Raw genomic sequence first — 72,089 nt, forward strand, 5'->3', positions numbered from 1 at the left:
AGGAGTAAATAAGGAAAATAACATTTTCGAAGACCAAGAACAGCTTAGGCCTACCTAAAGATGCTTTTTCAGATTAGATGTTGAATCCTTTGAAGCCAATGGAAGTTTTGTTGCAGGTAGACATAGCTTGCATTGCAATATGATGCTACTGTACGTCCTTTTTCATATTTATAAGTAAAACTGTCTTTGAATTTCCAGTAGAGAAATGCATTATTCCCTGTTTCCCCGTCCATTTTTTGCGTGCGATCTCATGTCTGCACTCTGCAGGTTGCTGATATCTGAACAGGCTGCGCACGTTTTTTTAAACAGACAGAGTCGGAGAATCATCAACACTGGCTCGTTGGTTAAAAATCCTCAAACAGCTTACATTAATAGCCAATGAAATGAAATAAATGACATAAAAATTCTAAGTAATCCCTTTGGTAATCTAAAATACTTTTTGAATGTAACTGTAATTTGATTACCATCTATTTAAAATGTAACTGTAACGAAATACAGTTACTCAAATTTTGTATTTTAAATACGTAACGTCATTACATGTATTTCGTTACTCCCCAACCCTGTATATATATATATATATATATATATATATATACAGGTCCTTCTCAAAAAATTAGCATATTGTGATAAAAGTTCATTATTTTCCATAATGTAATGATAAAAATTAAACTTTCATATATTTTAGATTCATTGCACACCAACTGAAATATTTCAGGTCTTTTATTGTTTTAATACTGATGATTTTGGCATACAGCTCAAAAATTAGCATATTTCATCCGACCAATAAAAGAAAAGTGTTTTTAATACAAAAAAAGTCAACCTTCAAATAATTATGTTCAGTTATGCACTCAATACTTGGTCGGGAATCCTTTTGCAGAAATGACTGCTTCAATGCGGCGTGGCATGGAGGCAATCAGCCTGTGGCACTGCTGAGGTGTTATGGAGGCCCAGGATGCTTCAATAGCGGCCTTAAGCTCATCCAGAGTGTTGGGTCTTGCGTCTCTCAACTTTCTCTTCACAATATCCCACAGATTCTCTATGGGGTTCAGGTCAGGAGAGTTGGCAGGCCAATTGAGCACAGTAATACCATGGTCAGTAAACCATTTACCAGTGGTTTTGGCACTGTGAGCAGGTGCCAGGTCGTGCTGAAAAACGAAATCTTCATCTCCATAAAGCTTTTCAGCAGATGGAAGCATGAAGTGCTCCAAAATCTCCTGATAGCTAGCTGCATTGACCCTGCCCTTGATAAAACACAGTGGACCAACACCAGCAGCTGACATGGCACCCCAGACCATCACTGACTGTGGGTACTTGACACTGGACTTCAGGCATTTTGGCATTTCCTTCTCCCCAGTCTTCCTCCAGACTCTGGCACCTTGATTTCCGAATGACATGCAAAACTGAGCAACAGTCCAGTGCTGCTTCTCTGTAGCCCAGGTCAGGCGCTTCTGCCGCTGTTTCTGGTTCAAAAGTGGCTTGACCTGGGGAATGCGGCACCTGTAGCCCATTTCCTGCACACGCCTGTGCACGGTGGCTCTGGATGTTGCTACTCCAGACTCAGTCCACTGCTTCCGCAGGTCCCCCAAGGTCTGGAATCGGTCCTTCTACACAATCTTCCTCAGGGTCCGGTCACCTCTTCTCGTTGTGCAGCGTTTTTTGCCACACTTTTTCCTTCCCACAGACTTCCCACTGAGGTGCCTTGATACAGCACTCTGGGAACAGCCTATTCGTTCAGAAATTTCTTTCTGTGTCTTACCCTCTCGCTTGAGGGTGTCAATGATGGCCTTCTGGACAGCAGTCAGGTCGGCAGTCTTACCCATGATTGCGGTTTTGAGTAATGAACCAGGCTGGGAGTTTTTAAAAGCCTCAGGAATCTTTTGCAGGTGTTTAGAATTAATTAGTTGATTCAGATGATTAGGTTAATAGCTCGTTTAGAGAACCTTTTCATGATATGCTATTTTTTTGAGATAGGAATTTTGGGTTTTCATGAGCTGTATGCCAAAATCATCAGTATTAAAACCTTAAAAGACCTGAAATATTTCAGTTGGTGTGCAATGAATCTAAAATATATGAAAGTTTAATTTTTATCATTACATTATGGAAAATAATGAACTTTTATCACAATATGCTAATTTTTTGAGAAGGACCTGTATATATATATAAATATATATATATATATATATATATATATATATATACATATATAATTATCAGCTATAGACACTAACCAGCACCACTAAATTAGTCAGACCTCTGCCATTATTACAAATACCTTTTTGGATAGGTGCCCGTTGTGGAAAATGTGCTACCATGCCAACATAATTTATTTGTTTACATATTTTATATTTCATAATCTGGAAATGTGGATATCGTGTGTACCATAACACCGACAGCAGAACGGTTATCCAAACAACAAAGAAATGTATAACACTTGCATCACAGTGTGTATATTTAGACACATACTTGATGCTATCTACCTTTACATTAGCGACAGTAACTGGGCTGTATTGGCCTGCCTTGAGGAAACAGTCATCTGTGAAATGTGTGGCGCAGACATACAAAACTTTGGGAAGTTGTATCGGTGCATTACCAGAGAAAATAAAATTAACCCACTGTTTCTTAATAGGCTCGGATGAAGGAACTAAAAAATACTAAGGTGTTCATTTGTATAAAGCAGAATAATATAGGTTTCAAGTTAAAACCTTGTTTGGAAAACCTGCCGGAGAACGCCCTCCTGGAAAAGGACCATTCGCTCCAAACCAAGTGCGCTGAAACTCTACAGAAATGCAGTAACTACAGCACTTTGAACTTATGCAAGTAACAACCTTTTAAAATTTGTGTAAACTGAGTTTCTTTGCTGGCTCTCAAAGGTTTAACTGGTTGTAATTTGCCACTCCTTTGATCACCTTTGTTTTCGTGACTTTACTTTCGTTTTCCATATATGTATATGCTTAGTGTAAATTTAGCCTATGTATTCGTAGTTTCATATATTAAATACATTATATTCATGTTCGATTGTTCTGCTGCTCTTTCAGAAAACCAAGTCACTTCTACGTTGATTCTGCAACATTGCTTTACGCTTTAATGCTATAATAGGAAGTTATTCTCGTGGCCAGAGAATAATGTTCTTTTATAATAGTCTATGAGAAAACCCATAGTTTGCTGGACAAACTAGGATAGTTTTTCTAAACATTAAACTAGAACTAATTATATATGTAATTAATTATAATCCGTTTTAATTAATTCACAATATATGTGCATAATTCTTCTTAATATCGTTAATTTATCTTTATCACTAGGATACATACCAAAAAGTTTTAAGCTGGCTATTATTAAACCTCTTAATAAAAAAAAACACAATTTGATCCTAGAGAATTAGTCAATTACAGGCCGATTTCAAATCTCACTTTTCTGTCAAAAATACTAGAAAAGGCAGTTTCATCACAACTATGTTCCTTTTTAGGAAGAAATAGTATCTGTGAGGATTGGTTGCTGCCGCGTTGTTTGAGCTAGAGCTCCGTCGAGCTGATTCCTAATTGTTTGTTTTTGCCTCGTAAAATCTAACTTAAAATCTATCACTCTTTCTTTTTCGGTGGGGGAACACATCCCCAACATTATTTTATATAAAAAACATTTGGATTACCTTGATGTCGCTAGTTTTATCCGACTTCCCGAACTTTCGCTACTAGCTTTAGCCCGTTAGCATTAGCGGCGTGCCACGCCCACGCTACGCTAGCGTTTGTACTCTTCTCTCTCACAATATTATTGTTTCATCTACTCTAATGGCGAGTGTATTGGATGTTTCTCTACCTTTGTGTGCAGGTGAGGACACGTTTGAGCTGCATGCTGTGCAGTTGGAACTGGAGGCCGTGGAGCGGCAGATCCGGATCCTTCTCGAGAAGCAGGCCGAGCTACGCGAGCGGCAGACAGTGCTGGAAACTACTCGTGCTGACGCTCACCAACCCTCGGTAAGTTTGCAGCGCGATATTAACACTCCTGCTTCCTCTACGCCGTGTGTTTCTCTGCACAGGGCCCGAGCACCAAGAACACGTTCATCCCAGCCCTCATTCACTCCGGCGCCGTCACACCAGGGACCTTGGGTGCTTCAGCAGCGGAAGACGCGAGCCAGGCCTCGGACCAGGACCTCTCCTCCGCCGCCCCCGGTCTTCGACGTCTCGACACGGAACCGCTTCTCCCCTCTTCGCGAGGCAGAACACGACGCCGTGGTCATCGGAGACTCCATCGTCCGCCACGTCCACGCTACCACAGCCAAAGGTAAGGTGCGCAGTCACTGTTTTCCTGGTGCTCGTGTTCTCGATGTCTCTGCGCAGATTCCCGCGATCCTCAACAGTGCTGAGACCATCGGAGCTGTGGTGCTGCACGCGGGGGTGAACGACACCAGGCTGCGGCAGACGAAGGTGCTGAAGCAGGACTTCAGAAGCCTGATCGAGACGGTACGAGCCACATCGCCCGCGACGAAGATCATCGTATCCGGACCGCTTCCGACGTACCGACGAGGACATGAAAGGTTCAGTAGATTATTTGCTTTAAATGAATGTTGATGTCTTGGTGTAATGAACAGAAGCTGCTCTTTGTAAATAATTGGAATCTTTTCTGGGAGCGTCCTAGGCTTTTCCGTGCTGATGGCCTGCACCCCAGCAGCATCGGAGCTGATCTTCTGTCAGAGAACATCTCCAAGACGCTTCGCACCGTATGACTAGTAAGTCAAACCTCAAATCACAGTCTGTGTTCTGCCCACTTCATTGATAGAAATGTGAGTGTAGTACAGTCTATAGAAACTGTGTCTATTCCCCGAATAGTGAGGTTTAACAATAAAAATAAAGGATCTAGAAAAAACCTAATCGTGATCAAACCAGATTTTTGCAAAATCTGTAAAACTAGGGCTACTAAACATTAGATCGCTGACACCTAAGGCAGTTATCATAAATGAAATTATCACGGATAATAGTCTTGATGTAATTTGCCTTACTGAAACATGGCTTAAAGCAAATGATTATTTTGGTCTTAATGAGTCTTGTCCACCTGGCTACCATTATAAAAATAAATGCCGCCTGATTGGCCGTGGCGGTGGTGTTGCAACAATCTATAGAGAGATACTTAATGTTACTCAGAGAACAAACTACAGGTTTAATTCATTTGAAATTCTTATGCTAAATGTTACACTCTCAGATATAAGTAAAAAGTCGCTACTATCTCTTGCTTTGGCTACCATTTATAGACCTCCAGGGCCTTATGCTGATTTCCTAAAAGAGTTTGCAGACTTTCTCTCAGACCTATTGGTCAACGTTGATAAAGCGCTGATTGTTGGAGATTTTAACATTCATGTAGACAATACAAATGATACGTTAGGGGCTGCGTTTACAGATTTACTAAACTCATTTGGGTCGAACAAAACGTCACTGGACCCACTCACCGTCTTAATCATACTCTAGATTTAATTATATCACATGGAATAAATCCTACTGATATAGAAATTCTACCGCAAAGTGATGACGTCTCTGATCACTACCTTGTAACATGCGTACTGCATACTGATGATATTTGTCAAATTGCGCCACGATATCGACTAGGCAGAACAATTCTCCCGACAACTATAGATAAATTCACAAATAATCTGCCTGATCTGTCTCAGCTGCTCATCGTACCCAAACACGCAAATGATCTTGAGGAAATGACTAGCAGTATGTGCACCATTTTTACTAGTACATTAGATACTGTTGCACCGATGAGATTAAAAAAGGTTACAGAGAAAAATACTGTTCCATGGTACAACAGTATTACTCGCGCTATGAAAAGAGAAACTCGTAATCTAGAACGCAAATGGAGACAAACTCGTTTAGAGGGCTTCAGAATCGCATGGAAAGACAGTTCGTCCCGCTATAGAAAGACTCTAAAAGCAGCCAGGGCCGAGCATCTTCGCAAACTTATAGAGAATAACCAAAACAATCCACGGTTCTTATTTAGTACAGTAGCTAGATTAACAAATAAACAGATATCACCAGAACAAAATGTTTCATTACAGTTTAGTAGTGATGACTTTATGAATTTCTTTAATGAAAAAATCGAAAGTATCAGAAATAAAATTGTAAATGTACAACCTTTAACAGAATTTTATGATTCAGCCTCAATTATCGCCCCTCAAGAACAGTTGCAGTGCTTTACAACTATAGGACAGGAAGAGCTAAATAAACTTATTACTGCGTCTAAACCAACAACATGTTTATTAGATCCAATACCCACTAAAATATTGAAAGAACTGTTACCTGTAGCAGAAGAACCTCTTCTCAATATTATCAACTCGTCTTTATCTCTAGGTCATGTCCCACGACCGTTCAAGCTAGCAGTTATTAAGCCTCTCATTAAGAAACCACAATTAGATCCAAACGTATTAGCAAATTACAGACCCATTTCAAATCTTCCATTTATGTCTAAAATACTAGAAAAAGTGGTGTCGGTCCAATTGTGCTCCTTCTTGCAAAAAAACTCTATCTATGAAAAATTCCAGTCAGGATTCAGATCTCATCATAGCACAGAAACTGCGCTCGTTAAAATTACAAACGACTTGCTTCTAGCTTCTGACCAGGCTGTGTCTCAATACTAGTGTTACTTGATCTCAGTGCTGCGTTTGACACTATAGATCATATAATACTCTTAGATCGACTACAATATTACACTGGTATTCAGGGACAGGCATTACGGTGGTTTAAGTCGTACCTATCAGACCGTCACAATTTTGTTTATATAAACGGGGAAAAATCTAAGATAACGATAGTAAACTATGGAGTGCCGCAAGGATCTGTGTTAGGCCCTCTGCTATTTTCAATTTACATGCTGCCACTCGGCAATATTATAAGAAAACATGGAATTAGTTTCCACTGCTATGCCGATGATACTCAGTTATATATTTCATCACGACCAGATGAAATCTCTAAATTATCCAAACTGACAGAGTGTGTTACAGAAGTAAAACATTGGATGACTAGTAATTTTCTTCTATTAAATTCAGATAAGACTGAAGTATTACTTATTGGACCAAAAACCTGTACACAGAATCTCTCAGACTACAATCTGCATTTAGAAGGATGTACTGTTACTCCATCCTCGACAGTTAAAGACCTAGGTGTTATATTAGACAGCAACTTGTCCTTTGAAAATCATATTTCATATGTTACAAAAACAGCCTTCTTTCACCTCAGAAACATTGCTAAAATACGGAATATGTTATCTATTTCTGATGCAGAAAAGTTAGTTCATGCTTTCATGACACCTCGACTAGATTACTGTAATGCATTATTAGCTGGTTGTCCTGCTTCATCAATAATAAGCTACAATTAGTACAAAATGCAGCTGCTAGAGTTCTTACCAGGTCAAGAAAATATGATCATATAACACCAATCTTATCATCTCTACACTGGTTACCTATTAAGTTCCGTATCGATTATAAAGTATTGCTAATGACCTATAAGGCTCTAAATGGTTTAGCTCCTGTGTACTTAACCGATCTTCTATCGCCCTACAATCCTTCACGCTCTCTAAGGTCACAAAACTCTGGACTTCTGGTTGTACCTAGGATAGCTAAGTCCACTAAAGGAGGGAGAGCGTTTTCACATTTGGCTCCTAAACTCTGGAATAGCCTTCCTGATAATGTTAGGGGCTCAGACTCGCTCACCCAGTTTAAATCTAGATTAAAGACGCATCTCTTTAGCCAAGCATTCACATAATGCATCTCATACCAGATCAACTGCACATGACTATCTTTGCTTAAAGTTATGAACAGCAGCTACGCTAATTATTCTCCTTTTGCTTTTCTGTTTTACCTCGGGACACCCGCCCTGAGGTGACTAGAGAGGACATCAGCTTCAGTTTGGATCCAGCCTCTTAAGAAGACCTCAGATGACCATCACCTGTGAAGAGATGGCGCCAGCTCCTGCAAGGACTTCAGAAGACGCAATCATCTGGATCAACATTCACATTGCACAATCTCTATATCCTAATTTATTGTTAATGTAATTCATTTTCCAGGAGCTCTTTGCTTCTACCTTCAGTTAAACTGCTAACAGTGATTGTAATTAATTACCTAAAGTATATTATTTGCTAACTACATTCTTTAAATTGTAATGTTGACATCCATTTTCTGTAAAGCTGCTTTGAAATGATATGTATCGTGAAAAGCGCTATACAAATAAATTTGAATTGAATTGAATTGATTTCCAGTCAGGATTTAGACCATACCATAGTACTGAGACTGCTCTCATTAGAGTTACTAATGATTTGCTCTTATCATCAGATCGTGGTTGTATCTCTCTATTAGTGTTACTGGATCTTAGTGCTGCATTTGACACTATCGATCACAATATTCTTCTAAATAGACTCAAAAACTATGTTGGCATTAGTGGAATTACATTGTCATGGTTCAAATCATACTTATCTGACCGTTATCAGTTTGTAGTAGTAAACGAAGAGATGTCATATCGATCACAAGTTCAATATGGAGTACCGCAAGGCTCAGTACTAGGACCATTGCTTTTCACTCTGTACATGCTACCCTTGGGAGATATCATTAGGAAGCATGGCGTTAGTTTTCATTGTTACGCTGATGATACTCAGCTCTATATTTCTTCAGCCTTGATGACTTGATGGCTGCTCTGTTAAGTCTTCGTCATCAGCTAGGAACCTGGGTGTGCTGTTTAAAACTAGACATATGGGATCCCTGTAGGGTCACACATATGGTACCCAGTCTAATAACACTGTGCCTCTGACCTAGGTGAGAACCTGGGAGGAGACCGGCTCGATTGAGCTTGGTAAGCCAAGGTGATGGCGTCCACTATCCAGTGGGTCATCCTCTGCTTGGAGACAGCCTTTCCCTTCTGCTAGCCTCCGTAACAGACAAAGAGCTGGTCTGAGGTCCTGAAGCTTTGAGTTCTGTCTATGTACAGTCTCAAAGCCCGAACTGGACAGAGCAAAGCCAGGCCTGGGTCTGCCTCCTCCGGGGGCAGTGTTTGCAGGCTCACTACCTGGTCCCCCTGAAGGGAGTGGCAGGAACCTTGGGCACATAGCCAGGCCGGGGTCTCAGTACCACGTGGCAGTCACCCGGCCTGAACTTCGTCGACCGAAAAAGCCTGCAGGTCCCCTACCCTCTTGATGGAGGGCAATGCAACCAGCAGCAAAGTCTTCATAGACAGAATCTTTAAGTCTGCTGACTGGAATGGCTCAAAGGGAGCATTCTGGAGTGCTCAAAGCACCACAGCAAGGTCTCAAGAGGGTATGGAGGGGGGTTGAGGTGGATTTATTCGTCTCGCCCCCCCTAAGGAACCTGACGTCCAGGTTGTGCTTATCAACAGACTTGCCATCGATGTGGTCGTGGTATGTGGAAATTCTGGCAGCATGAACTTTGAGGGTGGAGGGGGACAGCCTACACTCCAACACTTGCTGCAAGAATTAAAGCACGACTCTGATCGAACTTCTTCAGGGGTCTTCTCGGCGAGAAGAGCACCACTTGACGAACAGGTTACACTTCAAGGTGTAAGCATGTCACCTAGAACCTCCGCATCCCGTCCAGGGACCAGACATGGAGTTTTTGGAGAAGGTCTTTCCTCAGAGGAATGCGCCAGGGAGGGCTGTCACGAGAGTTCCGGGAACCAGGTCCGGTTGGGCCAATAGCAGAAAATTGGGCGCAACTAGCAGGACCTGCTCCTCATCCTCTGTGACTTTGCACATAGCATATTTGCAAAGGCCCTGGGGCCAGCTGTGTGCCAGTGCATCTGTCCCAAGTGTTCCCTCGGACAGGGAGTAAAACAGCTGGCAGGGAGAGGTTTCTGGTGAGGCAAACAGGTCTACCTGAGCCTCTCCAAACTCTCTCCAAATCACCTGGACTACTTGGGGGTGGAGTCGCCACTCTCCCAGCAGCACAGCTCATCGGCCACATGGTTTAGCACACCAGGAACATGAATGGCGTGAAGCGACCTCAGATGCTTCTGACTTCAAAGGAGGAGGAAAAGAAACAAGGTTTCTGACCACGGGTTGATGGTTCGGCGGCATTCCGGAGTGATTGCCACTCAGAACGTACCTCGTTGCCATGCCCATTTCGGGACTCTGCCGTGAAGCCAGTGCTGAAGCCGTCTCATATCAAGCAAACCGAGCTGGGTTACTACCACTCCGGATGTCCTTCAGTGCCTTGGCCTGATGGACCTGCAGCAACGCCATAGCGTGTAGGGCTGAAGCGGCTTCATTAAAAATTTAATTTAATTAAAAATACAGTAAAAAACAGTAATATTGTGAAATATTATTACAATTTAAAATAACTGTGTACTATTTAAATATATTTGACAAAGTAATTTATTCCTGTGATGCAAAGCTGAAATTTCAGCATCGTTACTCCAGTCTTCAGTGTCACGATCCTTCAGAAATCATTCTAATATGCTGATTTGCTGCTCAATAAACATTTATGATTATTTTCAATGTTGAAAACAGTTGTGTACTTTTTTTTCAGGATTCCTTGATGAATAGAAAGTTCAAAAGAACAACATTTATCTGAAATACAAAGCTTCTGTAGCATTATACACTACCGTTCAAAAGTTTGGGGTCAGTAAGAATTTTTATTTTTATTTTTTTGAAAAGAAATTAAAGAAATGAATACTTTTATTCAGCAAGGATGCATTAAATCAATCAAAAGTGGCAGTAAAGACATTTATAATGTTACAAAAGATTAGATTTCAGATAAACACTGTTCTTTTGAACTTTCTATTCATCAATTAATCCTGAAAAAAAATATTGTACACAAATATTTTGTACAATTGTACACATTAAATGTTTCTTGAGCAGCAGATCAGCATATTAGAATGATTTCTGAAGGATCATGTGACACTGAAGACTGGAGTAATGATGCTGAAAATTCAGCTTTGCCATCACAGGAATAAATTACTTTGTGAAATATATTAAAATAGAAAACAGTTATTTTAAATTGCAATAATATTTCACAATATTACTGTTTTTACTGTATTTTTAATTAAATAAATGTAGCCTTGGTGAGCAGACGAAACTTCTTTTAAAAACATTAAAAATCTTAGTGGTTCCAAACTTTTGGACTGTACTGTACATCGAACATGACCGAATGAATGCGAACTCTGATTGTGTTCATCTGAAAGAAGAAAGTCATATACACCTTCTGTATAATGGCAACAATGTATACTGTGCAGTGCAGTTCTCTTTAAGATAAACGAAACCTTGTTTAATTATTGCTTTTGTTTGACTTTTTATTCTGTCTGTCATTAAGTTTTATGCATAACCTGATATTGCTGAGTTCAACATGTTCCTGGGTCAACATTTTTGTTGATCCTGGAACAACATTCAAATCAACCAATCAGATTTCAGGCACAATGTTACAGATTATGTCAAGTTTAGGCTTAAAATTATGAATTGGTGCTTCTACATCAGTGTTATTCATCTATCATTTCCCTCTGATTTTTGGGATAACTTATGGGTAGGGTTAGGTTTAGGGGTAGGAATAGGGTTAAGACTAAATTTTCAGGCTAGAATGTTGTTCCAGGATCAACAAAATATGTTGACCCAGGAACGCATCATTGGCACCATAGCTGTGCTGACAGATCACTTCACATTATCAGAAATGTTTTGGAAATGTTAAGGGAAATTTTATTTCAAGCATAATATTTGTCAAGTGAAAAGAGTATCTGTATACCTGTCATTTAATCAAAACTACTGATGAATACTTTTGTTTCCTTGATAAACAAGAGAATTCCAAATACTTAAGGAATGCCATCCTGTTCGTTCAGTTTGATGAGGAGTCTTGTGCCAACCAGACATCATGCTGAGGCTATGAATTTGAAAGGAACATCCTATTGGAAACATATTCATGTCTTCATTATGCTTTGACTGTTTTAAAAAGACAGTCTCCATTATCACTTCTGTCAAATAAATTCTCTTTTATTCAAAGGCTTATTGTTATAAGCTACTTAATACATGCAACTTGAAAGAATCTTTCTCAAGTCTTTCATATTTTATCGAAGGCAAATGGACAGTGATAAAAATATATTAATGCATTTTGAAAAGCCATTGGACACTATTTTGATTCACTCCAAGTGATACGCCTGAAAAAACATGACAGAAGAAGCTAGTCTGTCACATTATAAAATGGCAATGAAGAAACCCTATGTGAGAGACACAGAGGTGTGTTGATTTCACAAACCTAAATAAATAAATTGAGAGTGTGCTAAATTTTTTGCTCCTGTCTGCCTTTCTGCCTCTGCCTCGCTGCTCAGAGTGGTTTGCGTCTCCGTATAGATTTGTTTTCTCTTATTTTTTTTTAATCTCGTACTTTTATTCATTGTTGCTTATATTATTATTACTTTATATATACTATTGCCTACCACATTAATCTGACGTCGCTAGCTTGTAATCTTTCAATCTAAATTGCTGTTACAACGCGTTTGCATCTCGTTAGCTTGTTAACTTGTCATCAGTCTCTCGCGCGCTCCTTTTTCAACGCATTCATCAAACATCGGTGGTAACTCGGATCAGTCTACACACACGGTGAGTCATGTCATCCTCTCCCAGTGTTATTTCATGTTCAGTTTGTCACATGTTCAGCATAGCTCTCTATGTCAGCGATGCGGTGGCCGAAAGAGCTCAACGCGCTGCAAATTAAGAAAACACATGCAAATAGACAAAACACCAGCAAACAAAGAAAACATCTTCATCAGTTTGACAACACATGCGCTGCAAAAGCCCACAACATTTACAAATAGCACAGACCACAACGGAAATGTTTCAAGGGGACCCAAATAAGTGACGAACCCTACTGGGACCTGCTTATTGTTTAATTGTCTACTCGCCAGTGGTGTTGTCAATGACCTGAAAGGTGAGTTTTTGTTTATTTAAACATCCTGATCATATAATTGCCTAGTCTCTTTTTATATTATTGGCCTAAATAATCTGACACGGTTTAACTGTGAAACATTATTATGTTGAACTGTAAAAACTGTAGGGAACACGCAAGTAAAACTACCAGTATGTTTTTCCAACATGAGTAATAAAATGCCATTTTTTTCTTGTTAGTTTTATCAGTTAACAAATAAATAACCTTAATGGCGATTAAAGATCTTAAACCTTGACTGGAGGATACTACAGTAGGCAAATAACTAAAAATATCCTATTTCTCCTTCCCATTTTTTCTTATGAGTCTTGAGCTATATTTCCTTTGCAGTGTTTAACTTTTGTGCATAAACTCAAAACATGTTTACATCTGCATTTTTCCTCTGATGTGACAAGGTCTAACATTCATTTGCTTAGTTAGATGTCAATATCTTTTACCACTAAGCAGTCACTTTGTTTCTTTCCTAGGTTATGTATTGTCCATATTGTGGACTCGAATTGGCTGGACCTATTGGATGCTTTTGTGGTTCCTGTGGTAGCAACATTCAACTTCTGTGACAGTATCCCCCCCTCCACGGCCCACTCCTGAGGGCCGAGGACCCCGACGCCGTGGTGGTCGTCCTCTTCCCCGCGGTGCCGGTCTATCAGGGTGGCTGTCGTGGAAAGTTTGGAGTAAGTTGGGATCAAGGATGTCGTTTCTTGGGACCCAGGAGCGTTCCTCGGGGCCGTATCCTTCCCAGTCGACTAAGTATTCCAGCTGACCACCACGACGCCGGGAGTCCAAGATCTCATGAACCTTGTATGCCGCGCCGTCTTCCAGGATGAGTGGAAGGCGGGGTTCGGCGGGAGCCACGTCAGGTCCTGTGGAGAGAGCAGAAGGGTGGTAAGGTTTAAGGAGTGAGACGTGGAAAGTGGAGTGAATACGGTACCCTTGTGGCAGCTGGAGTTGGAAAGTGACCGGGTTGACCTGCTTGATGATGGGAAATGGGCCAATGAACCTGGGACTCAGCTTTCTGCAGGGCAGACGCAGTCTGATGTCCCGGGTGGACAGCCAAACCTTCTGACCGGGCTGGAAGACAGGGGTGTTGGAACGTCGAAGGTCAGCTGTCATTCTGCATCTGCGCAGGGCTCGTTGCAGCTGATGGTGCGCTGAGTCCCAGAACCTCTCGCTCTCTCGGAACCAGTAATCCACTGCCGGAAGGTTAGAGGGTTCCCCGGTCCAGGGGAACAGTGGGGGTTGGTAGCCGAGTACGCACTGGAATGGTGTGAGTCCTGTAGTCGACTGCCGGAGAGAGTTCTGGGCGTACTCGGCCCAACCCAGGAACTGGTTCCAAGAGTCCTGGTGGTCATGACAGAAGGTACGGAGGAAGCGACCGATCTCCTGGACCTTCCTTTCCGTCTGCCCGTTCGACTGCGGATGGTATCCCGAAGTTAAGCTGACGGCCACACCTAGGAGGGAATGGAATGCTTTCCACACTCTGGAGATGAACTGGGGTCCTCTGTCTGATACAATGTCCTCTGGTATCCCGAAATACCTGAACACGTGGTTGAAGAGCATTTCTGCGGTTTCCATGGCAGTGGGCAATCCTCGTAGTGGAATGAGACGACAGGATTTGGAAAAACGGTCTACGATGACTAGGGTGCAGGTATTTCCATCTGAAACAGGGAGATCAGTGATGAAGTCCACTCCTAGGTGTGACCATGGTCGGTTGGGAACGGGCAGAGGAAGGAGTTTCCCAGCTGGCAGATGACGAGGACTTTTGGAGATGCCGCACTCCCGACAGCCCTGCACATACCTTCTGACATCAGATGCCATCCCTGGCCACCAGAAGCGTTCTTTCAGCAACGAGAGGGTTTCATTGACCCCCGGGTGACCAGTGCCTAGTGACGTGTGAGCTGAGTGGATGGTTGGAGTGCGTCGTGTCCGGGTGATGTAGAGCAAGCCAGGTGGACAGCCCGGCGGTGGGTTTTGTGGAGGAGGGAATGGTCTCCTCTGACCAAGTGATGGGACTTACAATGAGTGAGCTCGGGATGATAGGCTCGGGTTCTTCTGTCTTTTCTTCTGGAGCATGGAGATGGGAGAGAGCGTCGGCTTTGATGTTCTTTGAGCCTGGACGATAGGAGATGGTGTAGTTGAATCGGGAGAAGAACATGGCCCAACGGGCTTGTCTTGGATTTAATCTTTTAGCAGAACGAAGATACTCCAGGTTTTTGTGGTCTGTTAGCACCAGGAACGCATGTTTGGCTCCCTCCAGCCAATGCCTCCACTCTTCCAAGGCAAGCTTTACAGCTAGGAGTTCCCTGTCACCGATGGAGTAGTTGACTTCCGCCGGGCTGAGCTTGCGGGAGAAGAAGGCGCATGGATGGATTCTACTTGGCGTCCCCTGCTGCTGCGACAACACCGCTCCCACTCCGGTGGTAGAGGCGTCTACCTCTACGATGAAGGGTTGTTCTGGATCGGGGTGAACGAGCAAGGGAGCGGTGGTGAAGGCTTCCTTGAGGCGGTTAAAGGCGTTGGTGGCTGCTGGGTTCCAGGACAGAGACTTGGGCTTGTTTCAGAGAAGGCTGGTGAGTGGATGGGTGATGGAGCTGTAGTTTTTGATGAAACGACGGTAGAAGTTTGAGAATCCAAGGAAGCGTTGCAACTCTTTGATGGTAGTGGGTTCTGGCCAGTTGGTGACGGATTCCACCTTCCTCTCGTCCATCCGGATGCCACTGTGATCAATGATGTATCCAAGGAATGAGATGGTGGGTTGATGGAATGAACACTTTTCTGCTTTGAGGAATAGATGGAACTGGCGTAGACGGGTGAGGACCTCCGCAACGTGTCGGCGATGTTCGGCCTGGCTCCGGGAGTAGATGAGTATATGGTCGATGTAGACTAGGACGAAGCGGTTGAGAAACTCCCGGAGCACCTCGTGTATGAAGTCCTGGAATACGGAGGGGGCGTTGACCAGGCCATACGGCATAACCAGGTACTCATAGTGACCAGTAGGAGTGATGAAGGCGGTCTTCCACTCGTCCCCCTCACGTATCCGGATGAGGTTGTACGCGCTGCGGAGGTCCAGCTTCGTGAACACAGTGGCACCACGGAGATGTTCCAGGGCCGCTGGGACGAGAGGAAGGGGATATCTGAATTTGACGGTGATTTTGTTGAGAGAGCGATAGTCAATACATGGCCGCAAGCCTCCGTCCTTTTTAGCCACAAAGAAGAAACTGGAAGCAGCAGGGGAAGTAGACGGCCGGATGTTTCCTTGGGCTAGGGCCTCCTTGATGTAATCCTCCATGGCCTTCTCCTCCGGGATGGATAGTGGGTAGATCTTACCCTTCGGCACTGGTTCACCTGGAAGCAGGTCGATGGCACAGTCCCATGGACGGTGTGGAGGCAGCTTGGAAGCCCTCTGTGGGCAGAAGACGTCGCTGAAGGGGGCGTAACACTTGGGGATGTCGATGGAGCGTTGTTCAACTGGACTCTCGATGGATGTTGCACAGAGGGAGAGCTCAGAAGATGGAGAAGGTGGCACAGGAAGTTCAGTTAGACAGCGAGAGAAACAGGTGTCGCCCCACTTCAGGATTTTGCCCGTCTTCTAGGAGATGGTCGGGTTGTGCTACTCCAACCAGGGGCGCCCCAGAACCACGTCAGCAGTGGAATCCTCCAGAACCAGCAGATGTAATTCTTCTTGATGTAGTAGGCCAACTTGAAGCTTGAGAGGTCCTGCCACAGTGCGGACATGTTTACGGCTGAGAGGCTTGCCTGTGATGGAGCTGATCTGGTAGATCGTCGGAGACGGAGAGGTCTTGAGACGTAGCTGCCAGCAGAGGGCGCCGGAGACGAAGTTGCCGGCTGACCCTGAGTCGAGGAGCGCGACCACTGTAAGGGAGATATCAGCGGCAGTAAGATTGACGACAGTGGTGAGTGGTTTCATCTTTTGAGTAGAAGGAATGATGGCACTCACCATGGGTCGAGGAGGTCGTGTGGGGCACGCCGCAATCGCATGCCCAGGAGCGCCACAGTAGAAACATAAGTTCAGGGTCAGCCGACGGCGGCGCTCAGCAGGGGATAAGCGTGAGTTCTCAACTTCCATTGGTTCGTTGGCTGGTTCTGGGGAGCTGACGGGTTCGGATCGGCAGAGGAGCATGTTGGGAAGTGACTGGTCCTGGTGCTCTTGGAGGCACGCCTGCATACAAGTGGCACAGCGGATGGATAGCTGGATGAACTTCTCGAGGCCGATGGAGTGCTCGTATGCAGCGAGATGCAGCCGTACCCGAGGTTCCAATCCTTGACGATATGTGGTAATTAGAGCTTGTTCGTTCCATCCGCTGACTGCAGCAAGCGTTCTGAATTGCAAAGCATAGTCGTAAATGGACATCGATCCTTGTTTTAAATTATAGAGTTTCTCACCAGCAGACGAATCTGTAATGGGTTTCCCGAACACCTCCCGGAAGTGGGAAATAAACGCAGGATAGGATTGCGTCACTGCACCACGTTGTGCCCAGATGGAATCGGCCCACTTCAATGCTTTGCCGCTTAACGGAGAGATGAGAAAGGCTATTTTTGGAGGTATCGCTCGGGTATAGGTGCGGCTGCATCTCCAGGACCAGTTCGCATTGCAGCAGAAATCCGCTGCAATCCTCCGCCGATCCTGAGTAGGGCGCCGGTTTGGCCATGGGACTGGCGTACGGCGGCGGTGAAGAAGATCCTGTGGTACTGGCTGTGGTGTTCGTGGTGCAGGTGAGGGAGAAGTGACTGGAGATGGTGGCGGTGGATTGGTGGTGAGGGTTCGCCGAAGCGCATCCACCAGGGCCTGAAATGGATCCGGTTGGCTCATACTGGGTCTGCGGTGTTGGTCCGGTCTTCTGTTGCGGTACACAGGAGGCAGACACAGATGTAAAACAGGTAACTTGTGTTTATTGACACCAGTAGAGCATGGATCATGAAACAGGTAAGCAGAGTAGATTCAATGGATGATAAGATGGTAATAATGGAGATAGTTACTGTCCTTTTCCTTTTCAGATGTGGAGATGAATGAAACACGCTGGAGCTTGGAGATCGCTGGAGGTGACTGGAGCTGACTGGAGCACACCCACACAGAGGACGAGACACACTGAGGGAAGGAGACACGCTGGAGACAGGTAAGTATGGAGCGAGGAGTCCTTGAGGTAAGCATCAACAGAAGTATATGCGAACGAGACCGGACATGGTGTGCTGTGTGTGTGTGCTCTTTATGGTGCTGCTGATGAGTGTGGTGACGAGGTGCAGGTGTCGGTGATTAGTACTCTGGAGATGGTGTGCGCTGGGATTGGTTGAGGTTGGAACCTGACGTGTCTGTGACACCTATAATGCCATGGGTCAATATGACTCATTTCCACTTTTGAGTTCACTTTCTGAAATAATGTTTTTTTTTTTTCTCCTTGAAATTCTTTAACATCATTTAGGGTCTTTAACTTGTATGCAAGTTATTGACACAATGTGTTATGAAAAGTCTGAACACATTTTGTGTGCAACAATTTTGTTTAGAGTCATTCTAATCCTAACACTTTCAAATTCATAGGTACTTAAACATACCCTAAATAAAAACATTTCCTTGATGTACATTGTTGTTATGTCTTGTCCTTGCTGCACTGTGAAGGTGAAAGGGAGCTTTCCCACATTTCTTCTCAGTGCTGCAACAGTCTTTGTCACACACACAATCACATGTTAATTTATTAAGATGTTGAACCAGGTTAGATAGTATGACATGCAGAACTAGAGTGACATACAGAACTAAACACAAATACATTGCATGATTTTTTTTCAATGTCAACATAAACCTCCAAATACAACCTAACTGTTAAAAGTGGTGAGCTTAAGTGCCAGTCCAATGCCAATTGTTTGTGCCTTTTACTACCTGGATTTGTCCACAAATTGAGCAGGTTAAATACAAAGGCGTTATATAAATAAAACTTCTTCTTCATACACTTTTCATACACTCTGAAGTGTATCAAACAGTTGGCCTCTTTATTTCTTTGTTACTGCTGCTGATACATTTTTATGTTTAAGATTATATTTGTGGATTTCTACATTCCTAATAACACTGTTCTCTTTTCCCTTCAGGCCCAGGAACTGTGTCAGATGAACTCACAGAGGCAGGCCTAATCCAGAAATATTTCTCAGAGGGCCACACATATGACGTGATCCTTGATTTTCTTGGAACAAAACATAACATTTTCCTGAGTCTGAGCACCTTAAAGAGAAGGCTAAGGAATGCAGGTGTAACGAGTTAAAGTAAATACAATTTGAATGTTACACATTGCTTTTCACTAAAATCCTTCAAATGTATTTTATATTTATTTATTCCCGTTTTCTTTGAGTAATATGTTGATTCTACTGTTCACTATTTAGAGACTTTTATTTTGACATTTTCTTCTGGCGCTTTGCTGACGCCATTTTCGAGTGACTGCGCGCCTCTCGCCAGTTCACATTGGTTATGCTGGGGAGAGGTAAGCGTTTCTCTGCATTTTACGAGTGAAATATGTTGACAAAGTTTATAAATCGACTAAATATCTTATTGTAAATAGTACTGAGACTATTTGCAGTGTTCTGTTGTATGTTTTATACGTGAGTGGATTGAGAATATAAAGTTATATCGTGTGGGCCGTATGATATGCTATTCGCATGGTTTAGAGTTATCAATCAGCTAACAAATGTTATATCATACAGGTTTGTCTTATGAAACACCCACAAGAGAGAGATATGAACTTTATTCATATTAATCAACAGGTATTTCACTCTTTATTGTCTTTTGATGTCCTTTTATACTCTTGTACTGTGTTAATACTGTAATGTTTCAATGTTAATGTTTATTTTTTCTATTGTAACACAAAATGAGTTCACATTGGTTATGCTGGGGAGAGGTTTGTCTTATGAAACACCCACAAGAGAGAGATATGAACTTTATTCATATTAATCAACAGATGGAGTGAAGTTAATGCTGGCTCTGGCTGACATTAAATCCCTTTTTTGGTGAACGACATCAGAAGTGTCCTGAGTCTTCTTACACACAACACAGATAGTGGTAACGGCGGTCAGCAGAGGACCGGTTACACAGGCCTAACAAGAAGAACAGACTATACTCCCAGTGGCACTGTGGATGCAGCTATTACACATGAACTGACAGGCTCCGGTCAGCTTTTAGGCTACAGAGCTCTGTGGCAGACATTGCGACAGAAGTATTTCATGACAGTTAAAAGGGACGATGTAATGCATGCAATTCGCAGACTGGATCCATCAGGAGTTCAACTTTGCCATAGACACAGATTTGTCCGAAGAGGGTACTTTACAGCAGGACCAAACCAAGTATGGCATGTTGATGGGTATGATAAGCTCAAACCATTTGGTGTTGCCATCAGTGGCTGCATTGATGGGTTTTCTAGGAAAGTGATGTGGCTCAGAAGTGGCAGCTCTAATAACGACCCAGTGATAATTGCTCACTATTACCTGCAGTGTGTATCAGACTTCGGACTTCCAGCACGCCTTCACACAGACTGTGGGACAGAAAATGGCACTATGGTAGTCATTCATTGTGCATTAAGAGCACATCATACAGATGACTTTGCAGGAGCCCACAGTCACATGTATGGCACATCAACTGCAAATCAACAAATCGAAAGTTGGTTTTCCTTTTTCAGAAAGCAAAGGTATAGACCTTTTAAGATATATTAAAAAAATGTAATTAAATGTACTATTTAGTCACTTTTTTGTCACATGACAGAGGATTTCAGTTGTTAACATGTATTATGAGAGTAACACTAGATTAAAATGTTATGCAAATCTTTTTTCCTGATGCTATAGTTTTCTTTGCATTGAGATATAATATATATACAGTGGCATGAAAAAGTATGGGAACCCCTTACAGAATCTGTGAAAATGAGAATTATTTTAATAAAATAAGAGGGATAATAAAAAATGCATGTTACTTTTGTTTAGTACTGTCCTGAGTAAGATATTTTACATAAAAGATGTTTACATTTAGTTCACAAGACAAAACAATAGCTGAATTTATTAAAATAACCCCATTCATAAGTATGTGAAGCATTGATTCTCAATACTGTGTGTGGTTACCTGATGATCCACGACTGTTTTTATGTTTTGTGATGGTTGTTCATGAGTCTCTTGTTTGTCCTGAGCAGTTAAACTGAGCTCTGTTCTTCAGAAAAATCCTCCAGCTCCTGCAGATTCATCAGTTCCCTTTCGAAAGGGAACTCTACTCTGCGTTCGAAAACGCATTGGGGAAACGTCACGTGACCCAGGTGTCTGAAAGCACTATCCAATAACTCCAATTCCTATTGGCCGGCGACAGCCTATGACGTCATACGGCACGACCCGGAAGTATAAAGGAGCGCCTGGAGAGACAGCCAGTATCTCATCGTCTTTCGGTCCTGTTCTGTCTGATTGCATCTATACCAACTCCGGTAGGGTTTTTTTTATTATGCCTTACAAACGTTCATGAGAGTGTGTTTATCCGTGTCCCAGGGTTTGACACTTGATATACATATCTTTCTGGGCGTTCTCTGTCTGGAGAGGAGCACGCATACACAGTGCTTGAGGGCACTGCTGTGTGTTTGTCTGTTGTTTACTCTGTTCTCGTTTGGCACTCTTCCCGAGGGAAGAGCTGTCTGCATCTGTGCCTGTTGATTCTGTCCCCGTTTGTGCTGAGGCTTAACGGTGGCTGCAATCATAGGGCTCGCAGATGAGCTCGTTGGGAAGTTTGAGAAAGTTTTATTCTCTCTCAACTTCCCCGCGGCTGGCGAGAGTGACCGGATGACGATGACGTTCGTGTTTGACGTCATTGCGTCCGGCGGCGAGCGCTCCTCTGGCTGGTGTATGCGAGCTGCTGTGTGTTTGGGACGTGCTTCTCGGCGGGCTTCAGCTGCCGGGAGAGCGCATTAAGAAAGGGGCCGCGCGCAGACGGCTCAACGAGCGGTTCCTTTCTGTCCATTAATACAGCAGCTTGCATACTTTCCATTCCTTTATGATCTCCGCGTTTGAGATCGGGAGGGCATGGAAAAACCCCTAGCCGTTCAGATTTGTATCTGAACCCAGACAGACGGGAGGAGGAGGAAGCGAGAGTGAGACGGGTGATCGATTGTAAACACTGTTGCATTTGTAATCGATCCCCCAGCTATATAGGGCGGTTTATATCTACCCTCTCCTCTTCTTCCTCCACCTCCTGTATATATATGCATATTTATATGCATGTTTGTATGTATAATTGTATATATGTGTATATGTAGACACATATCATGCTCAGATGCTTCTTATGGTCAGACTAATGGCTGGGGCCATAGTCATTATTTCTATCAACCCGCTGTTTTTGTTTGATAGTAAGAGGATCTTTTAGGCTTAAAAGAACCTTAGATTCCATCCTTTCATGTAAAAAGGAGCATTAGGAGTTTTTTGGTTTTCAAGCTGCAGGAGGGTCTATATTTTATTCGTTTAAAATAAGACCTTATTTTCCTGTATAATTTTCTGAGCATGTAGTCAGGAAAATTAGGGGGTTTTGGGCAAAATAGCTGATAGCACTCGTCACTTCAGTTAATATGTAAATGTTTAGGTCGGCCTTAACCCTCTGGAGTCTGAGGCTGATTTGGGGCTTGGAGAAGTTTTGACATGCCCTGACATTTGTGCTTTTTTCAGTTGTTCATAAACATATAAATGACAAAAGTGTCATTACACTGTATTCAGCACAAACTAGGGTACAATAATATGTGAGGAACATGTACGTACATGTTTGTATTTTTGAAGGACTAATGTTTATGCGTGGTTATTGAAAAAACAAAAAACTTAAGTCACTGAAATAAGGCCAAAAAAAGTATATTAAATCTGTGTTCATAAGACTTCTGGGTATTGGAGGTTGTAGACTAGAGTTTTTGCTTCAGAATTATGTAAAAATTATGCTGCCTACTCCTTCATATAAAACAATAGAGAGATTTAAATTTTCTAAGACAGTTTTGGTCAAGAAACACAGTATGCATGGAGGCGTGAATCCTCATGTATAATGGGTGATTCTCACCTGAGAAGACAAAAGAATTGAATAATAATGACCTGAAATGACTTGCATATTAATGAGGCCTTTCAGTCAGGTAGGCTGTGAAAAAACCCTCTGTGATCATGCTGATAACAGGATTAAAGTCCACTCAGGACAAAAAAAAAACATGATTTTTGTGATCTCATGCATGCACGTATTATTGCACATGATATGAAGAAAATTTTGTATAGGCCTATGTTAAATTACACTACCAGTCAAAAGATTGAACACATTGCCATTATAATGTTTTTAAAAGAAGTCTCAAGTCTCTAACCAAATAATGGTTTTCTATTTTAATATACTTTAAAATATAATGTATTTCTGTGATGCAACGCGTCTGAACATTCCTACCTCTAGGGCATTTCATATAGGCTACTATATTTGTCATATTATAGAGCCTAAATGTTGATGTGCAGTTGACAAACTATACATCATTAAAAAGATCTAAGACTCAAGCTTCACATTTTGACTCTTAAAATCTTATATTGACCATAATTTCTTAATATGCTTAAAAGCATACACATTTGGAGAAATATTGATGGATTCTCATATGTTTATATCAATTTTCTATACAGAGGAGTAATATTTATTATTCTATATTTATTGTTATCATTATGAGCGCTGGATGCTGTGTTTTTAATTCATACTCAAAGCCGGAGGGCGCTCTGCCCCTTTTGTCCACAAATGCCTCAGTAAAAGAAGAGGCATATCATGTGACAATCAAGGAACTAACAGAGGCAAGAGATCGCTAAATATGGCTATTCAAAACACTTTTGAAGACAATAAATACACGATTGAGATGACGAATGCATGTATTGACTGAATTTGCGTCTGAATATCGCTCGCTCCGTGGGCGTGGCCGCATTAGCGGATAATGAGCTGATACACAGGCTTCTGACATGGCTCTCTTTTCATACAGATTACATAAACACAGAAGGTTTGTTTTCGATTTGACTTACATGTTTTAAAACCTGACATCTTAACGTTTTTTTAGACATAAGTTTAATTTTTTTGTCATTAGTATTCACTAAGTTACAGTTCATTTTCTAAGAACTATCAGATTGGACTTCGTTCAGAGGGAGAGGAGAGATCACGCATCATGTTAGTTTTCTTTATTTTACAAAAAGCACAACATTTTGTTTTTACTCTGAGTGTACACAAATGAAAGAAGATATTCCACAGATTAAAATGGTGTATAACTCTTAATTGTATGTGCAACATTGACAGAGTATTTTGAGTCTCTTTCACACTGATAAGAAAAAACCACGGTGGTATCGCCGGCGATACCCTCAGACCTCAGAGTGTTAATCGGCCTCCTGACATTGTTTGCTTGTGAGCTTCACTTTCTTTCTCTTATCCATGAGATTTGGAGGTGAAGCCTAGGCCTCACTAGGCTTGTGGCCCTGTAAGAAGGCCCGTAGCTTAGCGGCCAGGCTAGGTTGTATAGTTCCTAGTTCTGGCCTCCTCCCGAGGGAGTTGTTAGGCTGTATGCCCATTATCCCCTTGCTTATGTAGGTGCAATTGTGAGATTAACAGCTAGGCTGTAGACTGTTTTGACTCCCTGATGCTGTCTCTCAGGTGGTAGGCCCTTATCTTTGCGTAGATAAGTTATGCAGGTATTGCTAGGCCCCACTTCCTAGAACTTTCATGCTAAAGGAAATGAATTCCTCTGAGCCACTTGATATCTGTATTTATCAAGTTTGACTGGACGATGCTAGTTTTTAGCTTTTCGTCTTCTAAGGCTTAGAACAGATTTGAGGATCTGTATGAGAGTGTTTTTCCATTTTAAACAGCATGTATTTCAAAGTTTTTATGTTACTTTGAGTTCTAGACTTTTGCCCTACATTTATATGTGAGCTTACTTATGCTGCCACAGGTTAGCACCTGTTCTCTTAATAGTAAGCCCTTTTTGCTGTAAAGCGGCCTCTATTTGAGAGGATGGTGACTATATATTCCCCAGTTAAGAGGTTTATTTGTGTCACTGAGTGCATCACCTGTTGGATTGCATACTCAGGGTAGTTAGAACCACTTTTTGAGGAAAGTTGGTATCTATTTAAGCTCCCTGGTGATCTTGTTAGCGGCTATATTGCATATAACTTGGATTGTAGGCTTTATGATGTTTAGCCTCCTTCTAGTTAGCTGTTGTTTCTACAATGCTGCTTAACTGATCATGGTTTGCTCACATATGTACACTGCCACAGGCCCTGCCACGTGTTTGTTTGAGTTAGTAGGCCTTATAGCCTCCCTTAGACCATGTTGCCTTTGTTTGGTTCCCTTTAGTCACATGTTTAGGGTACATTGCCTGTTGGAATGTGTAGCTTAGCGCAGGTAGCAGTTAGCTTTCCATAGTTATGATTGGGTTAGAGCTGGTTCCCTGTAGCTTGGTCCCCTTTTAAATTCACGAGCTGCAGCCACATGTCATTGAATCGGCAGGGAATTATCTATATACACTTTCGCTGGCCAGGGGCCCAAGTGGTAGATCCAACCCCCTCTTAGCGGGTTGTTTATCGTCCTTGGGGCCTAAACACTGCCACGAGCTGATGCCACGTGTCCGTTGAGGTTATAGGCCCATCCAGGCCTTCCTTAATACGTGTTGGCGTACGTTGTACTCCTCTTGCTTTAAAGAGTAAAAGGTGCTTTTACTGAGTACACTGCTGAGTACACAACTTGGGTTGTGTTGGGTGGATTGTCGTAAGGGCACTGTGCAGCTTCTTATTGCTGCCATGGAAGTTGTCTGTCTGCCCCAGGCTAGGACAGACGTTCAGGATGGCTCTTATAAAAAACAGACCATCTTCTGAATCTACTTCTGTTTTCACATATACTATTATCATGTTGTAGGCCCCTCTTTGGCCTCCATGAGTATGTGCCCTTGGCATAGTCTACCTGTTAGGTGAGCTCTGCGCTTCCCCTTTGGAGTTGGGTTTGTAATATTGCTTAGCTCCCTAAGCTGATTATGGTGGTAGGCCTTAATCAGGCCCCATCCTAAGAATCAGCCCCAGGCTGGTTTGTGCTCCCCTTTTCAGGGTTTCTAGCGCACAGCCTCCTCAGTGCGTTAATTAAGCACTGGGTAGATCCTAGATTGAGCAGATTATCTCCCCTCGATATGAGGGTTCATAGCACTCAGCTGAGTTCTGCTCTCCAGGATGCCCATCTCTACGCGTGGGTCTGAGCTGGTTCCTACCTTTCTGCAGACACTCTTACCTACTATCTTCCTTAAGAATGCGTTTTTAGAGGCTCTGTATTCAGACAGGGATGGCCTGAACTAAGTCTGTTCCCTAACAAGACCAGGTCGGCCTCCCTGGTGGCATTGAGGGTGACCCCGTTCCCCTCAAAGTGGCTGGCCGAGGCTCCCTTTGGTTCCTTGGCCACATTCCCTTAAAGGGACCACTTTTTCTGCAGAAAAGTGGGTTCCAGATGCCTTAGCGATTTCGGTAGGCCCTATTTAAAAAAAAAAAAAAAGAGGTAGAGGCCTTCTTGAAGTTCAGCTTGGGCTGTTGCCCAAAGGGAATGCTGTCACTGACAGCCTGGTGTGACCTGAGGGGGAGTTGCCAAGCAGTTCGCGAACTGCTTTTGGGCCTTTGTCTCAAGCCATACTTTTTGGCAGGCACTCTCCTCAACCATGGCGGCGTGGGTATATCGTTCCCCAATGCATTTTCGAACGCAGAGTAGAGTTCCCTTTCGAAAGGGAACGTCTCAGGTTACGTATGTAACCATGGTTCCCTGAGAACAGGGAACGAGACTCTGCGTTTCCTTGCCATGCTTCGGGTTGCAGAACAGTCCCTCAAGACGATAGATACTGGCTGTCTTTCCAGGTGCTCCTTTATACTTCCGGGTCGCGCCGTATGACGTCATAGGCTGTCGCTGGCCAATAGGAATTGGAGTTATTGGATAGTGCTTTCAGACACCTGGGTCACGTGGGGTTTCTCCAATGCGTTTTCGAACGCAGAGTCTCGTTCCCTGTTCTCAGGGAACCATGGTTACATACGTAACCTGGGACGTTTTCAAGCATCTTCTGCATATTTGAATCCTTTCCAGCAGTGACTGAATGATTTTGAGATCCGTCTTTTCACACTGAGGACGACTGAGGGACTCAAACTCAACTATTAAAAAAGGTTCAAACATTCACTGATGCTCCAGAAGGAAACGTGACGCATTAAGAGCCGGGGGTGAAAACTATAGCTGCCTATAGCTGACATAGAAGTGTAAAGTAGAATGTCCTTCACTTGACGATTATCCTATTATTTTAAATCAGAAAACTAGATCATTTAAAAAAATTCAGATAATCTTAGACCAAAAAAAAACTTACTTACAAAGACAGAATGGGCTTTATCCACCAGTCAACTGGATAACAGCTGTTGAGAATTACATAACACTTAAAAATATGTCAGGACTTTAAAAGTCCAAAGAACAACTTTATTTGCTCACTGCATAAATCATCAATGTTTTACTGTACATCAATGATTGATAGTATATAAAGTCTAAAGTTGTGTGCAAAGAACGTCATGCATTTCTGTGAAAAAATATAAAATATTGATCCTTGATCAAAAATGTCTCTCAAAATAAAACCTATTTTTCCTTAAAACTCACCAGTATATCAGTGCAATCAAAAATATTAACCTGAATGTTCCTTTTTTAACTGAGTGGCTTGAAATGTTCAACTATAACATAAGTGTAGCTTAAAACATTACTTATACAAACATGCCTACATCTTAAAATAGGAAAGAACAAATTGGCACATTTGCAACATTTCATTAAAACTCCTACCTAAACCCCAGTATATCAGAGAAAGATGTTTAGCTTCAAGGAAGACCAAACCCAGGGGAATTTTGCATGCTGTAATCCATGGCTTCTTGAAACTCTTCATAACTGGGTAAGATTGGAATTTTGATTGTATTTGTACATACATTTGCCATGGGAAGCTCTTTGAGCTCTTTTGAAAAACTAGCTTTGGCTGAGGCTGTATTGCTGCAGGAGGAACTTCTTTCAGTCCAGTCCCAAACATAAGCACATCTTCCAAGGAAGGACTAGCCTCTTTTTCTAGGGAGAGCAAAAGAAGAATGTTAGACATGTTTTTTATTTTTTGGTACTTTATATATTTGCTGGAGTGATAATTCTGCACATTTCTTATTCTAACATATAAAATACCTTCCAGGTAGAGCAGATAATCTCTCCAGTAGCTCAGCACCCTGGCCTCCTCCTGGCGGTTGGTGCTACCAGGCTGACTGAACTGCACGTGGAAGATGTTCTCCACAGCATCAGCTGTCAGCTTAGTCTCAGTGTAGCACATGATCAAGAAGAAGAGTGAAGGATGTTGTTCCAAGGCATTGACAAAATCAAGTGTTGCTAATCCCTCTTTGAACCTACAAAAAGTGACTACTACAATGGGGTTATGTGAACAACTACTGAAAGATATAGGCCCAGTTTCACAGACAGGGCTTAGATTAAGCCAGGATTAGGCCTTAGTTTAATTAGGACATTTAAGCAGTTTTTATAAACACCCTAGACAAAAACATCACTGGTGCACATCTTGAGACAAAACAATGGCACTGACGTATTTTAAGATATGCCAGTACAAGTTACTTTCAGTTAAAACAGCTCAAATATGCATTTTAGTCTGGGACTAGTTTAAGCCTTGTCTGTGAAACCGGGGATACAGATTTTCCATTTTAACAGCAAGAAATGAGGTGACACTACTTCAGTGTTTTAGCCTTTGAAAAATGTGTTGAAAGTATTAAAGTACAAGTTAAAATATAAAATAATTATTTAACATTGTTTTAAAAGTTGTTACATGTCCACAGAGTAAGAATAATATTATACCTCTGGATGGAAACATGGTTTCGGTAGATGAAACACCACTGAATGTAATCATCTATCACTTTTCTTTTCCTCCAGAGTCCTCATGAATCTGTAGCAGCCAGCTGTCTGTAGCATGCTTGAGTACTTTGCTGTGAGCTCCTGGAGTTCACTCAGTGATGCAGCATTCTCTATCTAGAGGAAAATAAAAACAATAAATGTTTTTATTATTATCATCATTATTAATATTATTGTAACAGTTAAAAGTCCACGTTACTTTGAAAGAAATCAGTAAGGCTAAGAGTAATGATAACTTGTTTTAAAAATGGTCTGTAATGACAAATATAAAAGGAAAATGTAATTATTTAAAACAGATAGTAATGTCAGATTCAAAAGAACGAAATTGTGTAACTAATTTCTATATTGTACATATTTAGGCATATGTTGCATAATTATCATTTATGATCTACCTTCCAGCACCTGTGTACACAGAATAAAGGTTTTTTTGGGTGTAGCACATTATTATCAAAGGATCTGATAAGAATATTAGATTGAACTTGCATAATTATATTTCATTTACCTTGGTTGTAATGGCCACCAAAAAATCTAACCCTTTTGATACCATATATTAATAATGATATCAGGCTAAAAATTAACAATAATAACATTTAAGACAACATGTCAAACAGTTTGTCAAACATATGGTTTGTCAAACAGCAATTAAGATATCATTAATGTGGGTAGTTTTGTGTCAATTTAAAAGTAAATTTCTTGAAATTGTTTGTAATCCCAGTTTAACAAATTACCTCAACGAGTGTCTGCAGAGAGCAGTAAGGCGCTCAAAAGAACAGGCCGATCGCAACCGCCGACCACCTCCGGATTACCGCCCTGGCCAGTGGGTATTGCTTTCTACCCGGGATCTCTGCCTCCGCTTACCCTGCAAGAAACTCAGTCCCAGGTATGTGGGTCCATTCAAGATCACACGACAAATCACACCAGTTTCTTATCGTCTAGCCTTACCTTCAGAATACCGTATCTCACCCACTTTCCATGTTTCTCTGCTCAAGCCCGCAGGTGGTCCGAGAGGATGGGAGAACCTAGAGGGGACCGGTGATCAGAGACCCCCTCCTATCATCGTGGAAGGCGAGGAGGCCTATCAAGTTCACGAACTTCTGGATTCCAGACGCCGGGGCCGAGTACTACAATACTTACTTGACTGGGAGGGGTTCAGCCCGGAGGAACGGTCCTGGGTCAACACGGACGACATTCTGGACCCAAACCTCATTACAGAATTTCACAGGACCCATCCGGAGCGTCCGGCCCCCCGTCCTCGTGGGAGACCCCGGCGTCGCCCGCCTCCTCGCTTCAGGAGCCGCTCGCAGGGAGGGGGCTCTGTCACAGAAACGGTCGCTGTGGCTCCCCCCAATCGCCACCTGAGGGCACCCTCACCTGAATACTGATCATTCCATGGACTACATTTCCCATACCACGTACCCGGGCTGATTACACACACACCTGTTCCATATCTTCCCCGGACTATAAATGACTCTCATTCCCCATCATGCTTCACGAAGTCTTGTTTTGCCTAGCTGACATTTCTGAGCGTTTATTCCCTGTTTGCCGATATTCTGTGTATGACCTTGGACTGCCTCGTTACCCTGTTATCTGCCTGCCGCCTGCCTTGTGATATACCTGCCTGTCTACTGATTACCCCTGTCTTGCCTGCCGCCTGTCCTGACCCATTGCCTGGTATTGTTACTGTTTCTGCCTTGTCTTCTACACTGCTGTTGCTGGTATCTGACCCCTGCCTGTACGACTACGATATTATAATAAAGCTGCATATGGATCTCACCGAGACTGCCGCCTCGTTACAACGAGGGCCTTTCTGACCTCTTCGTCATGAATGTCCTCAATTGGGGCTTCAATTGTCTTTACTTTACCAATTAAGTAAAGAAAAAAGTTTGGTGAAAGACATCGAGGCCCTGGACCGCCATGAACAATGGACACAGCAATCATCCGTCCAATATTGAAGTATTCATTTTCTTCTGCAGCTAAAAATGATAATATTTAAACGTTAGGACACAATGATTTACAACATTGTAAAAACTTCATAAAAGTATTACCTTTGCTATCAAAGGAGAGATATTTGGCATTGTCTTTGCCTTCAAATATCCTCATCATTTTGATGGTGTCCATCAAAAGAGTCAGAAATTCTCGAGTTGGCCCCCCGCTGTCCAAGGCCTCTTCAGTCATCCCGGCATTGTCTGTGAATTTCACCATCAAGTTGTAGGTGGGATCAAATGAGGATCACCTGAAACCTCTTAAGGCACCATCCCAGATATTTGCTCGGTTAATGTTAAATCTGCAACAGGATGTTTTTTTAAGACTTTGTGCCAGATTTGACACTATGTCTGTCAGCCCATCATGTCCATCACTGGAAAAAACAAAAAAAATGAGTAAGCCATTCCACACTGCTCAAAAATAATAAACACAATTTGGACATCACAACTTTAGGAAAAAGTTTAGATTAAAAAAAAATCATAAAATCACATTCTTCTGGATAACAGGAGAAACAGCTTGGCAGATTTTTGTAATTTTTGTAGAACAAGTGCTCATAGTACCTGTCTTTCTCTGACAGTTTCTCTACTTCCTCAAGATCCGAGGAACTGCTGTCAATGGTGATGGGTGCATAGATATGGGTATATGCACTGTGGAAGGGAGAACAATAACAGTTGATCCAGAAAGTATTCTGAAACAGATGTTTTGTTGTTTTATCTGTAGTCCAGAACTGTCTAATAGTTTTATCTAATATGTCTAATAGTTTTATTTCAAATCCAGTGAAATGTTATGTAAAATTATGCCTTGTGACTTACCTGTAGAAGTCACATGACTTAGGTTCACCCACTGAGTTGGTTGTGTTGGGGATAAACAGTTTAGGACCCTTGAAACCAGATATGTTGAATAAAGACCCGGAGTCAGAGTTAAAAAAAATTAATAAATTGAAGAAAAATTTAATGAAGAATAGTTTGCAGTTTCATCAGCAGAAGCCAGCTTCAAGTCTCACAAGGAGTTTGTAGGCCGCTCTGCGTACATTCACATTTCCACAACAATTATACTCTAACAGAGTCAACTAACTACGTCATTACTTCAGGTTGGATGATTCTGATTGGCTAAGAAAAATAGACAAGATTAGAAATTTTCCACACGTGGACAGATAGTAAGAAGCATATCTCCCTTCGTCACAGTGATGATGAGGGGACCCTGGATTTAGGTACCGGATGCCCTTTTGGGGTCATGATGTGGCGTCTGCTGGTCTCAAGCAGAATGCCAGTTGTCCACCAGTACAAAGGGACCTGCACAGAACACTTAACGCACATACACAGATACACATGATTCACTGCTTCTTCAAGGCTGAAGTTGATCTGAGCTCTGTTCTGAGCAGGAAACCTTCCCAAAACATACAGATAACATGTTCTTTTCTCTCAGTGAGAGGTACAGAGGAAAATAGATGCTTTAACATACATTGAAGAAGTCATTCAAATATTTTAACAGAAATATAAATGTTGATTAATAACTTAAAAGATATATATTGAAGCGGCAGTGGATTCCAGAATCCACCCCTTCAGTCCCCCCTTAAAAGGCCGATGTGAAGTCTTAAACACCACATCTGGTCTTAACAATTTAGGCCGCTTCAAAATTTAACATTGCTCACCCATGCTCCCCTGGCATGTTACAATTGTATAAAATAGACAATAGGTTTTCCCTCAAAGGGCTTAACTAGAACAGAATATTCTACAGAGCACATAGTGCATTATTGACCTTCAGTTCTTACACATAGTCGTCTTTACATCAATCTTTGTGATTTGGTTTATCATCAAATTCCTTGACTACAAAGCAAATACATATTTATTCTCTGGAAGCCGGGCTAAATGAGCAAGCACTGTTACTGCATTCCTGGCATGGGCCAGACCCTCAGTCACTCCTCAGATACTAAATACAGACATTGCCTGTAATCATAAACACCAGGATATATACACTGGTTTTTAGAAAAAATATAATTTCCAATTCATTATATAATACAAGAAGATGGATCGTAAATCCACTCCTTTCACTATACCCTTTATAGATCATTTTTAAGGTTAAAAAAAAATTGTGGTCTAATTCAAAATAAACAACAACAATAAATAAATAAATAAATAAATAAATAAATAAATAAATAAATAAATAACTAAGACCCATCATAATCCATCTAAGTATTTTAAGTTTCTTAAATCATTGTTCAGTTTACAGTCTATAGACATAGCATGTACCACCTTAATTGTAGAACATCTTTTAAATCTCTTTTTTTAAACACCTTTAGAAAATAGAAATAAAAGAAAAGAAATTTACATGACCGTTTCAATTATCATTTTCAATAAAACATAGAATTGTTACTTTTACTTAATAATCCTTTTGTTAAGATTTCTTTTCACAACAGATCCATTATAGCCCACAAAAAAATAAACAATATAAATAAAAATAAACATAAACCTAAACCTTTGAATTTCAAAACATTTCGTTAAAAACCTTTCATCAAAATGAAATAATCATCAAAACATATAAATTTAGTTAGAGTAACAATTTCTTTGTCTTGACTGATATCTTTATCATGACATTCACTGTTAATAATACTCAATACCTAATTATTATTAATCTGAAACTCAATTTTCACAACATTTCACAGTAATGAGACTGTCAAAAGTACAGCATTCAAAATAATTTAATAATAATTAAGACTTCCTTTAAAGTCAGTTTTAAACTCAAGTTTCTTGTCAATTATAACTGCATAGGCTGACCAAAATCTTAATGACCAAAATCTTAACCCTCTTCTTTGGCAGGGATCTTTTTAATTATTACTCACTGCACCAAAATTGTCAAACAAAAACACAAACGGACAGATTTTCTTCCATAACACTTATAAATTATACAAATGTTGTACTATAAGACATTATCAATTTCTTTAAAGCTGTTTTTGAAACAGTTTCTCTTTTTTTTTTCATCACAATAATTTCAACTGCTTATAATTTTGTCACTCTATCCCATCAAATTAATATTCTGCAGATCTAAAAATATGTTATCGTTACTGTCTCAGTCCCACTTGTCCCACAGTGTTTAAATTTAGACCCTCAGTTGAATTTAGACAAGGGTTTTTAACCCATGAACGGCAATCTTCAATTCCACAATTCCAATTTATATAAATGTTCTTAAAAATACTAATCCAGAGAATAATTAAAATCAACATCATAAATGACAAAATTCATAATTACCATTAGCAGACAGAGCTGGATATCCAATCCACTTAAAGCTCGTCCCATGTTCTGTATCGTCTATTCATAAGATTCAATCCGAAATATCGGCTTGTCAAAATTTGTCGTTTCTCTTAACCCATCTGTAAAAACACTCATTCCAGAGGTTAATGACATACACACACTGAGGACAGATTATTTCCCCAAGCTAACACATACAGAACACAAAGTTCAGTCACCCTCACACACACTCACACTAGACACATGAATATGAACCTGCTCATTGTCAATGTTTGCTTTTGGTTTTAAATCTAAAAACATATTTGAACTTAACATTTTTCCTGTAGGTTTTACTCTTATTCAGTCTCAAAGAATGTCTTTTCACTATAATTTGTTTTCAGAAAAGTCAGCTGGGTTGTTTTGGTTCTAATCTCAGTGCTTTGTTTGAGCTTTATCAGGCTGATAACAGACAGACAGAGCACCATCCTTTTCCTCCACTCAAGCAGTCTCTCTCTCTCTTACTGCACTAATAATCTTTTCAACAGAATCACAAGTCTGTAACTTAGACAGAATTTAATATTAAATTATTATATAGAAACCTTGGTCATTCACAAAGGTAAAAATGTACATTTTTAACTTCCAAATAAAAGCCATTACCACCATCTAAAATATGTTATGCTAGTAGCCATTTTTTTGAGGTTATCTTTAGTTTAAATGCTGAATGCACTTATCTGTCACTTGAATCTTCAAATTCAGTCTTTATCTTTAACCACCACCATGTCTACGAATTATCCTCTGCCATGTCCCATGACCTGCAGGAGTAAAAACTATAATAGACACATTAGTTCAAAATCAACACAGTCTCGTGGATTTAGGGATTTGTAGTACTGCTGAATCTAAAACTTCTATACAGTTCTTGCCAATAGGGCAACCAACATCATGTTAATTTTATTCTGGTCTCCCTAGAAATTACGGACAATCACCTCATGGTCTCAGTCGGCTCTTGAAAGCTCATTCCCATCAGCTCTTTATCAATAATCTTTTCCTCAGGGTCTTGTCCCCTGGCATAGTTGTGGACTTGTCACAATGAAAAACAAGCCATCTTAGGAATGCGGTTTTTGGTGAGTGGTATAGAGGAACATTTTTGGGGCGGACTGCTGTACCTCTGACAGCTCCCCCCTTTTGATGCTGCTGGCCTCACAGACATCCGCTCAACTCTCATACCCATCCCACATAAACACCTCCCTTCAGGGTAGATGCCCAGTGGCGGCGGTAACCCCCCTGCCTTAGGTTGTCCTCTGTCTGGCCAAAGAGGATCTTACCCGTCATTGAGAAATCACCTCATGCACACTGGTTACCGCTCTTTCCCATTCCAGATCTTTGACAGTTTTCTTCAACAGAATCAGGTGTTTTCTGGAGCTTAGGGAGGTTGCATTCAAGAGCCACCAGAGCCATTGGACTTCCTAATAGTGTTAAAACATGGAGACAGGTTAATGACAGCACTATTTAATCACTAAAAATCATTAGACTGTGCATTCTCTCAGCAGTAACATATCAGTGCTGAGATTGTTCTCAGTGAATTTAAATCTCACTGTCCATTCAGTGTAGTGTTTTGCCACATCTGTAACTGGAGCCATCGGCCCTGCACATGGTGGTGACAAAGATCAGACAAAAAGATTACTGGTCATAGAAAAAACAATTTGTCAACATAGTCACTTCTATCATTCAAGGTCTGTATTACCATTTTAGAGACCTCTTTATACTCATTGAGTTTTCCTTTGACAAATTTAACAACAAATTTAACTAATTTAACAACTTAACCTCTTAACCTCTTTATGGCAATCATTCTTTCAACATCTCTGTGTCCATGATTTTCAGCTGAGACACTGTGCTTCACTATAAATAGCTTGTTATCACTTATGACACAAGCTCAGATAGCAGCTTTTAGCTCATTTTGAGTGAGAGAGAGACTCTGAGGATTTCAGGACTGGTACACTGCCTTTTTATAACTTTTAACATCAAACTTTATCTACTGTCTTTTGACTCTGGCCCAGCTTAAGACTTTGCCAGAATTGATATTCATTTTCAAATAAACATAATTTTTATATTTGTCTTTCACCCATATATCAGGGAATTTAGGCATTACAAACTTCAGATCAAGTCGAGTCTCTGTGACACTGGCAGTCTCATTTTTGCCATTTAAACCCTCTGTCACTTTGACCATCATAAACCAAACATTTAGAAATTTAAGGTCCTGTGATAGCGATGCGCTCATCACATAAAAACATACTTGAGACTGTTCAAATATTTTTCCATAAATTGAAACTTTCAGAACATCCAATCATCCCTATTTTCATTTTTGGTAACACATGTTTTGGATTCATTCAGTAATTTTACATTAACCATTTGTCCATTCAATATAAAACTTATTATTATAGATTTCCCTTCAAAAGGAATTCATTAAGACTACAATCTTTTGACCTTATTGTTATCTCTTGTTATTTCTCAATTTCACAAGCTCATTCTCAGACAGAGTGGAAGTCTCTTTTTTTGTTGTTGTTGTTTCTTTCTTTTCTTTCTTTTGTTTACAATATTTTACAATATGGCCAAGTTTACCACACTGTCTACACTTTTTAGGCAGGTATTTACAATTACGGGCGAGATGGCCCTTCACACCACGATTAAAACACTCCTTGTCATCTTTATCACATTGGGTAATCAAATTGAACCATCCCTCAGTTACTTCTGGGATTTTTCCATCAGGGGTTAGTGGCACCCCACCCATTTTACAAATCCATGAATAAGCACAAACAGCTAAAAATGTGAATTTTTCTGGTTCTTTCTTTGTTTGTAGCCAGTCAAGTTGTTGTTTAACTTTCCAGTCAGAATCAAAACCCTGACTAACCATTTTCTCAATAATCTCTGCCAATGTCTTTGAAGTGAGGGCTTCAGAGCAGAGCTGCTTACAGCGTTTACTCTCTTCTACCTCATTATCTGTATCGGGACTGATCAAGTTACTGATCAAGTTACTCAATTTGTCGGCCATATTTTAGTCAAAGTTAATACTTACCTGAAATAGATGGAGGCGGCGATCTTTAAACAACACAGCTTTGGCTTCTGCTTGATGAAACTGCAAAGTATACTCCAAAATCGCAGTTACATACTGGTCCAAGCCAATTAGGGTCACAATTTTATTTTCGTCGGGATCATTCCTGATGCATCCTTGACCAACCAACCCTATCCCTATCTCTATTTCGTCGTATTTAACTAAAAGCTTAATTCTATTCCTGACTACCTGAATCTCTAAGCTCGGGGCGCCCCTGTCTGGAATGGGAGTCAGAGAGCTTTGGTTCGTGAGACACACTAGTAGTAACTTCTTTACAACACCTTAATGGGGAGTGTAGTATCCCCACACTGTCTGCCTCTTATGGCTTCCAGTGTCTTTATCAACCCTTTAATAGAGTATAGTATCCCAGCTTACTAGTGTCTTTCCTACCCCTTAATGGGGTGGGGTATCCACCACACTGTCTGCCTCTGATGGCTTTCAGTGCTTTCCAACTCCTTAATGGAGTGTAGTTATCACCAACCGTCTGCCTCTGATGGCTTTCAGTGCTTTCCAACTCCTTAATGGAGTGTAGTTATCACCAACCGTCTGCCTCTTATGGCTTTCGGTAATACACCAGCCTGTATTCAAAGACCTGGTGTCCTACACTCACGTCTGAGTGTGTAACCACAGTCTCACATCCCAATTCTCTCAACTCTTTCAACCAGACAGCCCTAACCAATAAATAAATCTTCCTACCTTGTTTGTTGGTTAGTCAGGGATGTCACCAAAGAATGATTGCCCGCATCCTCCACCATAAACTGTTGGGGATAAACAGTTTAGGACCCTTGAAACCAGATATGTTGAATAAAGACCCGGAGTCAGAGTTAAAAAAAATTAATAAATTGAAGAAAAATTTAATGAAGAATAGTTTGCAGTTTCATCAGCAGAAGCCATCTTCAAGTCTCACAAGGAGTTCGTAGGCCGCTCTGTGTACATTCACATTTCCACAACAATTATACTCTAACAGAGTCAACTAACTACGTCATTACTTCAGGTTGGATGATTCTGATTGGCTAAGAAAAATAGACAAGATTAGAAATTTTCCACACGTGGACAGATAGTAAGAAGCATATCTCCCTTCGTCACAGTGATGATGAGGGGACCCTGGATTTAGGTACCGGATGCCCTTTTGGGGTCATGATGTGGCATCTGCTGGTCTCAAGCAGAATGCCAGTTGTCCACCAGTACAAAGGGACCTGCACAGAACACTTAACGCACATACACAGATACACATGATTCACTGCTTCTTCAAGGCTGAAGTTGATCTAAGCTCTGTTCTGAGCAGGAAACTTTCCCAAAACATACAGATAACATGTTCTTTTCTCTCAGTGAGAGGTACAGAGGAAAATAGATGCTTTAACATACATTGAAGAAGTCATTCAAATATTTTAACAGAAATATAAATGTTGATTAATAACTTAAAAGATATATATTGAAGCGGCAGTGGATTCCAGAATCCACCCCTTCAGTTGTATGTTTGGGTCTTGTTGCACTCTTGGCCTGTAGCACAGACAAAACCACACAGCACAATAAGAACTTAGAATAATAATCATAGTATTAACCAGAAAAATTAACAAATTCTGGTGAATTTACATTACAGAATATGACATACTTGCTCATTAGATGACTGGGATGTTGATGTCGCAGATGTTGTGGCTGACCTATAACAAATTAGTAGATCAGTAGATTAGTAGATTATGATTGTGTAGTAAATAATATAAAATGCTTTCTTTATAGTAATTTTAAAAATAAACATACATTCATATAGCTGGCACAGGGACCAAAAAAAAGTGTCAGCAGAAATTTCACTTACCACTGTCTATGCTCTGGTGTACTTCTTTCGGGACTTGACCAAAGCTGTGAGGTGTAAACATTATAACCTTCTCATTCACAGCCTTAACACTGTATATGCTTTGCTATTTCTAATGATTGACAAGTCCAGGAGATTTTACTGCATTATAGCTGTACTGTAAGCACTGACATGCTGAACACCTAAATTCCTGAGATGTACCTACCACTGTGTCAGAAAGAGGTGACATATTGGGTTGCGCCCTAACAACAACATCATCATCCTCATCTTCTGAAACTGAGTCATCTTCATGACCTCACAAAAAAATTGTGTCAAATCTCTATTTCAAATTAAATGTCCAGTACAGAAACTATTTTGTTTTTAGTTTAAATCCACATAAAATATATATAAAACATACTATTTTAATACTTACTCTTTGACAACAAATCCTCAAGGGTACTGATGTACAGAGTAATCCTTTGATATGCCTTTCCAATGGCCTCTTTGTATTGTCCAATGGTAAAAGGTGTGTCAGTCCCAGGGATATTTTTTTATCTGAGAGCCATCTGGATAAAGCAAGACGTATTCTCCATCTTCCATGTCTTGGTTGAAATCTTTTTGTTTTTTCACAGCAGCTGGTAAAAGTTGCTCAGATGACCACTGGGGATCAACATGTAGAGGGCCTGAAGCCATTCTTGGTCTTGCTCATGATCCCAATAGAAATCTAGACCATCAGAAAGAAAAGGCAGAATACAAGGCAGAATACAAATGATAATACTGTTCTGTCTGACAACTTCATTAACTTGATAAAAGATTAGCTTACCTTTACTGTTTTATTTGATTTCTTTTTACTTTTTGAGAATGATTTCCTTTCAGTTTCTTTTAGTTCTCTGTATTTCATGAACTGGAGAACAGCTGAAGCTGACTTCGCTGGAATGGCACATGCATCAGTCACTGAAACACACACACAATCAAAAACAGAGAAAAGGATTGACGAGACTGAAAAGATTATAAGTTTTTATCATTTGATGGATGGAGCTCAGTTAGAGAATATTACCTCTGGGCACTGTCGGACATGACACATGGTCATCACCTGCAGTTCTAGGGGCGTTCTCTATAACAAAGCTTACATCTCGCCCACATGAACTGCAAAATCTGGGCAAAGTCTGCCACTGGATGCCACAGAAAGGACAATACATTGATCTGAAAAAGACAATATGACTGAAATTAGCACATTGCATTCTGTTGTCCTTTCATTACTAAAAGAATTTCAATAAATTGTAATATTTTAATTATACCATCAATCTGCAATTTAATTTGACCTGGTTTAACCTTTCTTTTTTACCGTGAACCTTGAACATTATGGCCCAGTTTCACAGACAGGGCTTAGCCTATTAAACCTTAAATAAGTTCAATAAGGGCATTTAAGTGGCTTTATAAACGTTCACTAGGGGAAAAAAAAACATTACTGGTGTGCATATTGAGACAAAACAATGGCAGTGACATTTTAAGATATGTCAGTATATGTTGCTTTCAGTTAGAACAGCTCAAACATACATTTTATTCTAGAACTAGCTTAATCCTTGCCTGTGAAACGGGGATATATTTAGATGCTTAAATAAGACAGCTAAAAAATGCAACAATATAACGTTCAACATTGTGTACCGTGTCAGATTATTTAGGCCAATAATATAAAAAGAGACTAGGCAATTATACGATCAGGATGTTTAAATAAACAAAAACATCTCTTTAACCTGGCATACACATAACACATTATCAATTTATATTTTCAAATCCGTTAAAGGATTATTAGGCTGCATAAATTAGGTCAGCCGGAACCGGGAACACTTCCTATAACACCAGATGTACTCGTTACATCAGAAAAAGAATGACATCTACGCTAATATTAGTCTTTCTGTTTATCCCGATGTTTACCGTAGTCAACCGGATCCGGGCCGTATCCAGATGAGACCGAGGACCTGCGCCCTGACACGACCACAAGGCAGCCCTGAAGTATCAGCAGAGATCGAGTCAACTAGATCATCCATTGTGAAGACATCATCAACACGACAGCCAGTGCCACAGTTCCTCAACAAACCGTCCATATCGGCGTGATGAATACGATTCTCAGCTGGATGGAACTGAAATAAATACTTTGAATGTTGCGATCCTATCGGACTTATGATAGAACCTGAATCGTAACAAAGCACTGTTCGCCAGAGGAGAACTGGCCCCCCAACTAAGCCTGGTTTCTATCAAGGTTTTTTCCCCCATTTTAACACCTATTTGCCACCTGTTTGCCACCTGATGTCACCTGTTGGAGTTTGGGTTCCTTGCCGCTGTCGCCTTTGGCTTGCTTAGTTGGGGACACTTGACATTTGATTTCACATTTGATATTCAACAGTATTCTTGACATTTATTCAACAGTGCTTTGATCTGCCTGCATTGACACTATTCTTTAAGAGCTGCTGTGCAGCCAAAATTATATACCAGTTATCAATGTAAAGCTGCTTTGACACAATCTGCATTGTAAAAAGCGCTATATAAATAAAGGTGACTTGACTTGACTAAATGAGCCTGCTCTTCATCATCCTCTTTCCCCTCTCTTCAATGGCAGGTATAAATATTCAGTACTCTAATCTGTATAGCATGAATGTAAAACATAGATTTAACAATGACAAAACTATATGTAGCACAGTCAATAGATTTAGCTTTGCAATTTATTTTGTATTGTTTGATCAACACAACATTATATGGCACTTTATGAATATACAGTCTTTATTTAGTTAGTTCGATCCCTTAAACCTTAAAAGCATCAAATTTAATTTAAAATTTTAAATTTAAATTAACATTAAAAATGTTCATCACATATTGATATATTTCAGATGGAAAATCTATTTAAACTTAAAATCATTGTTATTTCATGGTGTACATGTTCATACCATTTTAGAAAATAAACCATGGTATAAATAGTCTATTTGAAAATGGTGCATCATGTCAAAAATACTGTAAGTATAATCAACCGATTAAAAAATATTCTTGGTAACACTTTACAATAAGGTTCATTAGTTAAACGTCTTTGTTAACATATGTTAATGAAAACACAATTGTTCATTGCTTGTTCATATTAGTTCACAATGCATTAAAGGGTTAGTTCACCCAAAAATGAAAATTCTGTCATTAATTACTTACCCTCTTGTCGTTCCACACCCAAAAGACCTTTGTTTATGTTTGGAACACAAATTAAGATATTTTACACTGCTTCAGGAAGCATCAGATCATTATGAATCAGTGTGTCGAATCATGAATCGGATCGCGGTTCAAACCCGCCAAACGGCTGAACTCACGTAACTTTGACGCTCCGAACAGCTGATTTGACACAGATTCATAACGCTCCGAAGCTTCCTGAAGCAGTGTTTTGAAATCGGCCATCACCAAATAAGACGTTATTTTGTTTTTTTGCCACACCAAAAATATTCTCGTGGCTTTATAATATTAATATTGAACCACTGTACTCACATGAACTGGTTTAAATATGTTTTTAGTACCTTTATGGATCTTGACAGAGGAAGTGTCATTTCTCCCAATGTAGGCCTCACTGAGCCATCGGATTTCAACTAAAATATCTTAATTTGTGTTCTGAAGATTAATGAAGGTCTTGGAACGACATGAGGGTAAGTAATAAATGACAGAATTTTCATTTTTTTTTTTTTCATTTCTTTAATTAATGTTAACAAGATTTAATAATGTATTAGTAAATGGTGAAATTAACATTAACAAAGATTAATAAATGCTGTAGAAGTGCAGTTCATTATTAGTCCATGTTAACTAATGAACCTTATTTTAAAGTGTTACCATATTCTTGTAGTAATTTAAAGAGCCAGACGAGTCACATGTCTTCCACATCGATTGATTATATCTCTAACACATATCATCTGTTCCAAACTGGAATTTCAGTCTGCCGTTGTGCAACTGTGCAGACATCATAAGGCCCACGGACTGGATTGCAAATACTCTTCAGCTTTAGGCAAAGGAAGCAAAACTCCACCTTGCAGCGCTTACACATAAGATTTTTACAAGCGTACCCATTGTGTTCTAAAAGGAGACCACAGGTTGGGCAGGCACGAATTGCAGGACACTCTACATTGTTCACATAAGACAGCCTCATATTATTACACTTTGCTAGCTTGTCAACATCTGGGTTGATACAGTCTTCATTACTACAGCGGACAGCATCAGCAGCTGGCCCTTTCCATTCCCTCATACACTGCCAGCAGAACTGGTAGGTCTTCTTTTTTACAGCTGTGCAGATGGTGCATTTCACACAGAGGTTGGTCAGGTCTTGTCGCTCAACATAGGACTCACAGCTTGGACACTTACAATATAGAGAGACATAATCATACATTATTTGTCAATAAATTCACATTATCCAGAAGACATATAATACACAAGAGTATTGAAATGTTATTTATACTCACTGATTTGAACTCGCAGTACTCAGCTGCTGCCAGAAGAGCCATATTTTCTTCAAAATGTGCCTGCTCTGAATCACTAAGCACTGCCAATTTCCTGACCTCCAAGTATGACCACTCCTTTTCACATTTTACTGTGCCATGTAAGATAGCTGGGCAATGAAATTTATACTGACCCTGTTAAAAAGGACAGAATAAAACAAAAATGATATACTGAATGTACAGGCACATTCTTGTACAAGACTGATTTTTTTTAATCTAGACTGAAAAATACTGAATGATAGGCTTCTGGATGCCGAGTTCTGCCTCCAAGTTATTGATAATTGTTAAAAATTGCATGAGAATCAAATATGTTTGCCTTAGTTTGGCAATGTGTAACGTGAAAAGACATCTAGAGAGAAAAAGACCACTTCTCAAAGAGGGTCTTTTTGTAGACTGAAGATCCATCCATTAGTCAAGAGCATATAACACTCTTTCACCCAGAGCTGACATTTAGCAGATAGACTCAGAAGCTTGTGATTGGTTTCTTTAGCCAGATGGTGGCACACGGTCACATTAAAATGCTTTCGGATTTAACTGTGTACTGTCTAACAGGTTTGTGCACACCAACAAAACTGAGGCAAACAAGGTAATCAACTCGCCCAGCCCTTAAGATTCACCCTAAACCTGACTCTAAAATTCCCAACAAGGATTGATCCACACACATGCTTGGCAAAATCGTGTTAAACTGATGATAATAATATTACATTATTACTGTTATTATTATTATAGAGTATTTCTGACCTACCTGGTCCAGCAAACTACGACACCAGGCAGTTAGTGATTGTGGGGACACAGCATGGCCACAAGACATTTCTGCTCTCAGAACGTCGGGGTCATCATCTAAAGCTGAAAGTTCATAAACCAGTTTCACGTTTTAATTTCTCTGAGTATTGTTTTAACCTGAGAGATCATTTACCCATAAAAAAAAAAAAAAAAACTTACTAATGTCGTCTTTCCGCCTGACAAATTTCAGCGTTGAATCATTAACGTCGTACTGTCCACTGCTTTGGTTGTCTTGCATCTTGATGAAGGCTCCTTGTTCAGTTCGTCTAGAAGAACTACAAGCATGAATGAGAAAGTTGGGAAGTGGACTGATATCTTACTTACGAAGTGAACAAATAATGCCTTCGCTTTCAGTTCAGAATAAAAAAGAAAGTGAAACCATCACTGTGATAAATCATGAAATATGAAACCTTTTAAGAAAAATACATTTTCCTCAATCAAAGACAGAATTTGAAGTGAAAGAATAAAGCTATCATGGTTACAAAAATAATAGACACCTACATAAAGGTAAGAAGAATCCTTTATTTTTCAGAACTGCGCAGCTATCTTCGATATATCACGAGCTGTCCTACTTTCTGTTTATGAAGCACTTCTGAGAAATCACACTCTTTCTGATAAACATCAGCTGAGGGCTATTTGAATATGAGTTTATATATGAGTTTTCCACAATACCTTGAATGTCTTTCACTTTGATAAGGACACTCCTTCAAAACTTGTTTCGTTCACATGCAATCAAAAAGAGTTTGACAGTTAACATCAGTACGTGTGCCTATGTGTGTCTGTGAGATATGGGGAGAATATATCAAGTGACTGTGGTCGGAATGCAAAACGAGAAGAAAGTTATAGACGTCGCAAATTCAGAGGAAGAATTCAACAACATGACAGTCGCGGAATTCAAAAAAAAGCTTGCTGAAAGACTGCCACAGGAGGCATCAGGTACTGTGTACATTTATCTTACCTCACAATGTTTTTCTTATTAATATTAGGCTGTTTTATTCTTGTATTTAACTCTTATTGCTAAGCACAAGCACTACACCAAAACAAATCCCTTGTACATGTAAACCACTGTATTTGGCAATAAATGTGATTCTGATTTGACAATTTTGTTCGATTATGAGGAGCAATAGAGCTGAATCATAAACATTATGACGCTAACTGGTGTAATTGCTATAACTTAACTTTTCATTTAATCCTCACAGACCCGTCTGGATTACGATTACTCTACACCAGTAAACAACTAAATGACACAGACAAGTTTTCTGACCATGGGATCAAGGATAAAGCCACTATCTGCATTATATTTCGGTTGCCGGGTGGAAGATAAACCAGAAGTCGTCAGATTCAAAGGAGAGACAAGTCTGCTGTATATTCATCTTCATATCTTCATAAACTACAAATATAGACTTTATGCTTTCCCTCTGAGATCGATGATGCCATTACAACAGATTAACTGTTTCTTCTTAACATTATTTTTGTTGATAAAGATTTCTAAATGTATCAACAGTCACAACTCTCTCTCTCTCTCTCTCTCTCTCTCTCTCTCTGATATACAGCCTAGTTTTTACCAGATTTTTCCTAATTGATTTTGTGCAGTTTTCACCTGTTTGTAGATAAATAAATAAATGTTTTGAAACAAATAGGAAGTCAACACAGTGTCTCGCCTGTCACACCCACTTTTTCTGCTTCCCTGTTCTGCTAATTATTTAATTATCTATAATGTGCATGTGTGCATGGTTTATAGATTTGTATGTTTTTGGTTAGTGTATGTGTTTGTCTGTGGGCACCAGAGACAATGAAGTGTATTGAATTGAATTGAATTGAATTGAATTAAGAGACACATAATTCTTATAAATCATGAAATATGAAACCTTTTAAATAAAATACATTTTCCTCAATCAAAGATAGAAGTTGAAGTTAACGAATAACGCTATCATGGTATAAAAATAATAGACACCTACATAAAGGTAAGAAGAATCCTTTATTTTTCAAAACTGCGCAGCTATCTTCGAAATAATATATAATGTGCAGTTCCAAGGGTCCCTTTTAAGTTATTAAACCCCTCTTTCAAACACCAGAATTATTTATTTTGCTATGTTTATCAACTTTAAGCGCCTATATAAAAATGCTCATGATTGATTGTGTTTTCGTGCTGGGGAGACGCATTTCTCGAGACAGCCTAAAGCGTAAAACAACGTTAGACGTATGTATCAAAGGCGTGATTTCGAAGCATTGTTTGGAATCTGGGCTTTACACTTTCATTTCCGAGCCAATGAACTGACGAACTGAATGAGACGAAACACACGAGAGGTATACGGCGGTATACGGTACGTACTAGGCTTTTTCTGTTTGAGAATGAGACATCGCTTTGGGGAACATACTAACCGGTCCTGGGTGTGTATTCTCTGTCATCCAACTATAAGCAGTTAAATAACCCGTCCTCTTCTGGGGACTTTTTCTCCATGTAAGCAATGCGTTTTTGTGAAAACGAAAGCTAAATTCATGATTTGAGATCTTCATTGGATATGTTCAAACACCTGCTGACGGGTGGGAACTATTTCCATAACTGAAACTATTTATTGTTTTTCTAAGTCAAAGGTCGAACTGTAGTTTCGATTTTCATGTTGGTGATCTGTTGATAAAAGTGAGTTACACGGTCAGATGGTCTGACTTTATTCAAATACCTTAGGCTGCTTATTGGCTTTCGTTGTTTCTTTCCGTGCTGTGTGTGAGGTAAGTGTTGTTTTAGCGTTGTTCTTATGCTAACTAAAACGAAGTCTGTCTGCGGTGAACATTTTCTTTGCCCGACAACAGTAGATTTTTGCGTTGTTTATAACCTGTCCTCCATTTTGACCTTATGTATTCCAAAATATTTGATGTCATTCCACTGAAAATAAGTTACATGTTGCTACTCCTCATATAAAAGAAAGTTGATGCTTTCATCTTTATAGGTCGCATGCATGCTAGATATTTTGTAAACTTAGCAATTTCTGTTTATTTAACTTGCGTTGCGATGTTTAAGCGTCAATTGAGAATACTGTTGCCTTCAGTGAGGGACAATCCCTTCATCCCAGCATTCAGCAACCTGCTCCTTCAAAGTCCTTAGATTCAGGAAAATTCATTTGACCTGACGAAAGCAACAACCACACAATTTAGATTTAAATGGAATTTGACGTGCAGTTTTACTGAATGTTTGTCATTTTGAATGTTTCTGAAAACTGTAGCTAATTTTTACATGCTTTTGATTTTGTTGACTTTTTGCATTGCATCTAGAACGTAAACAATGTAAGGATGAATATATAGCCTATAGATAGATAGATACAGATGGTAAGGCAAGGCAAGGCAAGGCAATTTTATTTGTATAGCACATTTCATACACAATGGTAATTCAAAGTGCTTTACATAAAGAAGAATAATAAAGATAAAACATAAGGAATAACAGTAAAACAGATAATTTTGCTATCTGGATGGAAGAGCTAGGAAGTCTTAGGGAGTTTTGTGTTGTTGTTGCCGTCAGAGTGGATCTAAACCTCACACGACAGGACTGCTCTCTAGCGACCTGTTAAGGCACTTCAAACTGATAAACAAAGTTTCAATCTCCTCTTTTGCCAAGACACCTCAAACTGCGCCACACAGCCCTAATCCCCCTTCCGGAGATATCTTATCTATGCAACACAGTTCAAATTTCCCCTTTGGAAAGTGTCCTGACTGTAATCCAGAGATATCTAACCATGCACCACAGCTCAAATTTCCCCATGGTTTGTCCAAATTTACCAAATTTTAACCTAATCACAAATGCTTTCTTCCTAATTCTCCCAACTTTTTCAAACAGACAGCAGTATTTAAAATGCATTAAAAATATATAAAAGAAATAACAAGATAAAATACATTAAAATGAAATGGTAGCTGGTTTAAAGGGGTCATGGCATGAAACATTTGCCTTGATCTTTTGACATACAAGATGTCTTTATACCATTAGAAAATCCTGCAATTTTCAGAGCTTAAAACAATCCCCTCGTTTTAAACAAAGAATTTATTTAATCAAGCTCCAAATAACAGCTTGTTTTGATATTGCGATATCTGTGACATCACAAACACATTTGCATATGACCGCCTCCAGAGCGAAACATCGAGCAATAGTTACTTTTTTGTTCAGCAGCCACTCAGCATTTTCACTGCCCACAATTTTGACATCGATACCATGGGGAAAAAACTGCCATATAGATATTTTTAATATTATCGCACTTTGGGTGAACAAAAATCTGCGGGAATGAGTAAAATTATGTGCAATATGCACAATCCCAAGCCTTGTAACACCAATAATATTCATCTGGAGCAAATTAAATGAGGCTGTTTGTGTATCAACTCGCTGTCGGAGATGAGAGTGTAGGGGAATTTTACAGTTAAAGACCCAAAGACCAGATATGATGAATGAAGACCTGGAGTCAGAGTTTAAAAAAATAAAACTGAAGAAATTTTACTGAAGAATAGTTTGCAGTTTCATCAGCAGAAGCCAGCTTAAGACTTACAAGGACTACAGACTTCCCAGCATGACAAACAAATGTTTGGTTTATTTTAATGGCATCCCAGATTGTATCAGATGATTATATGTTTGTTCGGAGCATTTTGTTTTGTAAATGAGGAACAGTGTAATGGAGTGTTGGTAAAGAAACCTTTTTTTAAATTTGAAGCAGCTAACAATATTGGATCTGACAGCAGCTGCATCACAAACCATAAGAAAATTATTTCATAATGCTTTCTCTGTAAATGACGGTTTTACACAGATAATGTTTTCAGAACACTTACTCGCGTACAATAGTGAGTTTCCTATGCAATGACATTAGCCAATCATAACAGTGCCTGTTTACTGACAAGACTTAAAGAAGCTGCACCTTAAAAAGGGATCATTTCAGACAGAGGGTCAGAATGAAAGTTAAAAAAACATATATATTTGTGTGTGTGTGTGTGCAAAAAAACTTTATTGTGGTATGTTAAATCTAAGGCGATTTTATTCCTTATTCTACAGATGAAATGAGGTCCAAAGAAAAAACAGCTGTGCTAAACCAGTAAGTGATAATTAACTAGACAAATCTAAAACATGAATAGAGAAAATGTGAAGGAACTACTCCCATATTGATTGGTATCATGGTAAATGCTGGATAATGCAGCAGAATCTTACACTGTATGCTCTATACCTTCAAATATTTGAAGAAGTCTCAACCTGGACTCTGATGTAAAAACACTGAAAAGATGTTTCTCATGGCCACCCTTCAGGCAAAGGTAAGGCCTTATTGATGACACATTAATTAATCTTCTTAGACATTAGATGTAATTGTCTGTTCTGTAACATTGACAGTGTACTGATTTCCCATGCATCTAATAACAGCAGTGATGCCTTAAGTGAGGGAAATTCCCGTACCCTCACCACTGATCAAACTGCTCTAAAGAGTCCTTACATTCAGGTAAAACCATTTCCCATCAAAAATCCAACAGCTGCACACTTTAGAAATTAAAGGAAAATGTTCTGCATAAGAAAAAAATACAGTAATAGTTAATTGGGTTACAGGTGTTCTGAGTTCACAGGATAATAAGGCTATTACAGTTGCACGTGAATACTGTAATGTATAGTCTGCTTTAGGGATGCACAGTATACCAGTACTGGGAAAATATGGATATATATGTTATTTCAAATGGTACGATATCATGATTTTGCTCATTTCGGTATATGCTACTGTTCCGAAGTTCACGCTAGGTGACAGTGTGCTACACAAACTGACGCGAAACTGGCAAATGTCACAACATAGAGGAGCCAAATGGATAAATCAGTTGAATCTCACTCAACACGCCCAAAACGAATAAATAATGAGAGCTGTAGACGTGTAATTTTGGAATTACTTTGCTCATAAAAATGATGAAGAACCATCAAACCTTGCCAAGCATCTGTCACTTGCTTATCCTTTAAGCAATACAAGATCGACAGGTCAGTGCATCATTCAAACAATCTAATTTAGACATTTACAAAAGTGTTGAATCACAGTGCACAGCTCGCTTACCCTAGTGAAAAAAAAGTATGCTAAGTATACTTGCAGCAAGACTAATTATTAGTATATTTAAAGTGTGCTATTTTGAAACAACTAATTTTGTACTAAGTATATTTAAGTTGAAATTAAGTAGTATTAAAATACAACTTTAAGTATATTTAGTATACTTTTGTGTGCTAAATTGGAACAACTTCAAGTATACTTAGTACACTTTAAGTATATGTCTGTGTAGGGACTAATTACATGCTTGATTAGTGATATTAAAATGTACTTAATTTGTGTTATAAGTATACTTTATTTGTGTTAAAAGTATATTTTTGTTATAATATACGTTGTATTATAAGTATACTTTATTTGTGTTATAAGTATATTTTTATTTGTGTTATAAGTATACTTTATTTGTGTTATGAGTACACTTTGTGTTACAAGTACACTTTATATGTGTTATAAGTACACTTTATTTGTGATTTAAGTACATTACAAAATAATTACGAGTGTCTTCAGAAAACACAAGCAATATACAATGAATTTATTATTTTACAGGTAATAGTATATACTGTATGCTCAGTACCTTTGGCTTATTCCAAATATTAAACATTACACACTTTGCAGTCAATAACGATACACTTTGTTATTACTTATACTTTGTATAATATAGTCAACATTTGAAGCGGATCAAAACCTTTAATCAAAGGTGTCCTAAAACCTTCTTCTTATGACAACTTTGCTGAACTTTTTTGATCCACTTCAAATGTTGACTACTATACTTTGAATTATATAATCTCACACAATACAGTTGTGCTACTATTTAAATACAGTTCAACACATTTTCCCAAAGCTGAATGCATTTGTTTTCAAGGCCACTAAATTAAATAAAATGTAACAACATCACTAATGAAGAGACATATTTCATTAACAAATCCAATAGTTTTTATTTAAACTTAACATAGAGCAAATCTTACCATGTTTTTCATTAAAGAAAAAAATATATATTGGACCATGGTGACCCTCTATACACAAATACAAATTACACATTATATTCCATGTTCTGATGAGCTTCTCATTGTGTCTGATGGCACAATGATGACCGCAGAGACTCGTGAAGAACAGCATCTGTTGACAGAATATACCAAAGATATAAGACAGCATGTTCAACTCTTTATTCACGTTTACAATAGTCTGTCTAAATCCTACATTGAACCAATACTATTTCTGAACAGTAAATGAGGATTAGCAGCAGGGAACTGTATCAGAATGGCATGTTGATATTGTTTTCGGTACATAGTCAAGCATAAAACACTTAATATCATACAGAATACGGGCCGATTTGACCAATCATATGAATGTTTTGGTGCTGCATACAAACATGCGCCATAAACCACCACACAAAAACTCAAAAAGGAGATATCAAGCCGAAATATCTCTCTCCGTTTGTTAACGAAAATAAAATAAAGTTTGTTAACTGGTAGACTATAACTCACCTCCCAATAGCAGCACTTTTCTCCGGTTCTTTCAGGATCGCGTAGGCCATTAGATTAGCCGGTTGTCGTCGCCATCACGGTCAGGCTGCGATTTCACTTGATTGAACTGGTCAGAATCCCCAAGACTGAGCGACGTATTGCGCTTTCAGTGTTTTATTAAATAAATTATACATTGTGACATTATACTTCACCTGAGTGACTGAGCGAGAGGATTCAGACGACGACCGTGACGTCAGCAGCTCTGATTGGCTGAAGGCAGTGAGCAACAAAATCTAATTGGTCACAGACCAAGTTGAAGAGACATTTGAATTCCGATAAGTTTAACCACTTGACATATTTTTTCGCATTACTTGTGCTGCTGGTGTGTTGTTTAATATAGATTTGTGTGTACGATTGTAAAATTATTCTGCCAGTGTAAACTTAATAAACATTTACGCATATTTGGAAATTATAGGCTACACTGCATATACTAAATGGGCTTGTAATGCATTCATACTGAAATAAATAGCACAAGTAATATAATGAATTCCAAGGATGAAGAAGTAAACTTAAAAAATATATTCAAATTTAACATTAGATACACTACAACTTCAGGATATTAAATAATGTATTTTTAAATATACTTTCAGTGCATTGTTACAATGATCATTTTCAGCACACTGTTAAAATATACCTCAAATATATTTTTATAAAGTGCAAATAAATACACTTTTAAAAAATAAACTGAACTTACACTTCAAGTGTATTTTTCTAAAATATATTTTTTAGAAAATATACTAAAGTACAATTATTTTAAAGTGTGTTAAAAGTTGCAATGTGAAAATATGATACTAATATACTTTTTATATATTTGAAGAGAGTACATTTTTTGTTAGTATATTCGCAATGTACTATAGAAAATGGGAATATATTTAAAATACAATAAAGTATACTTTTTTTTTCACTAGGGTATATAGTACAGGCGCAATGTCTTTTGAAGCCAAAAGCAATTTATTCATTTTGAAAGGGGGGAGAGAAAGTATTGCTGAAATGACTTCACAAGAAAGTTTTTAAATTACTGATTTGATGTGATAATCTGTGTTGATTAATTTACTAATAAACATTTTTTGTTTATTAAACAATTTCCTGCTTTGTAAATGCGAAACCAGCGAGAATGAGTAAAATTATGCGCAATATCCGCGCCAAAATTTAGACCCTGTATGGTATCGATTTAATGTTGATATATTAGTATTAGATTGTGGAACCATACTGAAGCCAAAATTGTGGTATCGAGCCATCCCTAGTCTGTTTTGGTTTTGTTTTCACGGTTCTTTTCTTATTTTGCCAGTTCCTAGTTAGATACCCTGGCTGTTAATTAATTTCCACACATCTGTTTCTGTTCACCTTGATTACATTCACCATGTATTTAAGCCTAGAGCCTTGTCTGGCATCTTCTATGTAAATGTTGTTGTGTTTTTGTTCCCTATTCCTTTTGTTGAGCGCTCCTTACAGCCACCGATCGTGACAAAATACTGGACCCTCAAACTGAGTAAGAGATGGACTTGCTGGCTGTCCAGGGCTGTGCTCTTCTCCCTCATGGACCACACCAGTGTTAATTTCGTTGACGACATTTTTTCACGGACGAAAACGAGACGATGACTAAATAAAAATGTGTTTTGAATGACTAAAACTATGACTAAAATCTACTCTAATTTTCGTCAACGAATAAAAACGAGACGAAAATGAAAGAGGGGGACGATTTGGGAAGAAATCCAGTCAGGACTGCTGTCCTGTGTGGAAGATGCGCACATTTGAAGTGTAACGTGCTGATCTAACCGCGGGAAACGCGGCGCTGTTGCACACTCTACGGGCTCGTCCAGCAGCACTTCAGACTGATTCGCAATTAATGAATAGCGCACATTTATGCTAAGCGATTGCTTATAAGATACCACTTTCTACAGTATCCATACACCGGAGCGCTTTCTCTCTTATGTCCGACCGCGAGTTCACGCACACCGCAGTTGAACACAGAAACGCCTCCTGTCACTCACTCAGAGCAGCGGCAGGCCTCGAGACTATTGTTTGGTCCGGTTGAACAGTCCTTCCAGAAACACGCGATTATGCGATTGCCTGATTTCATGCATAATCAGCCAAAGTCCGCATATTTATGCGGGGGTCGCATTTTTTCAAATACGCCGCACTTTCGCCGCATAAATTGCCGATTTCAGCAAGCAAAATATGCGGGATTAGCATGATTTCATAATCCCTGTATTTTTGTGCAAAAAAGTCACATATATCTTAGCAGAAAGTTGAAAAATGTTGCGTTTACTTCACACAAGTAAAGCGCCATTATTTTCCCCTATTGCCATGGGAACCTTATGAAGTGTCGTAATTACGCAATGTGAACATCATCTGCAAACCATGAAACCATGATGAAGCACGCAAATCATTCTCATTTGCCAACAAAAATAAGCGCAAAAGACCGTGCGAAGCAGTTTCCCGGTGTGTTACATGACAGTGAGGGCAAATTATTTTGCACTCCGTGCAACTGCGTGTTGACGCTGGAAAACCACTTTCACTTTGCCACCGCCAAGGATGGTTAAAGCAGCAGCGGAAGAAGCACACATTTTTTTTAAATATTTTATTTTTTCACTTTTGCAGAAGTTGTTGAATATTAATAATAATAATAATAATATGTTTATTTTATATAGTGCCTTTCTACAAACTCCATATTCCTTTTGTAAAGCTACAGAACTTGTTTGACTCAAAGTTTTGTAAGTTTGAGCCATGTGTAATTAAGGTCTGAAATAAAACAGAATGAGAACTGTAACGAAGGCGGGACTCAGGCAGGGGATCCAAATGCAAAGCTTTATTAAATGTGAGCGTGGTCGTACAGGCAGGGTCAATCAGGAGTAAACAGGAACAGCAAGGGACAGGCAGAATCGTAGTCAGGGTACAGGCAGTAGATCAGGGCTGGCAGATATCATTCACAGAACAGTAGACAAGGCAAGGGTCAGGACAGGCAGCACAGGATCGTAGACGGTAGACAACAGGTACAGTAACAATCAGACAGGGTATAAATGCTCGGAATTGTATCGCAGGGAAAACAAGACTTCGCGATCAGGTGGTGTGTGCGTGAGTCCTTTATAGTCGATGTGGTGATTGGCAGGGTGGATTGTGGGAAATGGAGTCCAGGAACTGGCGGTGATCGTGACAAGAACTTAAATATTCTGTGATTTAGTATGCTTGCTTATCATAGGAAGTAATAAGAAATGACTCTTTACATTAAGGTAGTAGCCTAGTGAGAACAGGATGTTGGGGGAATCACCTTTTTTTTTTTCTCTTTTCATCAAACCGCAGTTTTTGCAAGTTCCGGCAATTTCATCGCATAAAACTGCAAAAATTCCCGCATATTCCATCGCATTTTTTAAGAAAACGTGCAGCAAAATCAAGGATTTTTGCCCACAACAATCACAAAAAAATTCTGCGTTTTTCTGGAGGGACTGGTTGAAGGGTTTTTGTTATGATGTAACAGCTGATATGACAACTTTAGCACATTTGTCAGCTAAACATTCATTTAGTGTTTCCCAATGACCCTGTACCACCGTTTCATAATGAACCGGAAATTTAAAACATGCATAGCCAAAATGGTCTGTAACTGTAACATTTCATCACTCGACATAGGATCCATTTAGCAGGCTTTATTGAAGTACTCGTGGTCGAACAGGCAGGGGTCAGAATCAGCAAACACAGCAATGTAGAACAGGCAGAATCGTAATCAGAGGCAGGCAGAAGATCAGGGTCACAAGCAAGTATCACAGTCCAGGAAACAGGCAACAGGTCAAAAGGTAGGCAGCGATGGGTCAATGAACGGTAAACAGACAGGAATGGCAACGGGAGAACAAACAGGGTATAAACGCTCAGAAATGACAGCCGGGGCAATAATCAAGACTTCGCGTAGGTCTGAGTGAAATGGCAGCTTAAATAGCAGTCCTAACAAGCTGCAGCTGGATGAGGATCAGAGTCCAAGGAACGGGGCTTGTGGGAGATGTAGTGTGAGTCAGTATAGGTGAGTGACTGGATGCGTGAATGTCAGTATTCCGGTGATGGAGCCCTCTGCTGGCCAGTGGGAGGAATCACGGGGTTCGTCTCCGTGACAGAGCCCCCCCCTGCGAGCGACTCCTGGCGCGAGGTGGTGCACGACGTCGGGGTCTACCACGTGGTCGAGGGGCCGGTCTCTCTGGGTGGTTGCGGTGGAATTCGTCGATCAAGTTGGGGTCAAGTATATCCTCGGCGCTGACCCAGGATTGCTCCTCTGGACCGTACCCCTCCCAATCGACCAGATATTGAAGGATGCGTCCCCGACGTCTGGAGTTAAGCAGTTCTCGCACCTGGTACGTCTCCTCTCCCTCCACTAGCACGGTCTGGGGACTCTGCTCACGGGACCTCCCCTCTCCCTCCTCACTGGGGTCAGCAGCGGGCTTGAGCAGAGAGACATGAAAGGTAGGAGAAATACGGTAAGTGTTAGGTAATGCAAGACGAAAAGATACTGGTGTGATTTGACGTGTTATTTGGAAGGGACCCACGTACCTTGGACTCAACTTCTTACAGGGAAGCCTCAGGCGGAGGTCCCGGGTAGACAACCAGACCCACTGGCCAGGGTGATACTCAGGTCCGAGGCGGCGCCGGTGGTCGGCATGTTCTCTCTGGCGGCGTACAGCTTGCTGTAGATGGACGTGGGCCTGATTCCAGGTCTCCTCACTTCTGTTGAGCCAATCCGTAACGGACGGCACATCGGTGGGTTCCCCGGACCATGGGAACATGGGTGGTTGAAAGCCTAGGATGCACTTGAACGGCGTGATGCCGGTGGAAGGTTTGACCAGGGAGTTCTGGGCGTACTCTGCCCACAGAAGATAACGGGCCCAATCCTCCTGGTTCTGGCTGCAATAAGATCTTAGGAAGCGAGTGAGTTCTTGATTCATCCTCTCGGCTTGCCCGTTGGCCTGGGGATGGTAGCCAGAGGTGAGGCTTACGTTGACATCCAGGGCTTGAAAGAAGGCCTTCCATAGTCGGGACGTGAACTGGGGACCACGATCTGAGACAATGTCTTCGGGCAACCCGTATAGGCGGAAGACCCAGTTGCACAGTAACTCGGCGGTCTGCATGGCAGTGGGGAGCTTGGGTTGAGGAATCAGACGACAGGCCTTGGAAAAACGATCTATAACCGTGAGTATAACAGTGTTACCTTGGGATATGGGTAGATCTGTGATGTAATCGATGGCGATATGAGACCAGGGACGTTGTGGAATGGGAAGGGGTTGGAGTAATCCGGCTGGAAGTTGTCTTGAGCTCTTCTGCATACTGCAGGTTTGACACCGCTGGATGAAGGTTGTGGCATCCCTGACGAGGGTCTCCCACCAGAAACGGTTCTGCAGTATATGGATGGTGGCTGTGATACCTGGGTGACCTGATGAAGGCAGACAGTGAGTGAAGTTTAAGACCTGATCACGGAGATTGGGTGGCACGAACACCTTGTCCGGTGGACATGCTGCTGGGATCTCTTGTTGAGCGTTATGTTGCTGTATAAGAGTCATTATGTCCCACTGAATGGGTGCTACCACCACCTGAAATGGGAGAATGGTCTCCGGTTCATTAGGTGTCTGTTCCTCCTCGAATAAGCGAGATAGAGCATCGGCTTTCGTGTTCTTGGATGCGGGATGGTAGGTCACCGTGAAGTCGAAACGAGAGAAGAATAAGGACCATCTGGCCTGGCGTGGATTGAGTCGTTTGGCTGTACGCAAGTACTCCAGATTCTTGTGATCGGTGAAGACGGTGAAGGGATAATTAGCGCCCTCTAGCCAGTGCCTCCACTCCTCGAATGCAGTTTTCATGGCGAGGAGTTCACGATCTCCCACATCGTAGTTGCGCTCAGCTGAGTTAAGTTTCCGAGAGTAGAAGGCACAGGGATGAACTTTGGATAAGGGACCCTGTCGCTGAGAGAGAATGGCCCCCACTCCCGTATTAGAAGCATCCACCTCTACGATGAAGGGCATCGAAGGGTCCGGGTGGCGGAGTATGGGTGCAGTGACAAAGCGCTGCTTGAGTTCCGTGAAGGCTTGTTGGGCTGCGTCTGACCAGCTGAGACGATGGGCACCTTTCTTGACCATGGACGTAAGAGGACTCACCACGGTGCTGAAATTCCGGATGAACCGGCGATAGAAGTTGGCGAACCCCAGGAAGCGTTGTAGTTCTTTCAAGGTGTGGGGTTCGGGCCATTTGAGGACAGCGTTGACCTTGCTCTCATCCATGGCAATCCCCTCCGAGCTGATGATATATCCCAGAAAGGTGGTGGATGTGGTGTGAAACTCGCACTTCTCTGCCTTGGCATACAGCTGGTGCTCGATTAGGCGTTGTAGTACCGCTCTAACATGGTGAATGTGATCCTCAAGCGTATTGGAGTAGACAAGGATGTCGTCGATGTAGACGATTACAGTTCTGTTCAACATGTCCCTGAATACGTCGTTGATGAATGATTGGAAGATTGAAGGACTATTGACCAGGCCGAACGGCATAACCCGGTATTCGTAGTGCCCATTGGTTGTGGAGAAAGCCGTCTTCCATTCATCCCCCTCTCTGATGCGAATAAGATTGTACGCGCAGCGTAGATCCAGCTTGGTGAAGTACTGGGCAGTACGCAGCTGTTCGAGGGCGGACGGCACCAGAGGAAGTGGGTACCGGAATTTTACGGTGATCTCGTTGAGACCTCGGTAGTCGATGCATGGTCGAAGACCTCCATCTTTCTTCCGCACGAAGAAGAATCCAGCGGATGCGGGTGAGGTAGATGGTCGAATAAACCCCTTTTCCAACTCCTCCTCGATATAGTTAGACATGGCCTCCGATTCTGGTTGGGATAGAGGGAAGATGCGGCCTCTGGGTGGTGTGTGGCCTGGGAGGAGGTCAATGGCACAGTCGTGGGTGCGGTGTGGTGGTAGGATGCTAGCTTGCTCCTTACTGAATGCGGTGGCGAGGTCATGGTATTCTTCGGGCAGGTTGGGGATGACTTGGAGATCCGGGTTGAACAACACGGCGTGAACAGGCATGGGTGTGATGGTGGACAGACATGTTTTCTGACACTGGGAGCTCCATTTGGTAATTTGTCCCTCTCTCCACGAGATATGTGGATCATGGAGCCGTAGCCAGGGTAATCCTAGAATTATGGGAGCGTTTGACACAGGTAGGACGTAGAATTGAATGCGTTCATTATGAAGTAATCCTGTGGACATCGGAAGTTCCTGGGATAGCTGATCAATCAGTCCAGTTCCCAGAGGGCGACCATCTATCGTGGCTACAGAAAGAGAGATGGAACATGGAATGAGAGACACGTTATGGGTTCTGGCGAACTCCTCTGATATGAAATTACCAGCTGCGCCGGAATCTACCAGAGCAGCGGTAACCACCCGGACTCCATTAATCCATAATGTGATCGGAACAGTTACACAGTTAATTGGACTGACAGAGCTTATGGTAGCACTCACCGACTTATTTACTGCAGATGGACGTGAGGGGCATGAGATCCGCTGATGACCAGGCAGTCCGCAGTACAGACACAAACGATGAGTGAGACGCCAATTTCTCTCCTCAGCGGACAGGCGGTAGGTGTTGACTTGCATGGGTTCGGAGGTTTCCTCGAAAGCCGTTGATCTGGCCGCTGAGACACGTTGTGCGTCAACACGACGAGCACGCTGCAGGTTATCGATGGAAATAGCCAATTCGATGAAGCTGTTAAGGTCTCTGCCCTCATCTCGGCATGCTAGTTCCGTCTGCAGTTCATGACTAAGGCCCTTTCGAAACAGAATCTTTAGCGTGTCACTCACCCAGTTAGTCTGCGCTGCCAGTGTGCGAAAGTTCATGGCGTATTCCGCTGCCGTTAGTTTCCCCTGAGATAATTCCAATAAGCGTTCTCCAGCTCCTCTACCCTCTCGGGGGTGATCAAAGACCTCACGGAAACGACTGAGAAAGTCATTAAACGAAGCGAACGCTGTGCCGTCCGTGCGCCATACAGCGGTAATCCAATCCAAAGCCCTTCCCGTCAATAGTGAGCATACGAAGGCGATCTTACCCGTCTCCGTGTTGTAAAGAGTGGGTTGTTGTTCCACGAACAGAGAGCATTGAAGCAGAAAGCCTTTACACTTGGTAGCGTCACCATCAAACTTCTCCGGGAAAGCCAGGCGAGGGTTAACGTGCGACGGCGTCTCTGCCGCGTGGGTAATGGCGACCGCCGCGGGTGGTGGCGTCGCAGCGGCGGTGCTAGCGGCCGTGCTGTGGAGACTTTGAACGGCCTTGACCAACTCCTCTGTTATAGAAGTCAAGCGGTTAAGCTGGTGTTGGTTGGCAGCAATCTGACTTGCCTGAGCAGCCATGTTGGCACACAGATGATCGTAAGCCGCTGGATCTTGTGATGGCGAAGTCTTCTGTAACATTTCATCACTCGACATAGGATCCATTTAGCAGGCTTTATTGAAGTACTCGTGGTCGAACAGGCAGGGGTCAGAATCAGCAAACACAGCAATGTAGAACAGGCAGAATCGTAATCAGAGGCAGGCAGAAGATCAGGGTCACAAGCAAGTATCACAGTCCAGGAAACAGGCAACAGGTCAAAAGGTAGGCAGCGATGGGTCAATGAACGGTAAACAGACAGGAATGGCAACGGGAGAACAAACAGGGTATAAACGCTCAGAAATGACAGCCGGGGCAATAATCAAGACTTCGCGTAGGTCTGAGTGAAATGGCAGCTTAAATAGCAGTCCTAACAAGCTGCAGCTGGATGAGGATCAGAGTCCAAGGAACGGGGCTTGTGGGAGATGTAGTGTGAGTCAGTATAGGTGAGTGACTGGATGCGTGAATGTCAGTATTCCGGTGATGGAGCCCTCTGCTGGCCAGTGGGAGGAATCACGGGGTTCGTCTCCGTGACAGTAACGTTGTATTTTGCCAACGAACTAAATCGAAACTGATATGGCTTTGTGCCTTTATGAAACAGCAAATTACAGCGATTAAGTATATTTACAGTCTGTCTATGCTGCTTGTTTTAAAGAGAAGTGTGCACATTTGCTCACGAGATCAGCTGGTGATCAAAATAAAAGCGCAAGGATTTATCTTATTACAGTTTTTCTTGATTGTTTACACACATTTTCTGAAAGCATGCCTCATACTCTCAGAACTCTACACACAAATCAAAAAACACACACACAATGGGCAAAACCCCTCAATTCTCCTGCAAAATGAAACTTTACATTCAAAACAATGTTCTTTCTTCTCAAAATAGTATTTTGTTTTCAAATGACACACACAAACCTTCATATGAATAGACATTTATAAGAACCTGTTGAACACTGATGTGCTCTATGTAAAACACTATGATGAATGGAAAACACTTCTCCATTCATCATAATGACTTTGGTCTTTATTTGGTTCAGTGTTACACTTACTACAGACAGTACATACATAAGTGTGTTGTAAAATATTTGTAGTATATATATATATATATATATATATATATATATATATATATATATATGTATGTATGTGTGTATATATATATATATATATATATATATATATATATATATATATATACACATATATATATGTATGTATGTGTGTATATATATATATATATATATATATATATACATATATACATATACATATATATACATATACATATATATATATACATACATACATATACATATATATACATACATACATATACATATATATACATACATATACATATATATATATATATATATATATATACATATATATACATATATATATATATATATATATATATATATATATATATATATATATATATATATATATATATGTGTGTGTATGTATATATAGTCAGAACACACAAATACACGGTAACAAATATATTTTATTTTTCCAACAAAAACAATGTACAGTGCACATCCCAACCAATGCAAAGTTGCACATACCGTACAAAACAACAGAAGAATTTACTGTATACAGTTACAGTAAAAAAAAACTATGCTGCTCTGCCTCTGTTTCCATTGTTGGCATCCATTGCTCCAAAACAGAAGAGCTCACCTGTTGCCCTTTTATGCTAAAGCTCTGTTTGCTAATTGTAAAAATGTGTGACAGGTGTTTGCCCATGTGATGAGTCAGTGTGCATATTTGAATGGCAGTGTGTTCCTTGTGAAAACAAGAGATTTTTCTGCCCGAAAATTGTGCCAAATGCAGAAAATTGTGTGTAGTGTTTTGAAAAAAGTGTGTTTTAGAACTGCAATGTGAGTGTAAAGCAGGAATTGTGCTTGTAGTTTAGCAGAATTGGTTCAGGGGGTTGGTGCATGAGTTACATGCTGTGGTCAATGTGTCTCAAGTACCAATATTTGTGTGTAAACAATTGAGAAAAACTGTAATTACTACAAAAGTAGGCTATTGTAATTTCCCTATACTGTTGTGTAAAGTAACTTTTGTGTAAAATAATTTTTGTGTACTGTTGTGTAAAATATTTTTTATTTTTAAATTTATTTTAGAGTGCATTTGTTACAATATGTGGATATTACTGTCATATGAATAATTATATAGGCCTAAAAATTATTATATTATTATTTTTATATTATTGTAATAATTGTTTGGGATCCTAAAGCACAACGTAGACTGAGATTATATCACAACTAAAAAGATGTTTGAACCATCTTTCATGTCCAGGTACAATGCTATTTCTTTGGTCAATGTGTACACTGTGTACATGGGTTGAAGCTCTTAATTTTGAGCTTTCAAAGTGAACCAGATTGATCCATTTAACCTTAAAATGTACAAAATTTTCTTCTGGGGGGCATGCCCCCGGACCCCCCTAGAGGACGTACACAAAACATAGTTTTACCAATTCCATTGAGAAATAATGTTCATTTTATGAACTTTACTCAACAATACTACAACAAATCTCCTTTCATGACAGTTAAGCAGTTAACAGAAAATTAAAATGTCATTGGGCAAAATATTTGGGCTAAGCCCTGAATGTTCACAAAGTCTGGATCTGCCCCTGAACTATTGTATATGTGAATTTACAATTTATTTTTAAATATGCTGAATTTTGCTCTTTCATGTCTTTTTTGCACTTGAATGGTCAAAAACCACCCGCTTTGGCGAGCAAAGTACAGTTGAGTGAACAAAAACAGTTTGGAGAATATCAGATGTACCTATATCAGTGTATAGATTCTGTGTATTGTTAGAGAAATGCTTAATGCATTACAATTGAACTAAATTAGATTTGTCAACTAAATCTACTGTAGATTTAGTCGACTAAAATCTTATGATATTTAGTCGACTAAAACTAGACTAAAACTAAAACAATTTCCGATGACTAAAATATGACTAAAACTAAATGGCATTTTAGTCAAAAGACTGTGACTAAAACTAAATCAAAATTTGCTGTCAAAATTAACACTGGACCACACCCGAGAATTTGTAGAACTGGCCTTCCACACAAAGTATCCTGACCATTCTGTGTGCATCTTCTTTTACACCAGCCTGAATGTGTTAAAGAAAGCACGCCTACCGGGTGCCAGTCCTCAGGTGAGCTTCGTTGTGTTTGTGCAGTAAGTGCTGGTGAACGATGGATCAGTGCTCACCATTGGCCCAACAGAGGACATCACCAGCTCCACTCTGGACCCAGAGCCCAGCCCAGCCACCACCCCACTGCACAGATATGATGCAAAGAGTCCAAGCCTGCTCAAATGCACAAGATCCCCGATCCCTACAGTGAGTCTGTGAACCGGCAACACCATGTGCCGCCGTGGGATTATTAGTGTAGTACGAGTGAATGGATGAAGACCCCACCCACACTCCCACTACTGAGGGTGAGCTGCTGCTGATCTCTGGAGGTTACTTTGATTACTTTTGGTTACTTTACTCCCGTCACTCCACCATGGCCTTTCGACCTGTCAGGTCCACCTTGGCTCCTCCCTCCCTCTGCTCCACCTGGGACCATTGTTCTTACAGCTCCACTGGTCTCCCTCATCCCTACATCTCCGCCTTTGTCAGACGGTGCTCTACCTGCATCATGGACTATCGCTCCACCCCTTTGGCTCCGTCGGGCACAGTCCTCTGGTACCCTGGCTCCAGCTCGGCCTTCAGGACCATCGGTGTTGCCTGGTCTTGTTGGCTCTCCGTCTGCGCCCATCCCCCTGGTTTTGACAGCTAAATCTCCACCATGGCTCCTCCCTCTCTTGACTCAACCATGGGCCTTCATCCTGACTGTGGTCTGGGACCCATCTCCTGGTTACATTCCTCCCACCATCATCGCTGCCCTGGATTCTCCCTCTGTCATCTCACCTAGGTTTCCTGCCCTGCGCCTGCTCTGCATCCTCCTCCTGAGTCCCGCCCTCCCTCCTTCTATCATCTACATAAGTTGTGTAGTTAACACGTAGTTGTGTTTTATATCTCCTTCAATCTCTTGAGTGTGTTTTTGTTTCCTATTCTTTTTATTGTGTGCTTGCTTACAGCCGCCATTCACAAATACTGTGTATCTTCTTTTCTGTTTTATTTTTTATTTATTTATTTACAAAACAGTGTATACATATACACTTTTACAATCATTTTATCTAAATGTGGCATAGAGAGGTTAAGCTTGAACTGAGTGTGACACGAATGACAAGTTGTATCTCTCTGCAGGTAATTTAGTTGAAGTAGTAAATCAAGTGACAGTGGATATTAAAAGAATGAATATAAAGGAGCCAAGAGAGAGAGAGAAAAAAAACAAGTTTCTTTAAAACATCTGCGAAATGTAATAATAAGCAAAACATGAAACTGCAACAAAATTATAGTGCAATAAATATCAAGTGTCAAAACAGATACTTTTTTGTGAGGATTTCCAGTCAGGATTTAGACCATACCATAGTACTGAGACTGCTCTCATTAGAGTTACTAATGATTTGCTCTTATCATCAGATCGTGGTTGTATCTCTCTATTAGTGTTACTGGATCTTAGTGCTGCATTTGACACTATTGATCACAATATTCTTCTAAACAGACTCGAAATCTATGTTGGCATTAGTGGAATTGCATTGTTATGGTTCAAATCATACTTATCTGACCGTTATCAGTTTGTAGTAGTAAACGATGAGAGGTCATATCAATCACAAGTTCAATATGGAGTACCGCAAGGCTCAGTACTAGGACCGTTGCTTTTCACTCTGTACATGCTGCCCTTGGGAGATATCATTAGGAAGCATGGCGTTAGTTTTCATTGTTATGCTGATGATACTCAGCTCTATATTTCTTCGCGCCCTGACGAAACTTACCAATTCACAAAATTAATGGAATGCATAACTGATATAAAAAAATTGGATTACTAGCTTACTAATTTCCTACTATTTAAATCAGAAAAAAACAGATATTCTAATTTTTGGACCAAAAACTTCCTCACATAATAACCTAGAATACTGTCTAACACTGGCTGCTCTGTTAAGTCTTCGTCGTCAGTTAGGAACCTGGGTGTGCTCTTTGATACCAATCTTTCATTTGAAGGCCATGTTACTAGCATCTGCAAAACCGCATTCTTCCATCTTAAAAATATATCTAAACTAAGACATATGCTCTCAATGAAGAATGCAGAACAGTTAGTTCTACCAGAAAGACTCGGGAAGCAAAGAAACGTTTGAATACAATTTATTCAACAGTATGAATGTAAATATCAAAGAAATGATAAAGTTCTTTGGCGTAGGCCCCGTCCATAGTACAATCCGGAGGGTAGTAGACGTTTGCAGATCCTGCCTGAAGATGAAGGCAGGGGCGGAGCTTACCCCCCAAAAGAACTGGGAATGTGAATGAAATACGCACCAGTTGGAGGATTCTTTGAATACGTTCCTAAATATTACCAAAGAGAAAGAGATAATGAATGCACAGACATTAATGAATGTTTAATCATTTACAGAAAGAATCATTATGTCATAGCTTTAAGGATGTCAAGAATGCCGCATAGCCCATAACATTGCCACATTAGGTCGAGCATGAAAGCCAAGTAGGCTGATAGGCCAGCGTATAAACATGCCATGTAAATCATGTATGATGCCATGACAGGCCATAGTGAGGGGAAGACAGAGTGGATGAATGAGATACCCTGATATGCCGAATAAAGCAAGCCATATAGATGTAAATAGTAGGAATAGAAACTGACGCCGCAACAGGTAGTTTGTCTCAATAGGATACTTACCACAGAAGATTTAAATATAGGATTTTATGATAAGCTATAACCTTACCTAATGCTTGTTATAAACATAACCTTGGTAATCCTAGATTAACAAAAGAATACCAGTGATGTGAATAGTGATTTGATGCTATGGTCAGAAAGACAAGTTAGTCTGTGATACTAGAAGACTGCATATGAGGACCATGGTCCATAGAGATAGCGTTCACTTGACCCTGAGTGAGTATAGGGAAATCATAACGAGTGATATTAAATCGTATGAAAACACCACCACCAGTAGTTTGCATTAGTAACGTACTAGTATTAAATTATGACGAATAAATGGCATACATAATGAATAATATTGACTGATAAGGATATGGAGTGAGGCTACGTTAATCTGATTTACGTGTAAAGACCGCAAAGGTCCTGTACCTTGAAAAGTCAATATAGGCCAATTCAAGAAGACCTTGGAGTTACATAAAACAGACTACCTGGTGGCCATGACAGGTTTTAATTATATGAAGAGCTAAGACAGGCCTTTGTGTAGAACTACGATATGCCATTTGATGCAAAAATGAAAACCATTTAATGTGAGGTAATAAGCCATTTGATGTGATGGCAATGATATGCCCGATGCCCGATGGCAACGATATGCCCTGATGGCAACGATATGCCTGATGGCAACGATATGCCTGATGGCAACGATATGCCTGATGACAACGATATGCCTGATGACAACGATATGCCTGATGACAACGATATGACCGATGGCCACGATTTGCCCGATGGCCGATGGCAACGATATGCCTGATGACGACGACCTGTCATGATGGCCATTATGTTAAACCACGAAAGGCCCATAATGAATACTGATTAAATGTCACGATAAGCCAATGATATAAAAAGGTACACATTTGTGAAGACCGAAGCTGAAGATAGAGTAGAAAACAATGACACCACCGCTAGTAACTAGCAGCCAATAATCGACGTAATTTGATTGCTATGAGTGAATGAGCATTTGAGTAATTTTAAGTAAATAATGAAAAGGTATATATATTCTATAGGAAAGACTCATTCAATATGCTTAGGCGTGATTCCCGCTCACAGCTAGATAGAACTAAGCAGAGAGAACTTCGTCTAACTGTCAGAACCTGCTAAGAGAACCCCCAAAGAAATTAACCAGTTTGGCATGACATAAGTACAAGAATACTTAATGCATGGGGCAGATAAAGATTGAGCAACCTTGTTGTACGATGCCCTTGCAAAAGGGAAGCACTTTACTTGACAATGCTGAACCTGGCTGAAGCTAGCAAACCTTTGCAAAAGTATAACACCTTGAGCATCGTTGTTCAATACCTTAGTAAAGAGAAAAGAGGTATTCGGGAGTACCCTGCCAGAAGGGGCACAATGAGCACAAGTGAAATGCTTATGACCAGGCGGGTTCGGAGTAGCCTACGGAGCACAGTAACTCTGATGTTCGATGTGTAGTAGGCAGCACAATATATCACTTTAGATATGTTGCGATGTGCGCATCCACAAGTCATGACGCAAGGATAGCATAGTTGCACATGTTTAGGTCCTGTCAGTTTATGCGCTATTCTGTGTGCGCACACGTTAAAGACGAATTGCTTTCACTATGCATCTATTTTTGCCTGGATAGACACGTACATGCAGATTTATGTCAAAATGTCCTTGTACACACAGTGCATATGGCTTAGGTAACGTGAAGAAGAAAACTGATGTGTATCATTATAGGGTTTCCACGCATTCGATCTTAACTTACAGCAGGCTTGCTGCTGTCTGTATCATGCATGTTAACCAACAAAGTACAGAGAAATAACTTTGGGGCTTTAGAGATGATATGAAAGATAAAACCACTTGCTCTGAATTTTTTTTTTTTTTTAATATATAGAACACTTTATGTAAATTGTGTGTGTACATATCCTAAATGTTACCAAGATTTGTAAATTCAGAGAAAGTCACAAATTTAAAATAATGCCCGTCAGTGGCGTAAGAACTGCAATTCTGCATTATCCCTGGATCCTTATTGTACTGCGAAGTAATAAGTCCCTTTAATACAGTCATTTCACTCGGTGGCCATCTTTGAAACGCCTCTCGGGCCGTTTCTCAATTCCAAGAATGCAGAGTTGCGGACTTGCGTTCTTGTGGAGTCCGGTCTTGCCAGCGACCTTGAAAGAATGAACTCGGAAGGACGCAAGGACACAGAACGTATTGTTTAAGAATTGAGATGTGCTGCAAACTTGTAGCTCAACTGACTGCCCCAGCATATTATAAGTGGCTAATGCACAATAAATACAACATAACATCACAAAAAAATGTCATAACCTATTAAAAGATTTCTTTCAAATTATTATAGACATTATTTCCATATAATTTTATACCTTTTTATTTCACCGCGTGTATTTATGAAAATTAGTAGCCTTAGTGTTACATGATTTGTCAATGTTAAGATTATTTTTTATATTCCAATAGAAATGCTGCAGGCTTTCTTCAGGTTATCACTTTATTAAAATTAAGCAAAACGAACGGTTTACTTTCACGAGCCGTCACGTATTTGCGAGCTTGTAGCGGGAATCTCATAAGTGAGAACGAGAACTTTAAAGCTTACAGCTTCCGTATGTCGACCGCCCGCAGACCTTTCTGAGGCGCGCGTCTGACCGTTTCTATAGAAACCGGTGCTTCTAAGAGCCGCTGCTGTGACGTGATGACTTTAGCAGTCAGCGATTGGACCTTATTTAGAAGGCGGGACATATTCCGCCATATTGCGCAATACACTTTCTCCCATTCAAAACAACGAGTGACACGACTTGTGTTATTCTATAGTCTTTGATAGTAACCGTGGAAACAGGTATTGACAGCTGCGTGGTGTCTAGTGGCACGCGGTTTCATCCAACACTATGGAACATGGTAAGCAAACTTGGAATAAGAATTGGAGCGAGAATCAACGTCAGCATGGCGTTTACGAAATGCAGCAGCTTTGCGACTAACTCGACTCAACAGATGCCGCTCTAATAGACAGGTGAGCAAAAGTACACGGGATGAATTAATGTTATGTAGCTCAACACGATGGAATGTTAGAATATTATAGCCTACTGTTGATCTTGCTTACGGTCAACAGACTAATAAATAGCAGTCTACAACTTTAACACTCAATGCAGTTTAATGTGATAGTGTAACGTTAGACCAAGTTAAACAGCGATGCGTTACCTCAGTTTTAATTCATAAAATAAACTTACCTGTATGAGTAGTATTTAAGCACTTGCAAGTAGGCCTACTTCAATAGAATGAATTGACTCATTCCTATTCCTGGAAATGCAGGCTGGGACTCACGTGTGGCACTGAAATCAGTCTCTCGTTGCAATCGCGCCCGCGATTCCACGCCGAGATTGTGCCTTTAGCACAGGTAAATTAAATTCATTTAATACATATGCAGTGTCATTTTACATTAATCATTTCCTGGATCTGAATACTTACCTGAAATATGTCAAACACCCTTTATTTCATTTAAATCACCCTAAATGTTCTAGAATTAGGCTACTTTCCGAAAAGGGTTATTCAAATAATCTTAATTTGTCATATCACGATATATGACGTTAGTCGCAGAAAGATAACGCAATAACTATGGAATAAAATCGACTGTCCCTTTTTTGCACAAAAAAAATCTGGTGCACGTGCATGAAGCTGATCACACAGGACATACGGAGACTTTAACTGCAGAAAGTAACACGTACAGGTAATTATTATTATTTATTATTTTTTTTTTTTTTTACAGTATGTAAATGACATAGCCTTATTACCACACAGGACATAAATAATGATGTTTCTCCCTCTAATGTTCACAAGGGAAGTCACTCGACACTATGCGCCATGCATACCCAAGTTACAAAGCGTGTCGTTCTTTCTGCTGTTAGACAACGCGTCCAACTCCGCTTTCATGCGGATCATTATGACATGCTATGAATGTAACAATGCGAACGAGCACCGTTCCGTCTCAAACAAATGCGTCCGACTGCACTGTACGGCTCTGCTGATGTATGTAAAGAGCAAAAGAGTATGATTATACACCCAACGACATCAAAATGCATAAAACGATGAAAATACTTATCACTGAGATGAAGTGGCTGTTGTAGTGATGACGAGAGAATGTTGAAGATTGCTTTGATGATAGCTAGGCCCTTTGATGATATTGCTGAACGAAATCGAAAATAGAATCCGCGGGTGGAGCTGCACACTTCTGAAATTTGAGACGGTGAATACGATCACTCTCATAGTGCGACCGCTTCAATGAACATTCAAAATGATAGGCTAACATTAACTTAAATGACGCTGCAGCATTATATCCCATCTAAAATAAACATTTTCACATTGTAGTACATCGGACTACCGCCAACATGTCTGTGTGAATATTTAGATAATCACAATTATAGGCCTGTACATGCGTCGTGAGGAACGTCAACTGCGAACTGAACGCCGGCGATGGTATCTGCGAACACGATAGTTCTTCTTCTTCTGGAGTTAATGGCGGTTGGCAGACCAACTTAAATGGTGCATTCCCGCCACCTACTGGATAGGAGTGTGGAGCGCATAATGGTTGGGAAGTTTGAAACAATAATTAAAAAAAAAAAAAAAAAAAAAAAAAATTGTTACAACTGTATCCTAAATTCTATCGATCAATCTTGTTTGTTTTAAGAAAATAATTAACTCATGAAATATCCTAGACTGTTTTGAATAATTTCCTAACAGAACCTGAAGAGACAAATTATTTATACCAAAAGATCTTAAAACTTGAATTAATTTAAATCTTGCTCCTTCATATGCATCACACTCTATAAGAACATGCTCTACTGATTCTGCTTTACCACATTTATCACAATTTCCATTTTCATGTTTTCCCATTTTATACAGACCCTGATTTAATGAACAATGTCCAAGACGCATTCTTGACATTAAAACATCTTCTTTCCTGTTGCCAAATTTTCTTCTTTCTAGCCCTACTTTCTCTTGAATATGATAAAAGTGTCTACCTTTTATTCCACTATCCCACTCCTTCTGCCATTTCTTTCTTATTTCATTTGCAATTAACCCTTTTACTTCTGCTTTACTCATTGATACTTTAATGTCAATTTGTGCATGTTTCAAAGCCTGTTTAGCCAGATGGTCTGCTTCCTCATTTCCTTCCACACCCACATGTGATGGAACCCACAAGAAATTTACCATAATTCCAGATTGTCTTATTCTGAATAGACTCTGCATCACTTCCAATATCATATCTTGTCTCGCTATTGATATTCCACTTAAAAGGCTATTTAAAACTGAAAGGGAGTCTGTACAAATTACTATTCTAGTTGGCTGTACTTCTTCTATCCACTGGAGTGCTAAAAATATTGCAATTATCTCTGTAGTAAAAACAGATACATGATCTGATATTCTTTTAGATATTTTAACATTGAATAGGGGAATATAGACTGCAGATGCTGTTGTTCCAAATTCAGGATCTTTAGAGCCATCCGTATATATTTGTAATATGTTATAATATGATTGTTCAATGTATTTCTGCACTGCTATATTTGTTAACATAACTCTTTCTTCATGCTTTTCTTTATACAACTGAATGTCAACTACTGGCATAGGGAAAAACCAAGGAGGAATTGCTGAAGTTGCCACAGAAGGAGCAATATTGATGTCACTAATTCCCATATTCTGTGCCTCCTCATTAGCAGTCCATCCAAAACTTAACAGTTTTTTACACTCATATTCCCAGCAATCCTTCAGAACTTTCTTAACTGGATGACTATCCAAGTGTCCCTTTACATTAATCCAGTATCTCATCTTTAATTTGAGCCTTCGAATTTCTTGAGGCATTTCACCCATCTCTACTTGTACTGCTGTTATTGGAGAAGATCTTATTGCTCCACAACATATTCGCATAGCTTGTGATTGAATAGCCTCGATCTTTAACAGTTGTGATTTAGATGCAGAACTATACACCATACTGCCATAATCAATATTTGCTCTTATTAGAGCACAATAAATCCTTTTAAGAGATTGACGACAAGCTCCCCATTCAACTCCTGACAAACATCTCATTACATTTATTGCT

The 72,089-nt window shown here is 40.3% G+C and overlaps 1 protein-coding gene, 3 long non-coding RNA genes and 1 pseudogene across 4 annotated transcripts; 2 read left to right on the forward strand and 3 right to left on the reverse strand.

Moving 5' to 3' along the window:
* The first annotated feature begins 19,170 nt into the window (after nucleotides 1-19,170).
* LOC125271493 lies at nucleotides 19,171-19,903 on the forward strand. The gene is made up of 3 exons (XR_007185653.1): nucleotides 19,171-19,389; nucleotides 19,610-19,669; nucleotides 19,864-19,903. It is a non-coding gene; the product is annotated as an uncharacterized LOC125271493 (long non-coding RNA).
* A 7,379-nt stretch (nucleotides 19,904-27,282) lies between these two features.
* On the reverse strand, nucleotides 27,283-37,100 carry LOC125273175 (annotated as a pseudogene).
* A 1,528-nt stretch (nucleotides 37,101-38,628) lies between these two features.
* LOC125271495 lies at nucleotides 38,629-39,248 on the reverse strand. The gene is made up of 3 exons (XR_007185654.1): nucleotides 38,974-39,248; nucleotides 38,773-38,821; nucleotides 38,629-38,660 (listed from the first exon to the last, which is right to left on the reverse strand). It is a non-coding gene; the product is annotated as an uncharacterized LOC125271495 (long non-coding RNA).
* A 3,459-nt stretch (nucleotides 39,249-42,707) lies between these two features.
* On the reverse strand, nucleotides 42,708-44,576 carry wu:fj30f06 (E3 ubiquitin-protein ligase RNF19A). The gene is made up of 4 exons (XM_048195535.1): nucleotides 44,406-44,576; nucleotides 44,209-44,309; nucleotides 43,428-43,598; nucleotides 42,708-43,324 (listed from the first exon to the last, which is right to left on the reverse strand). Exons 1-4 carry the CDS (start codon nucleotides 44,482-44,484, stop codon nucleotides 42,881-42,883), a joined length of 795 nt encoding a protein of 264 aa, XP_048051492.1. The 5' UTR covers nucleotides 44,485-44,576; the 3' UTR covers nucleotides 42,708-42,880.
* A 2,272-nt stretch (nucleotides 44,577-46,848) lies between these two features.
* On the forward strand, nucleotides 46,849-49,523 carry LOC125271497. The gene is made up of 3 exons (XR_007185655.1): nucleotides 46,849-46,976; nucleotides 49,270-49,309; nucleotides 49,455-49,523. It is a non-coding gene; the product is annotated as an uncharacterized LOC125271497 (long non-coding RNA).
* The last annotated feature ends 22,566 nt before the right edge of the window (nucleotides 49,524-72,089 follow it).

The sequence above is a fragment of the Megalobrama amblycephala genome, linkage group LG7 (genome assembly GCF_018812025.1).
Source record: "Megalobrama amblycephala isolate DHTTF-2021 linkage group LG7, ASM1881202v1, whole genome shotgun sequence".
NCBI lineage: Eukaryota > Metazoa > Chordata > Actinopteri > Cypriniformes > Xenocyprididae > Megalobrama > Megalobrama amblycephala.

Coding starts and splice junctions, on each gene's coding strand:
- wu:fj30f06 (XM_048195535.1), bottom strand. CDS start 44,484: ATGCAAGACAACCAAAGCAGTGGACAGTACGACGTTAATGATTCAACG. Junction 44,310..44,405: donor CAGGCGGAAAGACGACATTA/GTAAGTTTTTTT, acceptor ATGAACTTTCAG/CTTTAGATGATGACCCCGAC. Junction 43,599..44,208: donor GTCGTAGTTTGCTGGACCAG/GTAGGTCAGAAA, acceptor CCTTTTTAACAG/GGTCAGTATAAATTTCATTG.